The sequence below is a fragment of the Vanellus vanellus genome, assembly GCF_965231255.1.
Source record: "Vanellus vanellus genome assembly, chromosome: 13".
Lineage (NCBI taxonomy): Eukaryota > Metazoa > Chordata > Aves > Charadriiformes > Charadriidae > Vanellus > Vanellus vanellus.
The window spans coordinates 6,074,961-6,135,908 of NC_138918.1; the positions used below are offsets into that span (position 1 = coordinate 6,074,961).

The 60,948-nt window shown below is 42.9% G+C and overlaps 1 protein-coding gene across 1 annotated transcript; it reads left to right on the forward strand.

Moving 5' to 3' along the window:
• Window positions 1-6,895: 6,895 nt before the first annotated feature.
• CNOT6 (CCR4-NOT transcription complex subunit 6) lies at window positions 6,896-40,481 on the forward strand. Its single transcript, XM_082490138.1, has 12 exons — window positions 6,896-6,989; window positions 21,785-21,898; window positions 24,446-24,632; window positions 28,292-28,377; window positions 29,369-29,473; window positions 29,560-29,628; window positions 31,097-31,254; window positions 31,743-31,897; window positions 32,864-33,018; window positions 33,985-34,215; window positions 35,532-35,734; window positions 36,397-40,481. Exons 2-12 carry the CDS (start codon window positions 21,787-21,789, stop codon window positions 36,607-36,609), a joined length of 1,674 nt encoding a protein of 557 aa, XP_082346264.1. The 5' UTR covers window positions 6,896-6,989; window positions 21,785-21,786; the 3' UTR covers window positions 36,610-40,481.
• The last annotated feature ends 20,467 nt before the right edge of the window (window positions 40,482-60,948 follow it).

A 60,948-nucleotide genomic window follows, 5' to 3' on the forward strand; every position in this document is an offset into this window, starting at 1 on the left:
CTTATTTAGGTGAATCCTGCCCCAGGGTGTCCCAGAGCAATGGACCTGGCTCTGCAGCAGGGAAGCGATGTAACGTGTAGCTCCATAAGAGGCTGCCAAGTTTCAGTATTTAATTATTTTGGCTGTGTTGGTGTTTCACCCCATACCATATTGTTCCCCCTCTCTCCAAACCTGGTGTCCTAAGCAAAGTATTTTGTCCATTCAGGTAATACGGAAATATCCACACTTAACTGCTAGCTACATTTATTCAGTCATTTTGCATTTTTTTATAACTACCAGTGGGAAAAAAAAAAAAATAATATTGGCACCTATAATAGCCTCATGGTTAAAGCATACTTTATAAATTCAGTGGAGTTTTTCTTTTTCCCCACTAGAGACTGTCCTTAGCCAAAACCCTTCAGATAAATAATAATCTCCTATACAAAACATTCAGCAATGAGGACATTTAAGATCTTGGAAATGTGTAACAGGTAACAAAAGGAAGACTATGTACAACTGTAACTGGAAATTGTATGAAGTCATTTACTGTTATATAAATGCAGTCTGTGCCTAAGGTTTGATGCAAGAAATAAGAAAATTACAGAGATTGATTCTAAAAGCTTCATGCAACCATTTTATTGTTATTCAAAGTAATTAAGCTGAGTTACTAATTTACAAAAAGTAAACAATAAATCACTCATTCTGTCTCACAAACATCAAAAGTAAGGTCATGGGAACGATAAACAAGTTTGCAACGTCTTCTAATAATGTAGCAAATGGACTTTATATTCAAGAAGCCTCCATAACTTCCCCCGATTGCATAGATAGCTGTCTCAAAGCATACGGTTTGTGTAAAGACTGCACATACCATATGCACATATCACTTCACTTGCCACTGAAACAGTTGTGTCATGGGTGGAATGTGGCAACTCTACCCACACACAGTAATGTGATACAACAGATGAAGATAGTGGAAAGCCGTGAAACTGCATGGAGAAATTTAAGTAGATTGAGTCCATCTCTACTTCAATGGGAATTAGATCAGGCCCCAAAGGAGAATTTATGCACGACAGCTGGATTAACATATATATTTCCTCAAAGATAGTACTTCTATAAGCTGAAGAGTTTCATCGTGTCACACTGGAGCACTAGTTCATTTTTTATTAAGAGAGAAACCATCATTTTGTAATTCATGGTAATTTCCTCCAGGACATAGGTCTCCTTAGTTATCTCTTTTGAGTCCCGATCCTACTTAATTTGCAAAGTATGAGACAGCAGCAGGAACAGCTTAGTGGATATTTGAGTTATAGTCCCCATATATTCTGGTTCATGAGTAGGAAACCATACAGACGTAAGAGACCCGATTAAGTTAAAAGTTCAGTGGTCTTCCATTTCAGTGAACTATCAGGTGTCAAATGATTATAGTATTATTGCATTTTCTTACACAAGAAAAATTGCACGCCCTCTTCTTTTAGAGCCATGCCCAAGCGGCAGTAGCGTGCCTATGCTCCGCGGTGTGAGATCCTGGCACTCCTGAAGGCTGGAGCCTCCTCGCCGCCGTACCAAACTACATCAGACAGGCAGTGCCGCGGCAGGGGGAAGCTTTACAAGGCAGGAGCACAGATGGGATCAGCTTGCAAGTAAATATGTTTCTCTTGCTAGAGAAAAGCGTAGAAAGCAACAATGAATAAAGACGAAAAATAAGATGCTGACAAAAGAAGGGGAAAATCGCCCCAAAAGGGTTACAAAGAGAAGAGGATATGGTAGAAAGGACCAAAAAGCTGGACAGGTAGTTTGGGCAGTTGGCTTTCCACTAATGAGAATCCTTCCATCTTACATCAATAATGCCATTATTTGGCATTTAACCTCTCAGTTGTGACTCCATAACCGGGCATTCAAGTATTTCATGGCAATTTTCACTATTCACTCACACACATAAAAGCTCTTCACGTGAAAGGCAGAGCCTTGAGCTCCTTTTGCGGTGCTTTGAATGCAACCAGGAGCTCTGCCCGTGTAATGAATGCATGCAGGTCATACCTTTTACTTATTCTTTCATACCATCAACTTAGTTTTAATATGAAAAGAAGGTCATCTTCCTGGAGAAAGGTAGCCAAGAGTTGGAGAGATGATTCTACAGACAAAAATTTGCAAGAATCAGCCTGTACCTAAAAAATGACAATGAGGAAAACAGCATCATGGTTCATAATCCCACCTTCTTGACAGTGTTCAGATTTTAATAATTGATTAAGTAAGAATTATGGTATTCTTAGACCTGTACTTCACTACTACAGTACAGCACAAATGGACACACTAGAAAATATTAATGATTAAATGCTCCATAGACCTGCAAGCCTGAGGTAGAGAACAAGATTCAGCCCACATTTTAAACGGTTAAAATCCCGATAACAGATCAAATATCTAAATAATTATAACAGTCATCTAAACATGGCATACAAGCACCTCAGGTGGTGGCAGCATTAAGTAGTAGTATGCATAACTGGCAAAAAGGAGTTAGAAATTCTCTCCCTATGGCAGTCTTCGTACTAAATGCAGATATTTCTAGCAAGAAAGCTTTTGGTAATATTCAACTTCTTTTCAAGTACTCAGACCACTTTTGTGTAACAATGCATATTAAAGTAACGCTACAGCTTCAAAGCCCTCACCTACAAATTGTGCCATCCCAGGATTAAAATTCCTTAATTCAGCTCTGGTGTGGATATGCATAAGGGAAGTTTTCAATTATTTTTTTACATACAAGTCTTCTGGAAAGTGTTGAACTCCATTCCATGCAGAGGAAAGCAGGAATAGTAATTGCCTCAATGCTTTCTGTATGGGGCTTTCACTGTAGCTTTAATGCTCAATAAACATCAAAGATTTATCTTTACTGTCCAACTGTGACAGAAGATGCTCTTACATTCACTCAGTAGATGAAGAACAGGCCATAAAACTTAAGGCTGAAATCATTAAGCACGCAATGATTTCAGATGTACAATATGAGTGCTTCAAGTCCTCATTTTTCAGAGTACCTGTCATTTTAGGAATATGCCATGTTCAGAGCAGTGATCTCACTGATCTCAAGAGCCACGGAAGCTATCCTGCGGTTCGGATCCCCATCTCTCTACCTGGACAGATTGAAAACGCAGACCATAACTGAGCTCTGCCCTCCTGTTTGGGATCCCTCTCCTCCTCCCAGTTACTCCTTTCTTTCCTCCTCATTATTGCCGTAACTCTCCTCTCCTCTCCTGCTCCATTTCTTGCCTCCAGTTACATTGGGTTTTCCACATTTCCTGGGCGCAGAAAGTGGGGGAGCGGAGAGCACTGAGCCTTGCCTCGTTCACCTCTTCTGCAACCCCGGACACCAGAGCTTTCACAAGCCACGGCAGCTCCGTACCTGTTCTCTCTCAGGATGGGGCGATGTCTCTTCAGCTCACCCACCGCCTATGAGCCATGCAGGATGAGGGATACACCTTTTACTACAAAGAATTTAGAAGTCAAACAAGCCTGTACCGTACACTGTATATAGATACTTCAAAAGAGCATAGCTTCACCAAATTTGGTGATTTAAACGAAGCAAAAAGTACCATAGCTCAGCCACAAAGACAACTCTCTACCACAAGTTTCACATCCCTCTCTCAGCGCACAGAGGCAGCAGGTCCTCACACCAACTGGAAGCATTGGTAAGACGGAGCAAGTCACCCTCGCGGAGTCCTCCCAGGCGCTCCCCAGCTCCTGCCTGGGGTGCATGCGTGACGAGGGGAGATGGCAGGGGTGCTAAGAGTTTTTAAACTACTCACAGCAAATATTTCTGGCTCCAGGTATAAGGTCAGAAAGGTTGTATGGCATTCACCGTCATTTCGTGGTACATGCGGTTGTGTCACCAGCGAGGTTTGGCCCAACTGAAGCCTTATTCCACAGCACAAATAGGTATTTTTGGTTTAGGGCTAATGAATGAAAAGTTAAGCTCAGAGTATGGTAAATTTAACATTGTGTTCTAAAAAGTGACTAATTTCTGCTCTGATCTGATTGTCTTTCACAGTGGTACCGTCCCGAACATAGCACAACGGTACTCCACGTGACACAGCAGCTCCTGAAACGTATGGAAACTGCCATGGGCAGGTAAAAGATTAATGGGAAGGGGTCTCTTTTGATTGATGAATCTGTGACCTTGAGCAACAAGAGTGCTTGCACGAAGTATATCTGCCATGCGAGACAGACGAAATGAAAGAGGCTCATATTACACTCTCAGATCTCATTAAGCGCCCAGACCAGAAACACCGATACTGGCACTGGCCATCTGCTCCACTGTTTGCCTGGTTACAGGTCTGATAACACTTACAGGGAGCAAAAGTTAATCGTACGTACAGATGAGCAACAGCACTTCTGCACAGGAAATCCAGTGGAGCATAACAGTTTCTAAAAAAACCCCCAAACAACCCACATACCTGTTTTTACTTTGTTCTGTTGTTTCAAACCACACAGGCAAGCTGGCAGTTCAAAGAAAAACTGTTGACATAAAAGGCCATAACTGCAGATTCTTCAAATGTTGGGTTTTTTTAATAAATAACCTCTAAAGTTATCAGAAAGTTAATTAACTTGAAATCTGCCAAATTGCTGGGATCTCCTATTAGTTTATACAACGGGCAATAATACAGAATTATTTTAAATTGTTTTTAAATTATTTCCTCTAATGCTCTTTTTTGCTTATCTCAGTTATTTGAGAATTACTAAGATTTTCTGCCATTTGTTCTCCACTCGCAGCAGCGAAGGCCCTCGCCAGCAGACCTTTCCAAGTCTCCTGTAATATTACCCCAGCATCCATCCCCGAGGAATGAAGTTTCCCTGCAAGAGTTTTTCGAGAGACTTATGATCAGCTGAATTTTCTTTGCTGAGCAGCAATTCCTGGAAAATCCTGCAACGTATTCAAAGACCTTCCTACTGCTTTTGGAGAATTAGCTCTGGGCAAAATGATATAGTCCATTGAGGCCGTATCTGACCTAGAAAGTATGAACTGAAGAATGTGTGGGACAGCTGGTTATCGGAAAGAAAAGACACGCAGCACAGGAGAATGACATGTGGAGCTACTCGAGTTAGTTGTGAGCGACTGTCGGCTCTCCAGAGCCAGCCAAGCCCGGGAAGCAGATACGGTGCTTCTGCCAGAGCCGTGCTGCATCCTGTAACAGAGGTAGCTCCGATATCTCTAGCACAGGACTGCGCCATGCGGCGAGGAGATAGTTTATCATCCGAGAGCATTTCAGATATGCAGTATGATAAGGCTGAACAGAAATCTGAAGTATAGTAGGATTATTTCCAACAAAGTGCCAAAGGGCTCAGCCTTTCAATGGAGGATGTTCTGTGATCAGCTTTGGTACACAGCGTGCCAGGGTCATCTTTTTCAAAGCACTGTTCTTGATGGTCATTGTTGGTGGTGTTCCCCAGAAGCACGACCAGGTACCATCCTCCTTTGAATCATGTTAACTTACTGTCAGGGCGGTGAGGCCCTGGCCCAGGTTGCCCAGAGAAGCTGTGGATGCCCCATCCCTGGAGAGATTCAAGGCCAGGCTGGATGGGCAACCTGGCCTGGTGGGAGGTGTCCCTTCCCAGGGCAGGGGAGGCAGAACTAGATGGTCTTTAAGGTCCCTTCCAGCCCAAACCAATCTTCTATGAAAAGAGAATGTCTTGTTGGACAACAAGGTGAGTGTGATTTATTTCCAGCTACAGATCCAGTTATACCTAAACAGATGAGGCTTTGATTCTTTTTTATCTTTCCCAGTTCAGAAATTATGTGTTCAGTTATGTGTCTGCGATGTCATTTTCTTCACTATTCCTTTCAATGAGGCGCTGCATACCAAGCACACGTTTGCTGCCACATCACCAATCATTGAACATTTTAACTCTCTAAAAATCAGAGGAAATGCTTCATTATTTACAATTTGGAAGTCATTATTTAAAATTTTGGCCAGTACTACACCACAGATGGCACATCCCCAACACTTTACCTAGCATCGCTCATCTTAAAGTCGTGTCGCACAGCGGCAGTAACAACAACGCTTAACAAGAATGTCCTTTATTTTCCCAAATATCTTGGTACACATCCATAGATCGGTTCAAGGGTGAGAATGATGCGAAGCATTAACCTGAGTTTCACAAAGGTGCTGATGGCCATTCCGGTGGCCCTTCCACAGCGAACACCGTTCGTGCAAACGTGACGGGCAAAGGATCCAGGGCACGATTTCGCTATTAAAGATAGAAAAGATACCCTCTTTCCTAAAAAGCGTTTGGGACACCGTCCACGTTTTGCCCGAGCACATCCACTGCACGTTTGAATCCCCCATTGGGACTTTTCCCGGAGAATTTAAAGTTTTGGGGTTTTTGTTTGTTTGTTTGTTTTGTTGTTGTTGTGTTGGTTTGGTTTTTTTTTTTTTTGGGGGGGGGGGGGGGAGCGACTATTTTAATTAGCCATCCGGGCTCCTGATGATAATTGATAATACCGTTTCCCCACTGGTTTCACGGTCGCTACTTTCACCCACCTCTCTACACCCCACCCCCACCCCCCCAAACCCCGATTCCCACGGCGACACCCCCAAAACACCCCTCCAAAGGCCTTCTACCACCCCACTGCCCCTCCATCCTCCCCCCCCACAGCGGCAACCCCCGAGCTCGCCCAGGCCTCCCCCCCCCCCGCTCCTGCCCAGGCCGCCCGCACTCCGCGCACGCTCCGCGGCCGCGGAGCGTGCGCGGAGTGCGGGCGGCCTGGGCAGGAGCGGGGGGGGGGGCGGAGGGAGAGGAGGAGGAGGAGGAGGAGGAGGGAGAGGAGGAGGAGGAGGGCCGGCCCGGCCCGCCCGCAGCCGCCGCCGCCGCCAGCGCCGCCATGATGCTTGTTTGCTTTCAATGAGTGTGAGGAGGAGGAGGCGGGGGGGAGCCGCTCTCCCGTCCGGTCCGCGGCAGGAAACAAAGAGCCAGGCAGGCGGCGGAACGAAGGCGGCGGGGGGACGGGGATGCTGCAGCCACAGGTAGAAGGGGGGGAGGGGGGATTTTGGAGAAGGGAGGGGGGTGGGGTGTCTTCGGTCGGGGAAGGGGGAGCAGTACTTCGCCGGGGTGGGGGGTACTGCGGCGGGGGGGGAGGGGGGCTTCCCTCAGAGTTTGGCGGGGGGCGCTCCGCCAAACCTGACGGTTTGGGGGGTGTCATGGAGGGGGGGATAGGCCCCTCTGGGCGTGAGGGGGCTCCGCGGAGGGGGGGAAGCGCTGGGCCCCGGGCGGTTGTTGCTGCGGGGACGGGCCGAGGCGGGGGAAGGCCCCGCGGCCCGGGGAAGGGGGTTGGTGGTTGGGGGGGGGGAACGTCTGGCATCGAGGCGGGGAAAGGGGGGTTCCGCCACCGGGAAGTTGCCCGACCGGAGGCCGGTAAACACCCACCCGGCGTGCGGGGAGGGAGCCGGGCCGGGCGGCGCCTCGCAGGGAGCCCGGGCGTCTTTGCATCGGGAAGGCAATTAAGAGAAATTAGTATAATGGCATCTGGAAGCCTGAAGTTTTTTGTTGTTGTTGGATTTTTTTTTTTGTTGGGTGTTTCTTTTTTTTTTTTTTTTCCTCGCTGTGCAATTGAGTTTAAAATAATTAAACAAAGGCAGAGAGGGAAATGACATCAAGCTGGTAATTGCCCGTCCAGCCTCAGCGCACGGTTTCCCCTTTCTCGCCGCCTCCCCGGAGGCCTCAACTCAGCCCGCACCGAGGGCCGGCAGCGCTGCCTGTCAGCGGAGCGCCTCGCCTGCTCCGCCGGGAGCTGCCGCTCGCCCCTCCCCGCCCCGCCGGCAGCGGGAGCCGCGGCCTCGCTGGCGCCGGGGCCCGGGGCGGCCCTGGCTCGTTCCGGCGGAGGCAAGCGCGGGCAGTGATTGTCAGCCGCGGCGGCCAATGGGGGAGCGCGGGGGGCGGGCCGCGCGCCGGCACGTGAGGCCGGGGGGGACAGACGCATGCAGGGATAAACAGAGGGGAATTGGGGCGGGCGGCCCCGGGGGGGGGGGGAGGGCAGAGAAACCGCCGTCCGAACAGCGATTACTCTTTAATTGAGCTGATTAGGAGGGGATTTTTTTTATTGCGTTTGGTGGACTCGGGGAGATGGGGGGGCCTGAACACCCTAACGGGGTGCAGGGCTCCTGCCTCGACTGCGGAGGGGGTGGCTCCTGGACTGAGTGGTCTGCCATCGTCCCCACAGGGCAGCTTGCCTCGTTTAGGGTTTCGTAGAGAATTTTAAGCCTGGGATCAGACAAGGCTTTAGGAAAGAACCGTATCTATACACCTGTCTCTCCGTCTTGATATACACATAGGTTGCGAACACGTGTTTTGTCAGCAGTTTTTCCACAAACATTAAAAATTCATATGAAACCTACTTTGCTTGGTGTAATATAAGAAATATATTCAGAACAAATACACTAAAACGGGGTTTGCTGTGTTTGTTGTTTTTTTTTTTAATACAGATATTTGTATTTCCACGAATGTATAGAAAATTGTATTACTGAAAATACAACTTCACAGATGGGTATTTGCTATGTAACTAGAGTTGCAGATCTGCTGTTTTTTCATTTGATTTCTGGGGCTTATTTTCTTAATCTAGATTTTGCCACAATGGGTAACTAATTCAGAATTCAAGGGATTAAGAAATACCTGTGGTATTTGTCTGGCTTAAATAAAAAGATGTGCAAGTGTTGACTGGTAACTGTATTGTATCTTGCATTTTTTTTTTCATTCTAGAGCAGGTCTCGTAATTGGGAATTTATCAACATTTCCACTGGGGTAATTTTACAGGATTATCCGCCCTCTGTTCTTCCTGCTGGTTCATCTGGACTCTGTGGAGTTTGCTGCTAGCAATGAAGCCTTCTGTGGGGGTTTATTCATGCTATTACTGAAATGGAGCCCTTCGCATTTGGATTAACTCTTTGTTCCCTTTTCACCTGAATCGCTTGGATCAGTCCATTTATAAAAAAGGATACTACCATGCAGCTCTTTTCTGTTTGCATTTTGAAGTTGAACCCTGAATGCAGTCTTGATGTGTTCAGGCTGTTTACTTTGCTTGAATTTTAGAGGAAGAACTGAAATATAAAGATAGATGAGACTGTAATACTGCATGGGCAGGTAAATACTTTTTACGTTTTATATATGAAGACTTGAAAGCATGTTACAGAGGGTCACAAACTGTGTGAGCATGGTACCTTTTAAGGTAAAAATTATTAAGATCAAGCTGTACTAGATACCAGGAAGAAATTCTTCTAAGCAAGTGCAATGTTCATGATGGAGAACACTGTCTTTAAAATGGGGTAGAATGCTCCCAAGATAAGCAAACTGAACATTTTTTCAAACAAACAAAAGCATCTATTTTTGAAAGCATGGCAGTGTAAATTAAAATGGTTCTGTTAATCGATCACCAGAAAGCTAAGTATTTTTGTTTATAGTGCAATGTGCCTTATTATTTGGGTCACCACTGTGCCTCGGAGGCTGGGTGGTGACCAGGAATTCCTCCTTCCAGTTGTGCAGCACCTGCTGCAACAGGCAGTCCCAGCTGTGGAGGCCCTGGTTCTGTTCACTAACAGAATATTGAGATGTAAAATTCTTCTCTTGTTTTGTCATGCAGTTTTGGCTATGCACGCATGTATATGTGCAGCGTGTAACATTACATCCCTGGCCCAAGTGGGGCTGCATTAAGTGGGGATTATACACACTGTCTTTATGAATGAAGATGCCTTCAGAATTGACAGAACATACAAGAATTGTCCCTTATTTCCAGAGGACTTTTTGCTAGGAGAAATGTGTAGTGCTAAAAGGTTACAGTTGTGTATGATGAGCTTGAAAAACTACGACTGACCTTAAAACCCCACAAGAATTGTTTTTTTTAAGGTCAAGAATCTCAACAGATCCTACCTCTAGATTTTCAGTCCTAGTTGCAGGAGATGGAGGCTGACCCTTGCCCTGTTGCATAGAATATATCTGGGTGGGTTTTTTCTATCTGTATATTGAGATTTTTTGCACTACTTTTGGTGGTACTTACTGGTACATTACTGAATCCAGTCTAAATTTAGACTTCTTCATGGTGTAATTTTGAAAGCTGTATACGTGAGTTGCTCAAACTGAGTCACTGCAGGGTTTCATCTGTTTTGTATTCCCTCTTCAGTGTTGGTGCTTCACACTTGGAAGTGTGATTATTGTACAATATCCTGCAAGATTATTAGCATTGTATAAAGTGGCATAATTTACGTTCCTACATTGAAATTGGTTTATAGAAGTCCACTCAACAGGGAAGCTTGGCATGAGCTTGGGGACCTGCGCTCACAATTTCTACATTGAGCAATTTCTGCAGTTGAAGTCTTGGAAGAGTTTACAAATGCTTAGGCAGGTCCCATAGAAAAAGCTGTTTAAATGCTTAACATGTGCTTTTGAGCTACTAATTACACTTCCAAGATGGTGCTTATTTAAAAAAAAAAAAAAATTGGCAACAACTCAATTTTCTCTTTTGTAAGACTGCAACATGAATCCTTTTGTTAATGCCTCAGAGGGCTTTTTTTAAGTGAAGGAATCAAGGAGAGGCTAGGAGCAGAAAATATATACGTGGTTGTTTACTTTAGAAGTAAAATACTTGCTGTTAGTATTCCGATTTATGCTATAGTGGAGCTCTGCAGGAAGAGACCTAGGGTTTTTTTTAGTCTGGGAAAGCCGTGAGGTGTGTTATTGAGGCTGCCATGAAGATGTTGTGATAAGAGCCCAGATATTTTGATGGCACTCTTGAGTGCCTTAGTTCCTGTTCCTGGTACGCAACCTTTATTTTTAAAGTTAAGCAGCTTCCTACATTAAGCCTCTCCTAAAGATATTGTACCATTTTATAATACCAGTATCTCCAAGGCCTCCTTCAGCTCTTTCCTTAACAGGGCAGCAGTTTCAGTCTGAAGACTGAAGGTTTCTAGAACATGCTGAAGCAATCTGCGTGGTAATTCGTGTCATTAGGGTACAGCATCTTGCCATAGTTAGGAGATGAAGTAGTATACCGCAATTTGGCATATTGCTTATTACAAATAATCTGTGCAGCTTTACTGCTTGAGCTATTTTGGAGTATATTGATGAGTGAGGCACGGGTGCTGCAAGTTGATCTGACTTAAATGGCACTCCGCAAAAGTATCTCTCTGCCTAGTTTGCGGAGTCAGGATCAGAAAAAAAAACTTTAAGCACTGGCTGCACTTCACAGACAGAACCTTTAATGAGCTTTTTGGAACAAATAACACATTGAAGTGACACCTACAGAGACAGGAAGGTTTGAAGCTAAACTAAAACACAACTAGGTTTGAGCATGCGGAGTCTGGTGCGTATCACCTGTCAGAACAAGGAGACAGCATCGTAATGGCTAAATAATAAAAAGTATTAGGATGTTTTCTGCCCAACGTCAACCATTAACACTTTTTAATATTCTCTTAAAGAAGTTCTAAAAGTTGTCCACCCAACAGAAGAGCTTTGCCTTAAAACACAAAGGTCCTGTGGACTCAAAAGGAGTTTCAGTGCTGCCTTAATCACAACTGGCCTGTAAATAGAAGAGTACTTTCAGGGACAAGAGTTTTTAGGAACAATTGATCTGTTTGAAGAGTAAAACTAGGAAGGAATCCTTACTTTGCTGAGGAATGTCATGAAAGATCCACCTCTGGAGGTTTGAGAACCAATTTTAGAATAGTTGTTTGTCACGGCATAGGTGCTTTCTGTGTAGGGAGCAATGGGCTTGATCACCCCACAGTTTCTTCTGGTATAGTGTGTCAGGACTTTTTTTTCCAGTGACAGAACTTGGAAAGTTGCTACGCTGGTTGCTCATTAACTCCACATAATCTACATCAGTACAACTATCGTTGGAGTAATGCTGAAAACCAACCAGTGATGTGGCTGGAGTGGTAATACCTTTTTTTTTTAACCCACCAACAATAAGCCCCACTTTTTTAGCTGGGTATCATTGTTGGGTTTTGTCATCATCTCACAAACAGCTGCACCAACACGACAGAGGGGGATGGCGAAGTGGAACGTGGGGACAGGAAAGAAAGCTCGAGTTGGCTTTGCTGAGCAAGAGCGTGGCTGTGGAACAACATTCTCGGGCTTGTTTGTTTTTACTTCAAATTAAACCATCTATGAATAGTTTGGTTGCTTTTATCAGGATGTGGCTAGATGGGTAGAGCATGAGCTGCATGAATGAGTTCAGTAATATCCTGGACTTGAGTTAGTTTAGCAACTCCAATATTAACAAGCATTTAAATATCTAGAAATTATTTTTTTTTTTTTAGGAAGGCAAAGATTTTTGGATCTACATAGTGACATCTCATGTCAAGCTCTCGTTCAACTCTATAGCAGGAATGCTGAAAAGGAGCTGATGTCCAAACTTCATTTAAAATAGCTAGGTTGTCTCTTACTGTTAAGTTCTATTGCAAGGCTAAGAAAGAGAATAATGTTTTGATCAGCGACTTCATGTTTTCACCCACGAAACAACAGAAACACAGTAATTATTCTGCAGATGTACAAAGGAAAACATGGCAAGAAATGTTGTGGTATATGTGCCAGTATTTAGAATAGCTTACCAAGTTGGACAAAGATAAGAAAATATGTTACTGCGTTGTGAAGAATAACAACTAAACTGTCAAACGGGATTGTCTGGACACAACCAGTGGAGTAAAAGTTGGTATTGTATTAATGTTTTCGAGTGCAAGACCATTCTCATTAGCTTTCTGAAGATGTTTGTAGGTGAAGCTTTTAAGCCTTGGTCTTGCTGCCTATTTGCACTTTTAAAACTTGAAGCAAAATTTTTAAAACAGTACTCTTCATTTTAAAGTTGATCTTTTAGGTTCCATCTTGTTCGTACAGTGTATAAGTATGTAATGCAAGTAAATTCTTAAAGTAATTAGTGAAACTGACTGATCTTTTAATGTACTGGCATTTCAGAATACACTAAAATAGAAAATGCAAATATCTGCATGCTGTTTAGTACTCCTTAGCTAGCCAAAGTGTTTCTAGGGATACCAGTTAAAGGTCAGCCTTTGCTTTGCAATTTGGTTTTGCATTCATGTTTGTTTTGCATACAGCAGCCTTTTACTATAGGCATAATTACATACACTTGCTGATAATTAAGAACTATTCTAATCATCTGGACTATATCTATGCTACACTGAGAACATTTGGACATAATATTTCTAATCATTAAGACGTTGTGCAGGGTAAGGGGTGGGAACTGGAGTTCCTTATCGCAAGTCAGATAAAGTAGATCTATCTTGTAGGTCTGTCGAGAAGATGTAGCAGTCAAGGACCTCTGTGCTGTGTTGTGCCTTTTGTATTCCAACCATTGTAGAGTTCTCTTCTGAACCCACGCTGGTCTTTATAGCAACTGAACTTGGAAGCAAATTCTTTGCACTTGTGAAGCTATGGTAAATCAGTTTTCCACGTCTTCCAAGGTTTAGGGGGTTATATGTACACAATTAAAATATGTAGGTTGCTCATTCGATAGGAAATTGTGATTGCAAGTGGAGAATGAGAGGTTTGGAAAATGACAGCCTCTCTACTCCCTGCCACATACCTTCTAACCAGCCAGTTTGTATTTCTGTGAACAAGTAGTTAAGAAGGACAAAGAAACCTTCATTGAATTTGAAATACCCGCAGGTCAAAACTCAAAAGTATGGTCATCTTAAAAATATGAATTGACTGATTTTTGGACTTAAAATGTAAAGCCTGATCTAGTCAGTGCTATATAGCTCTACGGTGTAATCAAGTCCTGCTGGTTTGAAAACAGCAAATGCATCCTTTGATATTTATGGCCCAGTTGATCTGAACAAGGATCCTTTGCTTTTCTTAAGTTTCAGGTGGGTTATGTCTAATTTTAGTCAGCTTCAGCTAGATTAAAGGTTTTACAGAGCTTTATATATATATATTTTTTTTTTAAAGAATATTAAAGCATCTGTCTACTTCTGACTTTTCTGTAGTAGAACTTACATATGCTGATTTTGCATATATAACTCCTGGTTTAGTCATTTTCCAGATGTACTCACATGAACTAATGTGTATTGACTTAATCAGTATCATGTATTTATTATTACATAGTTGTAATGCATGTTCCCATCCCACTGCATTAGCTAAGTATGAAAAAGAGGAAGGGTAACTTGTGGTTTTATATTTGCAGTCATGTAAAGTTCTAGTTTTAGAAATCTTAAAAAATATGATGAAGAAGCATTACTTCCCCGATGAAGCCATTAAATCTTAATATACCAACAGCCATTAAAATTTGATCCTACCAAGTGAAAAAGCACTTGGAATGAATCAATTGACTTTGTGTTGACTCAACAGCATTTTTATTTTTTTAATTTAGATTATTCCAACATTAAGCTATAAATTAGGTTAAAGGGGTCTTGACACTTTGCCACGTGTAATTGTTGAGTCTCTTGGGGGTGGGGAGTGTTTCAGGAGTCATTTGTGTGCTGCTTCACTTCTGCCTGTGCACACAGCTATTGCGTGCCATCCCTCCCCACACTAGGTAAAAGGAAATCTTTAATTCACAGCATGTATTCTGAAAAATTCAGGTGTTACCCTTTAGCTCATTTCCCAATCAGATTTTTCCTAGTCTTATTTTTTCAAGCTGTATACATTAAAATGAAATGCCAAGAGTGTTTGCACTAGTCAACAAATAATAGGTGTTTACACAACAGACTTGATATTTACTTAAAGTAGCATACTAGTAGGGAAAAAAAAATGTGTTTCCTTGCAACACTGATGTTTTCTTTGTGTATATTTCAGTAGAGCAATCTTGTTCACTCCTACAAAGTTAAATGTAAGGTTGTATTTCAATAGATAGGCAAGTCCTCAAATTTCTGTTTACTCAGCATCAAAATATCTGTTACTTTAGTTCGAATATGCTTTAATATGGATTCCTCTAATTTGAGGAAGCTTTAATTCTTTCTATTTTTTCTTTCAGGTGGTCTCTTACACATGTATTTCTGAACTTTGGTTTATGTACTTGCACATTTCTGTGTTGCAGCAAAATATAACCAGAAGCTATATTTCATAGCAGGATGCATGTGTTCTTCCATATTATGGTGTATACCTGCTAGTAGTTGGGAAATCCAAAACTGTAGGTGTATGTTAGGATTTGTTTTTAAAAAAACAAAGTTTCAGTTTAGTATGTTCTGAATATGATATTGATAGAAATAAGACTGACATGAAATTCAGAAGGATTTGTAGGAACAATATCAGGGACACAGAAAAAACATATCGTTCTCTAGTTTAAGTTTTATGTTGGGGGGATCCCAAATAATTTTAAATAAGACTTTAGCTGAAGTGCATTAAACTTACTTCACATGATACTTGAGGGTCAGCTGGGATGCACTGGGTACTTGCTTCCTTTCCTCCTCATGGTATCTTGCCTATGAATACTTTTTCCATCATTTTTTGGTATTAAGACCACTATCTAGTTTGTTGCCTGTGCATGCTATAGACTGAGGGTAAATACAGTCATTGACTCGTTGACCATGTAAGTTTTGTAGGGACTGACCTTTATCGTAAGCCCGTTGAAGCTTCTGTTGCTTTTCTGTGAGGAGGGAGATGTTGCACCTTGTCATCTCAGCTGGGGCGGTGTCCCTTTGCGCAGGGCTGTTGCTTCGTGCTTTAAGCTAAATGTAATTAAGTTCTCATAGAAATTAGTAACTTGCCCACTAAAGTGCCACTGGTGACAGGAAAGTGAAAGCAGTAATCCTGATTCATTTTGGAAAAGCACTTGTGTAAAGACTGGGGAGTGGGTCTTAGGGTGGGAATGAGCAAATCTTAAGTTTAGTAGTAAAAACTGAAATTAACTTAAAGTTTTGGTTGTTTTTTTTTTTTTCCAAAACACAATGGTTCTCTTTTAGATGTACTCCTGCTCCTTTTGAAGAGGGTCACTGTTTGGAGTTTAAAGGAGTAATTTCTGTTCTTTCTAATGAAGCTCAACAGTGGAGGTTAACCCTTTAAACACAGCTTAACATTTCTGATTAGCCTATACATTGCCGGAACTGTTACAACTTTAGGTTATCTAAAAAGCAGTGTACTTTGCCTTCAGTTACGCTTTCAGACTTTGTTCAGTGTTACTATTTAACTGATGAGGGTGAGGGGAGTTGGAAGGAAGATTTTGCTTCCTGCTGTGTGGGACCAGATTTCAGGTAGACAATTCTGGGATTGGAATCAGGACAACAACATAAACAGCTGTACTGCAAATCTATATGTGCATTACTGCTATACAGCAATAATAATACAGGAAGCTCAGCTCCCATAAATGTATTTTTTTCCTCTTCCCCTTTAGCTTTTTGGGCAGTTTAATTCTCTTTGTCATCTCCTTTTGTTGCCAGACAAAAGTCAGTGCTGTTGCAAGAGCAGAGTGGAAATACACGGTCCTGGGGAGGAAGGAACTGGAGCAGGACCAGCTCAGTTCTGCTTCGTGCCTTGTAAAACCACAGTGCAAGTGGCGGGGGGAGGGAAGGAGGATCCTAAATTAACTTTGAATTCAAGGCAGATCATTCAATTTAAGAAACACTTATATTTATGGGGAAAGTCATTGGAACCCATTTTTAAATGAAACTTTGGATTGCATGGAAGAGAGTTTCAAAGTTAACAGCACAAGGTTACAAATGAATGGTCTGGGATGAGCTTCCAGTATGAGGGTTTGGAGAAAAAAAACTCTTCCATATGTGCTATCATTTTCTTACAAAGTCTTTGAGCATCTTAATGCATTGTTTGTAATTAATAGGAAATACTGTAGATTGCATTCTCTCCTGCTACTTTTCAGCAGTGCAGAAGTCATTTATTTGGTAAGTAATACTGTACTGCATTGATAAATGGAAAGTTACTTAAATTATCTTGTTACTTTTAACTTTGTTAGATCTAGATTTGTATTGTTTATGAACTGTGTTTAATTAAAGTAGCAAGAAGTTTGAGTAATTCTTCATTTGATCTCAGGTGTGGTGCTACTTTGTTTACTTCCCCCTCCTGGCTATCTGCTTATCTACAGCAGCTTCATTAGTGATAAGTAATACGAAGTGGGAGGGAGTAAAGAAGTCATCAACATGTGTCAAGAAGTTTCAGAAGGGGAGTTGTAATGCTTCAGCAAAGCGATCTTGAGGTATTTATAAGTATTTGTAAGTGGGATTTGTAGATGCTGTTTAGTAAGTATTGAAATAGTTATTTCAGAATGGTTGATTAGATCAGATAAAGCTGTACCTGAACATCAACCCGTGCCGCTCTCACCTGTTCCATGTTTTCTATGAAGTTTAAAAATTCAAGTTTTCTTTGCCTAATTTATATTTTTATATGGAAGAAGCTGGTGTTTCTAGGAGAGTTTTTATAGCAAACTTGATGTCTATAGTTATGTTAAAGTTAATGCTATAAAGGATTGATGGTAAACTGGGCCTACAGGAGTTGTCTGATGTGTTTAGTTTTGAAATAGAGTTAATTTATCTGTGGTATTAGAGAATGCATTTCAGGAAATTAAGAACTGCTGTATTTTCTATTGGTTTGTTTTTTTCTTAAAGCCCACCTTACTGCTTACGCTCAAGGAAATGGATCACCTACCTGTGTTGGTTAAATCGTTCTGCACACCATCTTCCAATGTCACAAAAATGGCAGAAGGGAAGGACAGAAGAAAAGTCAGTGTCTTTCCTGCCCTGTCACTCAGTTTCTCCAGACTATCATCTCTCATTTCAGAGGCATTATTTATTGGTAGTTTACATAGCCATCTGGAGCATTAATTGCCTCACAGCTTAACTTCCACCTTACACACACCTACAGCCTAAGAGACTTACCATTTCCAAAGTCTTGTTGTGCAACAGCCCAAACTCTTTCCATTCTTGTGTAGCTAAACCAGCTTAGCCGTCAGGCCACTGCCTCTCTTCTAGACCACCATCTCCTCCTGACCCCCTCCCTTGGGTGGTGCTGGGCTATAAGTGCTCCTGGGGAGCAGAGCCACAGCTGTTTTGCAGGGCTGCTGGTAATACGCCCTCCCTTCTCCAGGACAGCTCTGTGACCCACCACCTAGCCTGGGTTCCTCACCCGGGTGCGCTCATTGCTTTAATCTGGAGAGACAGGTGGCAATCAGTCCAGGTGCACCTCAACTGGGGACCACTTGGCTTTGTCTCCAGTGGTCCGCTCCTGAGTGAAGCCAGAGCCAGTGCTCCATCATCTACCTGCTGTAATTAGCCAGCTTTGTCAGCTCTTCTTCTAGCAGGTTGCCCTCCCTTCACTTTACAACCTTCAGGTTTTTTCCTTCTCTTCCTGATCCTCGTCATCCTCACCCTGCACTTCTCCCCGAAGGGGCCAGTGTGCCGCCGCTCTCCCCGGCCCTGTCCTTTCCCGGTGCCTCTCTGCAAACTTGGGCTTAAACCTGTGGCTACACTGAAGACTCAAGGTCTAATTCCGTGTCAGACCCTTTGCGCCGCTGACCTCATTGCCCTGGTTTTAGCGCCGTTTCTTTGGGGTAAGGAGTGTTAATTCTGTGTCAGGACTAAGTGTCCTGGGGTGGGAGCTCTTCTGTTTTTTAGAACTATTTAAATAACAATTTTAGCAACTTGGTACAAGATAGTAAGCAGTTTGATTTGCATTCAAACATACTTAAATGTCTTCTTCATAAAATTTACATGGTCTGGGGTGTGTTCTGGGCATCCATGTCATATCTTTGTTTATAAAGATTTTCTCCTTTATGAACCACCTTGCGGCGTGTGGTCACAGCCTAATGGCCAGTGGGGCTTTCCACCATCTGTGTTGGCGTAACTGAAAATTACAGGTGGTGTCAGCTCTTTTCAAAATGATAGTCATGGTAGTTTAAAGCTGCAGTTATCAATGGCTTTGAGGTTGTTGAACACCATTTTATGGCTCTTACTTAAAATTGCTTTAGTCTGAGAAAACCGTATCGCTTAGCCTGACGTTTACCTCAGCTTTTATGGTTCACTGTAGCAGCTCAGCAGGCTCTAAATTTGGATTTGGAGAGGTGGAGAAAGGAGGAGAGACAATGAGTTGTAAAAAGAGACGGATTTTATTGAACTGCTCCATGCTGTGAAATTCTGAAATGCAATTCCAGGTATTGTGCTTGTGTTTCACGATGTCCTGTGAAATACGACCCAAATTTAGCCTTGCTGTCAGGTCCTGAGAAACGTTGAGCTCTCCATGATGGATAAAGATGCCCTATCGCCTGGTGTGACGGTACCCGTGGTGTTCTGGTTCCGATGTCGGTGATGCTGTCAGGCAGCAGCAGCTCCCACAGCCAGGAGACTCAAAAGCATTTGCTGCTTTTTTTTTTTTTTTTTTTTTTTCTTCTCCTGTTAATCCTAAACAGCAGAGAATCGTCCACAACAGCGAGAAAGGGGAAACCATCAAGAGCAGGAGCTTTAATGAGAGGGAGAGTAGCGCCATGGATGAACCGGGAGTGCGGGGTCATCAGGATCCAGTGTTAAAACCTCAAATTCTTAAATCTCTAATTGTTGTAACACACATTAACAAAACCCACTGAAAAAGTATGTCATCCTCTTCTGGTAGTGAGGAGCGATATGCTGCTGGTACCAGCAAGGCTGTTAATTAGTGCGTGTGATTGAATGTGCTCTGGGGAATGTTCGTGGCTCTGTACTGAATGAGATTTCTGTCTCTCATATACCTGCTTCATTTCTAGAAAAATTGGAACATATTTATTAATTCAGGGAGCTGCATCAAATGACCGAGGAAGATAAATGTTTCCTGACAAACTGGAGCATTCCCGTGTGGCATAGGTCTTTGTGAATTATGTATAATTATATATAGCAATTTCAGAAGAGATACTCTGTACGTTACTTCGCCGTATATTATCGCACTAGTTGTGTTGTTATTGCAGGGAGAAGTTATGCTTTTTACCTTTCCGGTGGTTATAATCCAGCCTTATCTCCTTTAATTAGCTTAGGTTGAAGAAGAAAGTGTTACACTTGGTGATTCCAGTGCCCTGGGTACTCCAGTGCCTTCATTCTTCCAGGAGCTCCACCCAGCTGCTATTTATAATCTCACCCGTTTACCCACAATTCACTTTTTAAAGGGGAATTTCTTTTCACTGCAGAAATCTGTTTTTGACCAGTAGTGGGAGTGGGAAAGGGAAGGAGGAGTGTGAATTAGTAAAAGAGCTGTTGTCTTAAAGTAAGCTGTGGTGCTTAAAAGCTTTATCTTAACTTTCCGTTAATTATGCATCTCAGTTATGGGGGGTTATGTTGTTGGTTTGTGTTTTTTTTAACATGCAGAGTAAACATTTTCCAGTATAATCAATAAACAGATAATAAGTCTGGATGATAGTCTAATTTACTACCAGTAATTCCTTGTTTATTCCCTATGTAATTACAAAACTTTTTTCGTGTATTCATTTTGTCTGGGATATGAAAAAATTAGAAAGCCTTAAAAGATCTGGTAGGTAGGTGTGCTCGTGAGTTTGACCAGTATAGCTTTTTCTTAATTGAGTGTTTTGGGGTAATGTTATAATATTTTTGTAATTTATTTTACTTAATAATTGCACAATATTGCTTGTAATGTGTTTGTAAATGTGATTGAGCCAGCATTGTTTAATTTGCCTCTTTCATACAAATAATTTTATAGCTTGTTGCTTGTGCCTTTCTGTATGTATTTTGCATGTGGCAGCTTAAGATAGATAAATCTTTGCTGTAAAAGGCTCTTAGATATATGTAGGGCAATGCAAAAGCATTATTCTTAATTGCGATTTATATTGGAAGTCCTATGTAACTTGAAAACACGGAGCTAATTTGTAAATTAATATAGTATTGATTTATTTATTTAAAATCTATGTAAGCTGGTTTTCCTCTTAAACTGACTAAAACCCAGATGTATTTCTCCTGGCGCAGAGGAGAGCTAGTTCATGGTCCAGGGAGGGTTATGGCATAGGGCTTTAGTATGAAGCCAGGAATACCTTCCTTCCCCCCCCCCCCCTTGCAGTGAAACAGTACCAGCATGTTGATGTACAGGCAAGCTGGAATTAGGGGAGTTTTTGAGAGGAAGGAGTTTTTTTGGAGAGGAATTTTTGCCACTTCTCTCTCATGGTCTATGATTGGGTATGGTAAAAAGAGACAAGAAATTAAAAAAAAAACATTTCTTGTAAAGTTACCGGGAATGACCTGAAAGACAGTGAAATTGACTTAAATTTCAGTGTTTAACACCTGGCTCAAGAAAGTGATAGAAACGCCTACCTCAGGTACAGTATTTTAAGATTGCAAAGAGTAGGATGAGGGTTGGATTACAACCTATAGTTTTGCAGGCTTAAAGAGCTGAAGATCTTTTTGAAACCTTAATTCCCTTCTTGGATGCTGAATTGTGTGAAGAGTTAAGAATTGCAGTAACACCTGGAACTGATAGATAGTCAAGGTTATTAGCAAATGTTTTCTTTATAGTTTGTACGAGGGAGAATCCAGTGGTGGTGATTGTCGCTTTTGGAAGTTTCATTGATGAAGAACCAAGAGCCTGCAGTAGGATGGATTGATTTGAAGGACACAGTGACATATCCATGAAAGGCGGCAGGATACAATGTTTGTGTTGGTTTACAGATTTTGTTAAATTTGTCTGCCATTGTAGGAGCATCGGGAATCTTATGTTCTTCTATTTTATAGCAGTCTTTCCCACTCAGTGGAGTTTGTAAATGGGCACAGGTTATCTTTATCTGAAGTTTTGAAAAGTATTTGGAGCGAATGTCCAATATGAAATTTAACTGAAACAGAAATTACCTTTTAAAGAATTCTCAGTATATAATACCTTAATTAATTATTTGTCTTTTTTGTCTCAACAGGAATGCCCAAGGAAAAGTACGATCCACCTGATCCACGGAGGATGTACACAATTATGTCCTCAGAGGAAGCAGCCAACGGAAAGAAATCACACTGGGCAGAGCTGGAAATAAGTGGTAAGAAACTGAGGAATGGTCCCGAGTGATGAACTCATTGCAAATTAAGAGTAGCCTACACGGTACGGGTTGGATCAGAAGTCTGGAGTGGAATTACCAACCTCGAAGAGAGGCAGCATAGCAGTTGCCAGCCTTGGGGTGTGTCAAGGGAAGAGGTTGGGTTGGGATGATGTAGGGAGCTGTAGGAGAGGTAAGTTGGGGCAGGTGGGGAATCATAATGTGTAGGAAAGATGGGAAGGTGATGATGGGGATGTGAGCTCTTTGTGTTTTAAGAAGATGAGGTGGGTGAGAGCGTGGATTCAAGATCTGTTTTGTCAAAGAGAAGAGGGTGGAGTTGGGGATGATATGTAGACATATGCTGTTACTTTAAATAATGTAAAAACAGTGTTGTATTGGTCCATGACAGTATAGTTTCTATTGAAGCAGAAGTTTTCAGCTTAAAAGCAGTTGTAAATCTTTGCTCTGTTCTTGAGATTTAAAACAAAAAATAATAAAAAAGTTCCTCTAAGAACTGTGCTAGCTTTGAGATACTGTTTGACTTTTGAATCTTTTCATGAAAGTAACATAATGCTCAGAATTCATAAACATTAATTCCAACTAGTGTGGGACACCAGTCTCTCTTGTAGAGAGATTTGTGGAGTAAATTCTGATTTTGCTACATAAAGTGTGTTTACAAGGAAATTCAAGCAAATATGTTAAGAATTTAAACATAATTTTGTGATGATGTAAATTTAGGCTGAAATTTTGCTTAAATATGGAAGCTCTTTAAGGGAGTGCAAAAATTGCTATGTGGTATTTCTAAATGGTTATCCATTAGAAAAATTTATGGAAGGAAGAATAGAAATAGAGTTCTTTGAATTGTGAAGAGTCTTTCCATCCGTATCATTGAATCTGTGTCTTGCTTCAAGTGCCACGTGCCTTAACATGTGAATAGCATTCTTTACTTGAAGGTTACAGATGCAGAAACCTAGTTAAATGCTGCTTCAGGAATCAGCATTATGTATCGGCATTAGGCTTGGATATCCACTTGGACATCTGCTGCCTCTGCCTAAGGAAGTGCATTAAGTGATGGCTCTTTGCTTTCATGCCTGGTAATGTCTGATAGACATATAGACTGATTCCAGCCAAGAGAGGTGCAGGTAGTGAAGAGAACGGATGGATCAGTGATGTTGATTGACAGTCCTTTCAGCTACAAGGGTTTCTTTGATCACAGTCACCTGTTTGCGTTGTGGGCGGCAAGAGGTGTCAATTCAATTTTAAAAATGCAAAGAACTATTGATTTGTATTTAAAACCTTTCAAAAGATTTCTTAATGAGCATTACAGAGGCATGAGTCCTTTAAGAACTGTGTACATTTGCCTTGCAAAATAAAATGTGACAATGTTTTTGTTTTATTAATGTTCACACTGTCTTTTCCTTGCAAAATATCTGGTCATCTAATACAGAAAACCACAAATGTTTTAACTGCTCTCATTTAAATCACTGAGCTTTTTCACTGCAGGCTTTCTTATGCCACTCACTTTGTTATAGCTCACTGGAAATGATACCTGTATTAAACCTTTTGTTGCCAGGGACTCAGTCCCAGATACACGTGTATCACTGTTGGTTTCCCCAGGCACTAAATATGACTTCTTTTATTTTGAAGAAAGTCATTTAAGGAAAGGAATTATAGTGTGTATATGTTGGTATAATATTAACCACTGTTCTTAATATTGGTGAGTCGTGGTGGGTTTTCAAAGGCTGTCGCAAGTAACAAACTGGTGATGATAGACATCTTCTAATACTTTTGGTGCAGTGAGATGACTTCTGTAAACAAAAAAGGAGCCATTCCTGGGGGGGGGGAAATCTTGGAGAGAAGAAATGTTTTGAGACCTTCTGATGATATCTCACATTCCTTGCATGCAGCAATGTAAAAATCTTGATTCTGTCACGCAAATCCATGTTTCCACCCTTCAGTTTATACAAAAATTATGCCGTTTTTTTAAATATCTGGCAATAGTTTATGCAGCTTTTAGTCGAATGCCAGATGGAAATCCATGTTCTCAACTAAGCATTTTAGTCACCCTAAATATAGTGCTTGTATCTGTTCTTGGCTGGATTAAAGATTTTTGGTTTGAAAGATGTTGCACAGAAACATGGGGCAAGCCAAGGAAGCATCTTTCATCTCAAACATAAACTATAATTGAAAAAAATCTGTTTCTTACATCTCTGTTAATTATTGAATTCATGGTTAGTTAGTAAATGTGCCTCGTTTTGTATGGAGCCTGAGAAAGACAGATGTTTAAACCTGAGGTATGGATTGGAAAAAAACCAATCTAAGCATCCCTGGCAAAACCTTCCATTCTCTGGTGAGCTGCTGAATTTTTTTGATCTATAGAATCTGTGATTAATGGAATTTTCATTGACTAAAGTAATAATAATAAAAAACACAACAAAACAAACAAAACTCTCTCAAGCCCCCACCCCATACACACTTACAAAATGTGTAATTATTGCTAAACCCGTGTATTTTAAATATTCTATTTTCTTTTGTACATTCCTTCCATAGGGAAAGTGAGAAGCTTAAGTTCGTCATTGTGGACACTGACCCATTTGACAGCTTTGCATCTCAGTGACAATTCCTTATCCCGTATTCCTTCAGACATTGCCAAGCTTCACAATCTGGTATATCTGGACCTGTCCTCTAATAAAATTCGCAGTTTACCAGCAGAGCTCGGAAACATGGTGTCACTCAGGTATGTAAATTTTAACAGGAGTTAAAAATAGTTCTTTTATTATCTTTGTAGCAGGAGTTCAAATTTCAGCCTAATTTTTATGTTCTGGTAAACAAAAACCATAAATAAATTCCCCTTTCGTCACTTATTTTTATCTGTCTCCCTAAATACTTGGTATATTCTATGCAGCTATGGCAATGCTGGCTTTTCTGTGATCTCCTATTCTGATACATGACAGTATGGAATGAGCTTCAGAACTGCTCCGTTTGATAGCAATCACCCATTTTATATTTTTCCAAGTCAGGTTACCTCTTACCAGACTCTTTCCCAAATCTTTATGTGGTGTTTTTATCTAAGAAATATTGATAACACAAAAAAAGGCTTTTAACACATAGTAAGGTAGGAAAAAGGTCAGATTAAACATTCATAATAATGATAACTATGTTTTTTTTCTCTTCATCTTAAGAACTACTGTTTAGACTAATTACTAATTCTGTTTATTTTAGAACAACTGCAACTTGTCTAATATAATCTCCTTCCCAATTTTGCTATCATGTAACTGCATTCCTGTGTAAACTGAAGAGGAGAAAAAAAACTGAGGAGGCTCTAAACACCATTTTTTTTCCCCTCAATTTTACAATGCTAAGATGTTCATGGAATGATACTTCTTTTTTGAAGTGAAACATGAATAGGGATACCTATTTAAATTATAATTAAGGCTGCAGCATTTCACTTTATAAAAACACTGTTATGTAAAATATAAATGATTTATAGAAGAACAAATATTTACAGGCAAAATTCTTTTGCTCTTGACCCAGAGGAAGACCTTTGTCTTAGGTTTATTAGCCAGTTACTAGTAATTGCCTTCATTGCTTTTAATTTTGAAGACACTTATGGACACCTTTCTCAAATCCAGAAAACACTTGAGTCTAAAAGTAACGAGAATGTTATTGGAAGTAAAGAAGAAGACAATAGAGAAATGGACTGCCAGCACAGCTTTAATGAAACTGGAAGCAAAGCAAGTTTGCACATAGAAATATCAGTCATTGCATTTTCTTCTGCTTTAGAAAAGTCCACTCTGTTGGGGAGGATTAAACTTGCTGATTAAATTGGTACTAAAAGCTCAAATTCCAAAGCAGTTAAAGTCTCAACCTTGGAGGCTGAGCAAAGGGACCTTGCTTTTTAGAGCATAATTGGCAGCTCTGTTTTGTAGTGTGTTGTATGGTTGTTTTCAGCTGTGAAGTAGTAACACAAAGCTTTCTTTAGAACAGACTATTTCAATTAAAAGCAGTTATTAGTAACAGGCTTCTTCCCTCCTTTATCCACTCCTCAGGTATTGTGAGTTACCAATCCTAAATTTACTGGAACATTCTCAAATTCATCTTTGCACTTCATTATCATCCATTTATTTTCATCAGTCTTTTTCCTTTTATAATATCGCTATAAACTTAATACTCATGACATGGAGTTAGCTTAGCACTGTGTAGTCATCAGTAGTGTCAAAAGATATTAAGCCTTCTTCCCAACACTTTTCCCAATTTATTCAGGCTGATTCTATGAAGCTTCAGCTCTTCCAAGTTTTAGGTCTTCTGAGTAGAGACGGCTAAATTTTGTGAATGTGAACTGTGTAGCTAGGGTCTCGGATCACACTGGTTTTCTGTTTGTGACCTAAACATAACACTTGAGTCCAGATCTCTAGCTGTGAAAAGCCAGCGCGTTAGTCCACTGCACGCTCTCTGTCCTCAGTAACTGCAGTTGGTCCGTGATTTCTTTTTCACTGGGGTGAAAATGAAGAAAAACCCATAAGTGCATCCTACGTGATAGTGCTCTGTAGGTCTCAGCTGTGCTGGAGTTTGATGTTTCAGGCTGGCTCTTACTGCAGACGCTTCCTGTAGCTTTTGGGAAGTCGTTCAAACTAATGGTAATTCAGCACTGGGCATTGCTAATATCCTGAGCCACAGAAATAATTTGTGCTGTCACACTTGAGAACTGATAACAGGTCTTCCAGCTCTCACATCTGGAGCTCTGGGTTTGGTCTCTATGGCAAAGCTCGCCTAAGGCTCCTTGCGTCTACCTTCTTACTGCAGGTACTTGAAGAAAGACATGTCACGGCATTAAGATTTCTGATCTTTGTGGAAAGAGGAGAAAAAATAAACACTGTAATATGTTATCTTGGAGAGCTCAGATGTAAAACAGATTCTCTTGATATGCTTGAAAGAACTGGTGGGATTTGCTGTGATCCCCTTTGCTGTGTAGAGGGGGCGGGTTCTGCGGAGGCAAGGATCGTTAGAGAAAATAATTCTTTCATCCAAGAGAGAAAGTCTAATGATACCTACTACTGTGCCATTCTTCCAGCTTGGTGTTTTTCCTCTACAAGAATTTAGTATATGTTTTTGTAATTCATATATAACTTTTGTTTAGACTTCAGCCATGCTTTGAAAAACTCTTAGAGAAAAAAGTAGATTCCTAAAGAATAAATTAGAAGCTTTATAACGTCATATAGAATATTATCCCCCAAAATAATAGCCACTTAAATCTCAAATGTCTACGGAAGTGCTGAGAACTAGTGGAAATACTGATTATTTTTTTTTTTTTTTTTAAACCCTCATCCTCTTTTCTACCTGCCATGTGCCTCACTCATACTTAGAAACACCAGAATGATACAGTGGGCTTCTGAGTTTCTCTCTGAAGTATGCCCTTTTGTCTATGGGATTTTACATTGAAAAAAAAAAAAAAAAAAAACGAACCCCCAAAAAATCCCCAGTTGGCTAGGTGTGCTAGAGTCTGGCAAGCAGTTGAGCAATGACTTGGCATTTCTAGATAACCCAGTGAAATAAAAAGAAAGTCCCCTCCTGTATCTTCTTCCGCTATTGCGCACCCTGGAGCGTCTCTGAAACAAGCCACTTTACTTTTACTGAGATTTCTGAATAGGCCGTGAAATGGAGAGATTTTCTCACGAAGTCCTTGTTAGGGAGAGACCAAGCAGAATTTACTTTTGAAATGCAAGGCTGTGATGAGGAAGGTCTTCACTGCTTAAATGGGAATATGTTTAAGAAAGTGAAAAGCTCCTAACAACTCCACTTTCTCTGCCCAGTTCATTGGGATATCAGAATTCAGGACATGAATTCTGTTCCTGGCTATATATTGGTTTTGAAAGTTAAAAAGCACATATTTTGTCTTAATACTGACATTATGAAAACAAACAACAGAAAATTGCTATTGCAGAATGCTACTACATGGTAATGGTATAGCTCTATTCATACTGTCCTGGTCCTGGATTTTTTGCTTATTTGTTTTCTTGGATATAATTTCTCTTTATTTGGCCTTTAATCATACCCAAACTGTTTCATGGTCTGTTTTGTCAAAGCTGTTAGTGCTTCATCACTTGTGGTTATTAAAGTATTTAATTATTGCTAATGTTTACAAAATTTCTAACTTTTTAAGATGGACTCACCAGGTAGCTACTTTCCTTTGTACTTCAGCGTAATATTTATTTTGTCTATGTGTGTATGTTTGAGTACAGCAGGATTTCCCTAACTGTTGCTGTTTAGTCTTTGACTTTTTCAATATTGTGGTTTGCTGGTATATTGTGTCTTTTTTTGTTAAACTACTTGTACTATACTGCTGAAGACACACGTTGGTCCGTTTTCAGCCCTATATGATTCTTGCTCTGTCTACAGGGAACTACATTTAAATAACAACCTGTTACGAGTTTTACCTTTTGAGCTGGGAAAACTGTTCCAGTTACAGACTTTGGGTCTGAAAGGTACTATACTTTTTCTTGACATCCGTGCGTGTTTAACGATATTGCTTCTGAGGTGTAATGGCTGTAGACTGCTAGTTCATAAAATGTTACTGAGTAGTAATCCCAGATGTAGCTACTTACTCCACGTTTATAAATATTATTATTTAGGGATTACTTAAAAAAAGAGAAAGAACTAGTTTGGCGAAACGTTCCACACATAAAGAGGTTTGCTTCTCTTCCTGCAGAGCGAGCGGAAGCTTTCTGGTGCTCACATAGGGGTTGGTTACAGTGCTGCTTTAACTAAAAAAATTGAGCAGTTAACTGTAGGTATTCAACTCCAACCAAAGAGGGGATGTGCTTGGTACTGCTGTAGGGTACTGTGCCGTTTATGCAAGCAGCAATTTAAATCTTTTTCCATTTTTTTTTCTCTGAAGTGTATAGATTCTAGATATAAAATTGCTGACCTCGGGGTAACTTGTATCATAATATCATGAGCACTGAGTGATACAATACCTCTAAACACTGTTAAGTCTCAAAAGTCTGTTTCTTCTCCCCCTTAAAACCAGATAATTGCAGTGTGTGTTGTCCATGAAAACTTTATAATCCGCTTATGCGTTTGGCAGATGATAGACTCTCTACTCGGCTCTGACTGGCAAATACACTGGTGGTGGAAGTTTCACTCGTGTCGAGCAAAGTGAGCAGAGGTGGCTCCTGTGTTTGGCCTCATCAGCTCTGCCTGTGTGTTGTACCAGTTCTTCACTACTGTCAGATCCAACAACCGCCCATGGGGTGCTCAATCAGGAGACAGAGGCAGGAGGGAATGTGGTTAACTTCACTAGAGCTGTTCACACATCTAGTGTTTTGTGGGATTGAAGACTGCAAATCCGAAACCTCTAAGTGGTTCATAGTAGATGCAGTATCTTATCTCAGAGATGCCAGCCTTAAACGCTAACGTGTAAGTTCACAATGGTTCTGTATATTTTATTCAGTATTTCTGTAAATCTGTTTGCAGGAAATCCACTTACACAGGATATTCTGAACCTTTATCAGGAACCAGATGGGACGCGAAGGCTACTGAACTATTTGCTTGATAATTTGGCAGGTACTGCAAAAAGAAGTAAGTGATCATTCTTAAAACATTTATTTCTGCTGTGTAAAATAAACGTGATTATCACTTGTTGTATCTCTAAAATGTTCCCATAGTTTCAACAGAACAACCACCTCCAAGATCTTGGATTATGTTGCAAGAACCAGACCGTACAAGACCAACAGGTACTGTAACACTTTTGGTTTTTTTTTTTTTCTTCTCTTTTTCTTCTGTTATAAAAGCTGTGGATCTTTGCTATCTGTTTAAAAATTTTTGATGCTTAAATTAACCAATCATCTGTGCAGTGCTGACCAGACAGCTGAAGCAGTTCTATCTCAATTGGAACACCTGTTCCAGATTTACCCATCTTTTACTATAAAGTAATTTCTTCTTAATTAACGTCCTCCTCACAGGAATTGAAACTGTTGTCCACAATTAGTTAAATAGTTGTTCAATTAAGCCTGTTACAGTTCATTTGTTGGAGAATAAAAAAATGGAAGAACATGAGCATAACTTCCCCAAAGTGCAGAATTTTTTTCTTTTAAATAACCAATGTATCATCTTTGACTCGGCACTTTTCTTGCTGTTGGGGTTCAAGTCATGTTTAGTTGTTAACTCATTTTTTTTCTGCATGAATTGTCTAAAATACAGCCTTTTCTATTTACCTGCACACCAAAAATCTTAGTGCATTTCTCAATTATTGCAGTGTCCTCTCTTTCAGGTCTGATGTACGTTCTTTCCCCCCATTGATTTTATTAAGGCGGTTGCTTCAAAGATCATGATGTTAATGCAGCTTGTATTTTGCTGTCACCTATTTATTTTCAAAACGCTGGGCTTTGACCCCCAGTCAGCCAAGACTGTTGCGTCAGTTTGCTACATCTTCAAACACCTGTCTTGTTTCTTTTTCCTGAGTTGTACTACACGTTTGAGAGGAGCTCCCAATAAGCTTCCAAGTATCTCATTATTGTGCTGCAAATTCCTTAGTGCTTCTTCAAAACAAACGAAAAAGCCCAGCAAAACCCCCAAATGCATGCTGCTGGATTACCTGTCAAGTTGCCCCAAAATGTCTCATTATCACTCCTTTTCTAAATGAATACAGAGAGTAGAAGCTCCTTGTCTTTACACCTGAATTGTAGGCTTGTAGAAGTGGAAACATTTGGGCTTTTATTTTGCCTGTACTCTTACATTGTGTGAGGGCATCCTTCCCCTGCTGTGGATCTGTTACAGTTCTTGTTGGTAAAAATTAAGGCAGATTTCAAATAACCTATTTGAAGGGTTTGCAAACCCTTGTATAGCTAGCAAATGTAAGTGCTCAAATACAACTCCCTTGTTTTAGGCTTTTCACAGTAGAGCACCACTTAGCATAAAGTACATTTGTCTGCTGTTTACTGCATTAAACATATAAAGAGGGAGTTTGGGTTCTGTTTTCTAATTAAATGCTAGAAGACAGCTGCCATAAGTCCAAACTTGTTAGTCCTTCTAAGAAGATAAATTGCAATTTTTTTTTAGCATAGATATACTGCTGTGTTTTGGTTGAAGCAAATGAAGCATGAATTGATAAATTTGCGGAAGACAAAAGTGAAGAACATCATTTTATATATATATATATATAGTTAAATATTTCAGTGTGTAAGTAAAGTTGTTGTTTTGCAGCCTTGTTCTCTGTCATGTGTTACAACGTACTCTGTGATAAATATGCTACCCGGCAGCTGTATGGCTATTGTCCGTCTTGGGCATTGAACTGGGAATACAGAAAAAAAGCCATTATGCAGGAAATCCTGAGCTGCAATGCTGACATCATAAGTCTTCAGGTAAAATACATTTCTTTTCCTTTCCCATGTGCTGGTTTCTCTATATTAAATGTATTTACAGTAAATGGTCTGTTTTCAAAACCTTCTGAAAACAAAAGAAAAAAGAAGTGGTGTTTAGAGCATTATTTGTTGCTTGACATCAAAAGAATGCTTTTCAGCCCACACAGTTGGAATGTGAACCAGCAGCTGCTGATCAAAGAAATGTATGTGGGGGTGTCTTTGTGCCTGCGTGTGTATGTGGGGCCATAATTGACACATTTTCAAATAAAAGGCTTGAGATAATCGTAACTCTGGAGATTACAGAAATTCATTTATATTTTCTTAAAATAGGGATATTGCTCTCAAATTTGCATTCTCTGAGGTACTTAATTCTTAAATTTTTTTCCCTTAAATCTAATTTGAAAGTAATTTACACTTCTGAAGAATCTAAATAATATCAGTCTTCTGTATTTTGCTAATAGTACATTCATGCTGTGCTGTCTTTATAGGAGGTTGAAACAGAACAGTACTACAGTTTTTTCCTGGTAGAATTGAAAGAACGTGGCTACAATGGATTCTTCAGTCCAAAATCTAGAGCTAGGACAATGTCAGAACAGGAAAGAAAACATGTTGATGGTTGTGCAATATTTTTCAAAACAGAAAAGTAAGTGATGTGTTTTGCCAAGCCTTCTGTTGTGTCTTGCTCTATTTCACGTATCTTCTCAGGTCAGTCTATAGCTCAAACAGTTTGACATTAGACGTCCTTTTTGTAGCCATTCAGTGCTTCTTATAGAGCATCTCTATCATTAGAAAGAATGATCTATACAAGAGAAGTCATTCTGTGTGTAACTAACAATAGAAAATTTTACCCTGAACTTTTGTTTAAGTTGAAATTTCATTCTGTTAGAGCAGCGCAGGTTAGGAGTTCACTAAATGATGCTACAATTGTTGAGTGCATGTCCCAGCATTAGGTGTTAATAATGAAAAAGGAAGAAAATGTCTTACTTTCTTGCCTTTTTTTTTTTTTTTTTTTTTACTAAAGGAATTGATAATCCCAAAAATTGCTGAAATAAGACCTCAGATGACATTGACTTTTTGGTACATTAGTCTTCTGATAAAGCAAAAGGCAAGGCACTTAATATCACTGCTCGCTTCTGAAAAACAGCCTTTATTGAAGAGTTGCAGCACTTACTGATTTTTGTCATATTGTACTTGTACAACTGTTTGGATACGAGTGTAATAATTTCCCTTCCTCCTCCCATTCCTTTGTGTCCACAAGTAAATGTAGGTATCAGGTTTGATACCTTTTGGCTTAGAAAAATTATTTAGTCCCTATCTATTAAGCCTGCATCTTTGAATTAGAAACAAGCACTCGTTTCCTATAGTTTCTCAACCTGTCTCTCTCTGGAAATAAAATATTTTAATCGAAACTAAGGTAGTATAAAATATGTAAAAATTGCTAGGAAAAGTGTGTCCTTTGATTTCAGTTCAGGATTTTATGAAATTGTGTGATTGGCTGAGATTTTCACATCATGAATGTGTTTGAGCTTTAATTAGAAGGAGTATCACCTGTAACATTTCTTTTTGTATCTGGCTGCTGAAAAAAATACGTATGATGTTTCTATTTCAGATTTACTTTGGTTCAAAAACATACTGTTGAGTTTAATCAACTAGCTATGGCAAACTCAGAAGGTTCAGAAGCTATGCTGAACAGAGTCATGACAAAAGATAACATTGGAGTTGCTGTATTGTTAGAACTGCGAAAGGAGTTGATAGAAATGTCATGTAAGTCCTATTTAGTTTAATTTTTTAATGGAATATATTTTGTGAATGAAGAACATTACTTTTGTTATCGTAAATCAGAGAAGCTAGGTTCTGCAGATGAATATAACTTTTCGTATTGTATGCTCAGACAAATTTATTTCCAAAGAGGATTTGGGGAAAAGTCGTATTGCTTAAATGATGAGGATTTTTTTTTCCTCACTTAAACCATTTTGCTTAAAAAGTACAAAGACTTGAGTCCAAGTGATTTTTTTTGGCTTGAAGTTATGTACAGGTATCAAAGAATCAGTTGGTGTTAGTTGTGTGTTTCTGGATCGTGTATCTGCATCATGTTAGCTCGTTATTTTCTTCACTGTCGTGCTTATACAACCTGTTTGTTCTGCCCTGTCATTCTTAATTTAGCAAATGTAAATTGGCTTTGTAAGTATTGCAGTGGGTACCTACTCAACCTGTGTTGCATTTATCCAAATGATGTTTCATTAATTCAGATTCTAACAAGACTTTTAAGAAGCACTTGGAGCAAGAGAGGGAGATTATAGCGTGTATAACTTAAAATCCAGAGCTCGTTGCCTGATAAGATATGAGCAGTGCCTGTTTACCATTGCAACCTGCAGAAAACTGTTGTAATTTTTTTAGAATGACGCTGTTTGCCTGTAATTGGGATTATCTGTTATTTATGTTAATTCACAGTATTCTTAGATTCATAAGCATTACCTATAACAAGATGGTCTGTCTGTTAATGGTTTTGAATGTGGAACACGATTATTCCTAATGCTTTATATCAACTAAAACGGCTTAGTAGATGTGAGGAGTTGTATGACCCTCTTAAATTAAGTGGTATTAACCTTCTTCAAGTTACACTGGTATTTTATTTTACTTTTTTGTCCCCTGAACCATCTTGTTTATAATTCAATAATAGTGTCTTCTGTTGTTGACCATGTAAGGTAAATAACTGATTTTAAATTTTAGCTGGAAAGCCACATCTTGGGATGGAAAAGCAGCTAGTTCTTGTAGCTAATGCACATATGCATTGGGACCCAGATTATTCTGATGTGAAGCTGGTTCAGACTATGATGTTCCTGTCCGAGGTAAAGAACATTATTGATAAAGCTTCTCGTAGTCTCAAACCTGGTGTTTCGGGAGAACTTGGAACCATTCCACTTGTACTGTGTGCAGATCTCAATTCTCTGCCAGACTCTGGTAAGACTTCTGTGTTTTTTTGTTTTTTTTTTTTCTTGACTGTTTCAACTGTGTAACGATACAAATTTTTAAGTCTGACTCTTTTAAAGGTGTTTTCAAGTTAAAGAATATGTTGTTTGATATCATAAGCTCTAAAGGTACGAAGAAAATAGAAGGAAGAGAGAAAAGATAGAACTGTTTTTTTGTGAGTGACTGTATTGCCTATGCAGGAGTATAGTTGCGTCTGGTCTTTCAGAAGCATTTTCATTGTTACCGTACAATACAGGAATGGAAAGGAAGAATGTATCTTCCAAAAATAACGGGAGACATGAGTATGCTGCTGATAATCGGGTTTTCTTAATTTTAAGTGTGAGAAGATAGGTTCTTCTCTTTAAAGTTGCCACCATATAATCATTTTCTGCAGCTCAAATGTTTTAGGCCTTCTAAAATTCCATACAGCTCCTACCAGGAATGGATTCTTCAGAGCTCTTTACTAACACACAACTTGTTTTTGTACTTGGTGGCAACTTTATAAAGTGCAAGAAAAGAACAGATTCAGTGATTGCCGCCTTGGCTTCCTCAGGTACCCAGCTGAAGTGCTGAACTCAAGAGCTTCCTTCTTACTGCTAGTTGTTCAATATAATAATCTGTTCCTGATGTCCCTTCCTTCTGGCCTCTGCTTGGCATCTCTTAACATCTGTTAGGGTTGACAGGAGCAGCTACTGCTCAGCAGTACTGGAAATCTGATTCTCTTTGATGCCGGGAAGGCAAGTATCACTAGTGGCTATTGCAATAGCCAGTTCATGTGTCTGATTGTGTCTTCAGAACAACTAATTGCTTCTTTTACCTTCCGGAACCTTAGCACAGCTATTCTGAAATGAAGAGGCATGATCATAGTTTTCCAAGACACAAATCTTGTCAGTTTAGCTTTGCAGCCTCTTTAAAGTTAACTTTATCTGAAGTAGTGTTACAAAAGTTGAAAGCCAAGACCTGAGCGTAGAGACAAGGAGAGGAGGAAGCTGCCTATCTAGCATCTATAGAATTTTACTTCCATGCTTTTCATCTCCCCCCCTCCCCCCCCGTCTGTTCCTTATTAACCTTTTTTTTTTTTTTTTTCCCTAATCATAGGATGTCTCTGTTCTAGGTGACTTTGCTCTTGATGTAAATAAACGTTGTCTTGCAATTTTAAAAAAGAACTGCTGCTGACTGTATTGTATTTGTGTTTAAGGTTTTGCTTATGTAAAGCATAAAGTTGCATAGATGACTCGAAGTACCTACACGCTCTTATTTGCTTAATGCTTGTTAATACCTTCTTTTGTATGTCCCACTCCTAACAGGTGTTGTTGAGTACTTGAGCACTGGTGGAGTGGAAACAAACCACAAGGATTTTAAGGAACTGAGATACAATGAGAGTCTTACTAACTTCAGCTGTAATGGAAAAAATGGAACAACAAATGGAAGAATTACCCATGGTTTCAAGTTGAAGAGTGCCTATGAGAATGGTCTAATGCCTTACACAAATTACACATTTGACTTCAAGGTAAAGACTTGGCTGATATTTTGGAAAAGTTTTCCACTTTGAAGTTTAAGTAATGTGATTTGCTGTATGAAATTGTTTAACAAAGAAGTTAATCTGGGTAGCTAACAGTAAATTCACCAAGTTTATATTTAGAACATAGCAAACTAGAGTGCACAACACTTCAATCTCCTAGAAACCAAACTTTCCTTTTTCTTGTTAGTAACTTGTAATAGATTTGTGAGAGTTGGGATGCTGTTAACCTTCCCTGTAAATGGGAAGATTCTGTATTTTAATGCTCCAAGCTAAATGAAATCGTACAACAGGGGCACTTAAGCTGTCAACTGCAAGGAAATAATCCATGTTGCTACTGGAAAACTCTCAGTGCTCCGTTGCCTGGGGAAGCAAAGATGGTTCTTTTCCTTGTCAAAATCAGAGGAATGTGATTTGAAGCTTTGTAGGAGGTTGGAAATTACAACCCCCGAAAGCAAAGCAGAATTTTCTTTTGTTCTCCTGATCTGTATATACCCATGGGATATAGGAAGCAGAAGTCTTCTGAGTTGATGACGTGCTGTTGGAGAAGGAATGGTGGCATTTCACTTACTCATAATACTGAGCTCACCTTTTGTTTGGAACAATAACTTGAGTCTAGAACATAATCGATTTTCTTTCTCTTCTTATTTTAGGGTATTATTGACTACATCTTCTACTCCAAACCTCAGCTAAACATACTTGGCATTCTTGGACCTTTGGATCATCATTGGTTAATAGAGAACAATATAAGTGGTTGTCCACATCCACTCATCCCTTCTGACCACTTCTCACTTTTTGCACAACTGGAGCTTTTGCTGCCTTTCCTGCCTCCTGTAAATGGAATCCATCTCCCTGGCAGGAGGTAGTCAAGTACATTTTAGAGGGCAACCTCAATCTAACTTGTACAATTGTAAAATCTGAATATAGAGGAGTGAGGTATGGCCAACAGGGATTTTTTTTTTTCTTAATAATCTTAATCTTAAATCTAATTATTTGCTAAAGACATAGTAAAAGCCAGGTGCTATCAACAGACACAATTCTGAGCCCAACATACTTTGTATACTGTCGACAGCGATTGGTGCGTTTGCACCTTTCTTTAATACGTTACAATTAACCTTCCTGTTTCTTTTATCCAACGTGACATTTTCATGCCTTGAAATAGGGAATTGTTATACAGTATATTCTCTTTGCACAGTTATCTGTAGCACTACTTTTTTGAGGCCAGTAGGAACATCCACAGAACATTCTTCCGTACTTCACTCCCTCCTTTTTCAGACTTGTTTGTAAAATATAGAATTTGAATTTAGCCTTTATTGATTGTATATGAACAACAGAAAACCTGATTTATGAGATTTTGTACTTTAAAAAAAGAAAAATCAGATTTGGAAAATGATTGTATTGTAAACTAAGGCTAAATTTTTATCTGTTTTCATGTGTTATAAAGGCCAGCTTGTAAAAGAGGTTGTCACAGGTTTTCTCTGCTAATGATTTGCACTGTTAGGGTTTCGTTAGCCCTTTTGTACTACTTTTTATGTTCAATTGAGAACGTTGCTTTTAAAATCCAGACCTATAAAATCTTGATATCTTACAGAGATAACTAAATACATTCTGTCTATTTCTGATTTTTAAAAGAGAGAAAAGCATAGAGTTCTCGCAGAACAGATAAGCTAAGCAGTGAATATAAGTAGACCTGTATGGATAGAAAGTTATTGCTGATGTGTATACACTCAGATATTTTTCTCATCTCTAACTTTTGAAGTAAAATTTAGGGATATTTGTGTACAGCTTCTTCATTTCAGTTTTAAATACTTGTCCTATCTCCACTGTGCCTGCTTAAATTTGTTCTCAACTAGCACTGCCTGTGCATGCAGAGAGATCCTGTGCATCCTCTTTTATTTTTTTAAATAATGTTAACACTTGTGAAAATTTTATGAAGATACTTTTGTATAAGCTGTGGCATCTTTTTTCCTTTGTGAAGCATTGAATATCACACTTTTTGAACATGTTCAGGTTATGGGTACACAGTTTCTAGCTTCTAATACCCATGCACTGCTTCTTTCAGTGTCATTGCACAGTGCCGTCTTTCCCACTAAGAATTACTATCGTGAATTCTCTTTCGTTTAAGTGTGTTCCTCAGTTTCAGAAAGTGTAATTCCTTGAAGAAAAAAAAACACCCGACCCTACATTTTCTATTGATGAAGCAGTGTAAAATAAATGCATTTTCAATACAGGTCCCAAAGACAATTCTTCAGATCATTTTTTTTTAAAGTGACCAAGTCTTATTTTAAAGTGTCAAGCAAGACTGAAGTTATATAGTGTACCCTCAGTGCCATTTGTGTCATGGAGCCAAGTATGTAACAGCTTACAAATTTAACTTGTCTATTTGTATCCTAGGAGGGAGAGTTTATCATCTCCTTAAACTAATACCATTTGAATAATCAATGTAAAAAAAAAAAAAAAAACTGGAGCTAGAGAGCTTGGTCTTAAACAGCTTTTGTTTCAGCTGCGGGCAGGGAAGCAAAAGGACACTGAGCATTAAGAGAAAACTTTCTAAATATTGTGAATTTTTATATATAAGAGAATGGATTGGTAATAATGATTCAAAATTTTATTGAAAAGTAGTCAGCACGTAACTGTGCTCAAACCGTTCTGTTTTAAGCTTGAAAGTAAAAATTGCAAACAGGTCGGTTATATAAAATGTACATTTTAAAATTTCAATAGGAGGAATTTTGATCTTGAATCCTTGTCTGGGACCTGATCTCTTGGGGTTATTTTGTTTTGGTTTTAGTTGTGAAAACACCAAACATGTCCAGTTTATAATCAGTACATTGAAATGCTGGTAGTATTGCTGTAGTAGATTTAATGCGTAGTGTTATTTTTTTTCTGTTTGTTTTTTTGGGTTTTTTTGTAAAGTGTGAATAAAAGGTGTTTTACTCATGTTTCCTTAATGATGTCTTGGTAGTGTACATCATGACAATTTCCAGTGGTGATGAGCCAATTTAGCTTGTCAAACTGAGCAAACTATTTTTCTTTTCTGATTATCTGGATTGTGTAATGAGTCCAGAAAGCTTTACAGAAGGGGAAGGGAAGCACTTACTCATTTTGTATTTCTTAGAGGGGGATAATTTCCTTTAATAGATGCTGGAGCTTGAGTGCACTTGTTAGATTCTAAAGGTTTGAGCTTTATCCAATACGTGTTCTCCTGTATTGCTTAGTCTTAAATATTTGAATTCATGACAGCATGTTAAAATCTGGCCCCTTGTGCTTTTGGAGACACAGCTGTTCCTGCTTAGTCACCTTGCAGTCTAAGGGACCGTTTAAATAACCGTTTCCTCCAGCTTTTATAGTAGTCCATCAGGTCCCGATTGAAAACCCACTGAATACACTGAAGACACTCCTTTGACTTCACTGGGTTTTCACTGGACTGCAGCTATGACTCGGGGGCTGAAGGGAGGAGAAACATTTTGAATATAGGGAAAGACCAGATGGCACCAAAACAGAGCTGAGAGAAACTTTGTCAAACAATCTTTCAAAGAAGGTATACTCCTGTGTCAAACAGATCTAACTCAAAAGTCTCAATTTCCAGCTATAACATAGAATAAGGCAATAAACTGTGTCTTCACAAAATCAAAATGTTTGCTTCATAGTTTTTAACACAAAATGGTTATTTGCAATATTTTTGTTCGAGGTGGTTTTGGGTGTTTGCCATAACGTACCTTCAGTGTTCTTGTTGTAAAAGCACATATAGCAAAAGTCACAGAACACCCCTGGGGTTGAAAGGATTTATTTAGGTTAAACCAGGCTTTTATTCCACTTAAAGTACAGTCAGCCATATCTTGTCTAGTTTTATTTACAGTTACTGAGAATTCTGGGTGTCAAAGTGTAAATTGAAATATACCTTTACCTAAAAGAATTGATTAGAGGTACAAGACTAATACCACAAGTTACTGCTTTTAACGTAACACAAGTAGGGGGGGGAGAGCATATAAATCGGTGTGCGTTGTAATTATTTTTTCCTTTTAGCAGCTTAAAAAACCAAAAGGTAAATTTGGCTCACATTTGACAAAACTCACTTTAAGAACATTGTGTGTATGTATCTTTGATGTAACCTTAGCAAATCTGTCAAGTTTTTTCCTTTAGACCAGACTTAGAAAATAGCTTACGGTTTGCTTTTCCAACCACACAAAACCTGTATGAAAGACAAAATAATTACAACACCATTGGGGGGGAACTGATTACACTGTAAAACTTTAAAAAAAAAATCAGTTAACCGCTTAAGTAGCAAGCCTTTTTCATCCAGCCGGACACAGTATTTTTTTAGTATGTTAACTGCTATTCTTTTCTTTTGGTTGCATAAATTTGTAATACTTAAGTGTCTTGGTATGTTTAAGTAGTGTCTAAAATAGAATATCTTAGTCTTTATTCACAGTACTTCTGTATAATGTGTAATGCACTGGACTAACTCTTGTTTACCATTCATGTAACAAAAACCAGCACATTATCTGCACTAAGCTCAAAGAATGTTGCATTTGTCTATAGGCAGCTCTTCAATAAGATAAATGGGAAACTGAATATGGTCTGATGGTAAACAAGGGCTTTTACTGTTCTCTTCAGTGGAACTTTCTTCTTGGTCAAATTTTAACTAGTTAGTATTATATTTATATACAGGGTCTTCTTTTTCTTTACCAATGTATTTTCCTACTCATAGCTGACCAATAAATCCAATATCTGTTTCAAACCTTCTTGAAGTCTAATTCATATTTTAACTTAATTCCTAAAGCTTTTCCTGAAGAATTGCCCATACGGCCAAAGTGAGTGAAGCGTGTTAGGGGTAAAACGGGCGCATGTAAGAAACTTGATAATCCCAGAAGGACTTTCCTGTACTTTCTGTAACTTTCTAGATCTGCAGACTCGAAAGCTGCTTGAATCGCTTGGGTTTGGATTGCAAAGTGAAGACCTGGTTAGTAACGCCTCCAGAGTTTGTGGAAAACCCGTGTCCACACCCACTCAGATCTCAACCTCATGTCTTCTTATCTGGCCATCTTCTGACCTTCCCAAGTCAGTCAGCGAGGTCAGTTGTGCCATGTAGGGTCTGCAGGTTTGGTCTGTGTCCAGTAGACTCCGTTCCTTCCTTCCTCTTTCCACCCCAGAAAGCCCAAAGTAGCCTTGGAGTCTGGCAGTGGGAATGGATTCAAAGATTCCATCAATTTACCATAGAAGGGGAACAAAGTGAAAACTTGCATTTTTTTTTTATTTTTTTTTTTTATTGCTGTTGTAATGAGGTTCAGCTAACTCTTGTCCTTAGTCTATTTTAATATCATGCTCTTTCTGGGAGGGTTCTTCTGTATCGCAGCGTATGTGTAACAATGCAGACTCGTACGTTTTATATGATGTTCCCATCACTAGCAACGGAAAACATAAAACGTGAGCACCATTGCTGTGTAAAGCACTGAAGCACACGGGACATCTCACTGGCACCCCTGTGTCTCTTCAGAATTCACGTCCTGTGTGTTGGCACTGCTTTGAAAGAAGTGATCTAGTTCATCATTTCCGTGAATACCACACGCCCCAGAGTCTTCAGCCGGTTTGTAGGTTTAAAATTTGCTGTCTTGAAGCAGCCGTAAGTCCCCAACGGAGCGATGAGTCCATTCCAGACTTCAGCAATGATTTCTCTTTGGTTCTGCCTCAGGGATGAGATGTTAATTCCCACCATCACATTTGCAGTCTTGCCACTAGATGGTGTGTGTAACACAGGCTTCGTGTGCACAGCGTTGGGTGAGCATATTTGAGAGTGCCATCCAGAAAGTGGAGTGTGTAGAATTATTCTCGAGAGTATTTGTGGGAATTCAGGCCCAGGAACAAGCCTTTTCTGGTGGCAGCAGTTGGTTTGGTAATGTCCACGCCAATTAAATATTGGCTTTAGAAATCCAACTATTGGGATGGGAATGAAAATTACTTACTTGGTCCTCAATGGTAAAACCATTCCAGGGCTTTCGCTTGATGCATTTAGTCTGCTTAATGTTACATGTTAAGATGAGTGCAGTTGTCGCGTGGTTCCAAATTGCAGTTTTTGAGCTCTTCAAACCTGCTAACCTGGTGTGTAAGTATTGGGACATCTGTCTGTAAGGAAACCGTGCCAAATTCATGGAGAGCCTGGAGCTGTGTCTAAGGAGAGTATGTAGAAAACAGCATCTCTCACTCAAAGATGTGAGTTGAGCTTGTGGCCTGTGGTCGCAAGCCAGGCAGGATAAAATTCATCTTTTCTTAACTTGCGAGAAAATAACTACAGCTATTTTAATATAATTGAATATAAAATCCCTCTGGCCAGACTCCTGGTTACTGTTCTTTCATACCCCTGCGTCCAGCGGCTCTTCAGTGATGGTACAAAGTTGGGTTTGTGCCCGATGGGGTGGGAATGTCCCAAATCAGTGCAGGTGACTGCGTGGCATTTCCTTTGTACTGACAAGAGTAGAGCAGAGGAGCCTTAAAACGTCTGGAATTGAGTCCGAAGAAAGAGAGGGAAGGAGAAGAAACTGAAAGAAGAGGTAAGTGGAAAGAGGAAGGCTTTGCAGGGTACATCGGGTGACCTGGGAGAAGCTGCACTTCATTAAAGGTGAGTGTTCTGGCTACTTTCTTGCTTTTCATCTTCCCCTCCTAACCCAGAGGCAGTAATTGTTCGCTCTCTAAGTGTTCACTTACTCCGTTTGCATGGAAAGCAGTAAAGCTAATTAAGCTATAGGGACCTTTGGTACATTTGAGTATTTTCTTATTCCAAAATGAGCCTAGTATTTGCACAGATTATCAATTTTTTAAAAGAGAGGAAGGTATGTTCTGGTTAAATCTTCCTGGTGTGTAAGTGGACAGTATTAATTTCTTTTTGAAATGCTGTATGTTTACTGTAAAAAAAAAAACAAAAACAAAAACAAAAAAAAAATCAAAAAAAAAAAAAAACCAAAAAAAAACAACAAACCAAAACAAAAAAAAAAATCAGAGAAAATAAAACTATGTATAGGCTCCTGATGAGTTTTAATGACCACAAAGATTTAAGCTTCATCTAATTGTTCGTAGCACGCTTCTTTTTTTTTTTCTAGTTAGTTAGTTTAGTTTAGTTTTCCTAAGTTTTTTTTTTCTAGCTTCTTCTAGTTCAAGGCACCGACTTCTCTCTTTGGGTGCCCATAGTGAATCAGTGGCAGTTTGTCCACTGTGTCTATCAGTATTGACAGTTCTTCAGAAGCTGGAGTTACTGATTTTTGTTTCCCTTTTTCCTTCTCAAAAACCAGCGTACCAGTTAAGATCCTGCTTTTTGGCCAAGAGGGCTAAGACCTGTTTTATCTGAAGACCTGAACTATGCCGTGTGCTGGTTTTGCTGACCCTGGCAGCAGGATGCCACCAAGACCAGGTTCGATGGGGGAAAGCCTAGAGATGCACTGGGATTTCTTTAACCACCTCCTCCCCTCCCACCGCTCCCAGATAAAGCCCTGGGAGAGGAGAGCATTAGGAATTGGGTCCGGGTTGCTCTCATGAGCAGCGTGGGGTGGAGGGACGCATTCTGCCTGGCACCGTGTCTGGCACTGTGGTGTTCCCCGGGACAGGGCTGCTGCTTCCAACACGTCAGTCCCTTGGTGAGGCTGCACCTTTTTCTCTCCTTTAGTTGTTCTCTGCAGTTTTCTGGGCTCTGTGGGGACATACAGCCTGGAGAGGAGAAGAGAAAGCTTCGGGGAGACCTCATTGCGGCCTTCCAGTCCCTAGAGGGGGCCTACAGGAGAGCTGGGGAGGCACTGTTTACAAGGGCATGTAGTGATAGGACGAGGGGGAAGGGCTTCAAGCTGGAAGACGGGAGATTTAGATTAAATATTAGGAAGAAATTTTTCACTCTGAGGGTGGTGAGGCACTGGCCCAGGTTTCCCAGAGAAGCTGTGGCTGCCCCATCCCTGGAGGTGTTCAAGGCCAGGCTGGATGGGCTTTTGAGCAACCTGGGCTGGGGGGAGGTGTCCCTGCCCAGGGCAGGGGGGTTGGAACTAGATGATCTTTAAAGTTCCTTCCAACCCAAACCATTCTGTGATTCTAGAAGCCAGGGTCCTGTGGGATGCGAGAGCGCTTCCCAGTTGGCGTGGGTGGTGGCGTTGGGATGCTGCAAACCCAGTTCCTGTTAGACTTGCAGACTGACGCAGGTTGTGGGGCACATGCTGCCATCCACGGAGGAGCTGCTGCTAAAATCTCAGAAATACGAACTACAGGTTACCATCCAAAGGAGACATTTAGTACCTGTCGTGGTTCACACCTCTGAAGACTGAGCTTCCATTATCTCGGTGCGGTTGTGAGATTTCCAGTGAATAGTAGCAACTATATTCAGTAAGAAGTGTAGGTGCATTGCCCAGTGGGAGAGGAGCAAGCCAGACATGCTTAGCCTTCAAAGTGCATTTTGATTTTCAGTTTCTCAGTCCGTGAGTGTTTTCATTCCCTTTGCAGTGTTTTAAGACCGCGTGTAAAACAGCTGAAGGTTTATACTCCCTTAGCTGCTCCCTGAGAGGCTGTAACTCTGTTAGCGTGGGCTATTCCTGCAAACGCTTGCACCTATTAAACTAGAAGTCCTTCTGGTGTAAGTTTAGGTAACAGACTACAGGAAGGGCTGGGATTACTCTGGGTAACATTTTCTCCCTTAGGTGGAATCCTTCATCGAGGGATCAGTGAGGGAGGAGGGGGGTGAACAAAAGGTAGAAATCTGGGTCTTGGCCCAAGACGGCCAACAGGAAATTTTCCATTAACTCCACTGGGCTTTCATTGGGAAAACAGATATTCCAGGAGTATGAAAAATGAAGTTATCCCATGTGCGTGTAGAACAGTCTGTCTTCCCTGAGATCTACCCGAATCCACTGAACCACCGCAGGCGGGAGGGCGAGTGTCTGACCTGCGGCACCAAACGCAGGAGTTCACGTTCCACTGAACCGGGTTTGTATCTTCTGTTGGGTCCAGTCCTGACTCTTCAGTATGGCTGTACAATTGAGGTAAGCTTTCACATTTGACAGTGTGAAAACTGCAGTTTCACCTAGTTCCATCATCTTCAGTAGACAGCCACCCTTGTTACATTTGTCTTTGTGTTACTCATGTCCTATAGGAACTGTTGAAATGAACACACACACACACACACCCCCGGTGCTGCCGCGTATGCTCCTCTTTTACCACTGCAACTCTTTGCTGGCTATGAAAAATCTGTTTCTATACAATTATATTTTCTTACAGGTTTGGCTGATCTTACAGATTCTCCTTCTTGCCCTAAGAATTATTCCCATTCTACAGAATGCAAAAATAACTCCACAAGCCCGTAACTTGCTGAAGGCCCAGGGAGTCCGGACCGAGGAGGAGATGACACCTGTGGTCCCCAACTCGGGCTCCTCCCTCGTGTCCTGCAGGTGAGCATCACCTCCCGGGAGCCGCAGCGTGCAGGGGAGCATCACGAGGGTGCAACTGCTCTGCGCTGAGGTCGATCGAAGGGTATGGGAAGGGCAGGTGGCCATGTCCTGCCTGGAGTACCTCTCTCAGCAGGTTGAGCAATGTGCCTTCGGTCTGTCAGGCGGGTTGGTTCCCTCCTCGGTCCCCAGTGGGAGAAATGTGTGCGGTGCAGCACTTTTTTTCATAGTGATTTTAAAAATACCCTAAGATTCTGAAAGCGGTGGCTCCTTAAATACGTCTGCGAAGGCCCTGATCCATAAAGATACATAAGTCTATGGTGTCTGTTGAAATACAACGGAGCTGAACTAGCTTGGGAGCTAGTGCGGCTCAGCACGGAAGTGCCTGTACCAGGAGCAGTGAGATCTTATAGTCCAACTGTTTTATTATGATCCAAGCAAGAAGCTTGGATCATCCAAGCTTCTCTAGAAACGGGGGGGGGGGGGGAAGATACATGTGACAAACTCCCGTGTTAATGTAGCCCTTGATACAGTTAATGACAAAGGAAAGAATTCTAATAAATGCTAATTGGAGAGTTCTGTTTGATGGCTGGGTCCTCACAGCCCCACCGTTTCTGAGTCTGACAAAGTTGTGACAGGTCACATTAAGCGTTGCTATTCCTGGAAGAGCAGGCAGTAAGGAGAACGCGACGCAACTTCGCAAAACAGTTTGAATTTCATTTTGAAATGAAACCTCTAGAACGGATCAAGTGGCATTGGATGCAACAGAATTTGGTGGGGAGTTCTGGGGAGGGTGCATTTCCTTGGCAATTCTGGCAGCAGTTGTTTTCATCCCTTATTTTCAAATACCAAAATTTCAAAGGCAGTGGGCATTCCAAATTCCTGCCAAGCCCGATGGGATGATATTTAAAAGTTGACGTGTTTTCCTTTCTATCCCGCATTGTTTGCAATGGACTGTAGGAAGAAGGTTTTGTCTTTGGGCACAGAATCCAAATATTTCCACTGCTGGGCTGGGATTACTGGGTAATTTTCTGGTGCCAGCGTTAGGCTTAGCAAGACATTTCTCTCAGAATTCTTTTGTTGAAGACAGTGAAATTTAATCAAGTGAACAGATGAGCTCGGAGTGGGTTTTACTACCCTTTGCTGTCACATGTGGTGCTCTGTGCCTTCTGGCATATTGTGCCAGGAGCATTTTTACGGTGTCAGAAAAATGTGCAAAGACTGTAGATTTTTGTCAGCATCTTTCTAATGAAAAAGAAAATTCTGGAAAAGATGACACTGGGTGTCCCAGCTGCCAGCTACTACCTCCATGGTAGCTACCTTCATGGAGCAGCTAGAGCGTATTTCCCAGGTGTTTCGCTGAGGTTTTTGCTTTGCTTACCTGCAGCAAGACCCAATTTCTTCTCCTCTCTCCAGTGGTAGAAACAATTGCCGCCTGATGCTGCCCTACGATGACAGCTTTTGGATTCAGCTACTACCCCTGCATGTTCTTCTGGCTGATGCTATCATATAGTTAAATAATTAGTTTGGTTAATTATGCTTAGAAAAGGGTTTCAGGGTGGCGACCCAACTTGCTCATCTGCAGCCGGTTTATCGTGCAGCTCGTTCTCTTCTTGACAAATGATGTGATCTGAAATATAGAGGCAGCAGAGAAATTTAAACTTCCATTTGCTCTCTTTAAAATGACAAGGGGAAGGTTTCACCACATGCCGTAGCATGGACCAGTCATCACTGTGGCTCTCGGGGAGTTCCTAGAGCAGGCGATGCTTTATTGTTCTAAGGAAAGAGAAGAGACTTTGCAATAGATCCTGCTTGTTTCTATAAAAAGATTGGGAAGGGGAGGTGGGGAGTAATGTGTTTTAAATCCAGCTGGTACCAGCTCGGCCCTTCAGGGAAGCACAGCGCTTAATTTCTCTTGTATTTCTTTGACCCAGTTAGCATTGCACAAATGTTCCTGATCACAGGACTGTCTAATCCTCTCTTGAATCCTGCTAAATTTTATCCTGTTGGCATCCTGCGGCAATTAATTCCAGGAGCTGATCCTGCACAGCGAGAAGGCCTGGTGCTTTCTCTCCGAATCGTCTACTTTTAACTTTCCATCCCCGTACCCTTGTGCCAACAAACTGGTTCTGAGCAGAGGCGGCACTGTGTGTGTACGCAGCAACCGGGGTCCGAGGGGCCGGTTGTGCCGCCGTCCCTCAGGGGCCGGGGCTGCCTCGCACCACCCGCACGGGGAGGACCGCGGCACGGCTACTGAGCAGCTCGGACATCACGGCACCTCGGCCATGCTGTGTGTCACCTCATCGCACCTCGCAGAGGTGGCACTGGGATGTTTCAGGGAGTGCTGGGGCTGAACCGGGCCTGGGCGCAGCGGCGGAGCCCCACCTGCAGCTTCTCCAGCTCGGCCGTACCCGCTCTGCCCGGGCAGGAGCCGAAACTTGTTTTGTCATCGCTGCCAAACCACAGTGTCAGCTGCTCAGACGTCCATCTGTCCTAAAATTGGGGTCCTGAGTAGGACCTGGGTGTTTCTGGATTCAAAACTGGGCATGATCAAGCCCTGATGACCGGGAATATTTTTGACTAAGAGTGCTGGCTCTGCTCTGAGGACCATGCTCAGGTTCCTTTGCTCTTCGTGCAAATAGGCCTTAATCTGAAGCACCCGGCTAATCTCACTAATGAGGTTTGAATAGCTCATGGGCTCAGCGGGTCGGAGACGGCCGCTCTCCGTGCGTTCATACAGCACCCAGCTGAACACGACCCGGTGGGCAGTTGGCATTACTAACCCATGAAAGCCATCTGCCAGCAAACATCACAGCTTTTTCTTTGCAGTTGGATGCTTCTATAGGGTGAGCTGAGGGGGAACGTGGAGAGCGTCTCAAGCAAAGTTGGTATTTCTCGTGTAATTGCTTTGGGGTCCGGACACTCGAGATGTCCTTTTCTGCCTTTTCTGAAGCTGAGCCATGAGCCAGGTTAGCTCCACCCGATGCTTCACTGAGTGACTTGGAAAGAGATAAAACTTGCAGCACAGCACCGCTGGGATAAACCAGAAGCCATTTTCTCTCCTACATACTCGTGATGGAGGGAAAAATAACATCCAGCTAAACTCAACTGAATTGTAGATGTCATATTCCGCCACCAGATGAGATGTGGCAGGCTCCCTGCTGGCTACTTCTGCTTTCACCTTGCGTGACCACCCCGCTTTGCTGAACAGAGACTTGCCCATTGCAGAGGGGAAAAGTCACTGCAAGTCGCGTCAAGTGCAGGCAGATAAAACGTTGTGGTTAACACATGGTTTTTGCTAAGCTCACAGCAGGCGGATGGGCTTTAGGTTAATTTAAAAGACAAGAAATGGTTGACAAAATGCTAATACACACAAATAAATAACCTAGTAATTTCATTTCCCTCATCAGCTAATATTAGATATCTGTGTTTTAAATGCAGCAGAAAATTATTCCCATTACAAGCCCACTCCAAAGCACTTAGGGGCTCCCTCTGATTTTAAATGGCATTTGGTCAAACATTATGTAGCAACTAGATGGTATTCCAAAAATGCCCAGTTTTTCTACAGCTCCTCACAACAGTCCTCGGAAGTGTTGCCTCCAGGAGCATTAATTCCAGGAAGGCTGCGATTGCCAGGAACAATATATCTGTATTTACACAACATCATCATAGTTTGCATCAGCTCTAGCTCGTGCCAGGCAAATTGTTATACTTGAGAATCTCAGAGCATGGGAAAAGGCCACGAGCTCGAGATGTGGTGCTTCAGGAGTCATCGCTGCTGTCAACTGTGGCCCACATAAGTGATGCCAGCCACAAAAACACGTGTGGGCTCTGGTGAGCAAGGCAGCGAGCTCTGCTTGAATGATCTGACCCTTCAAATACAAGCAGAAAAGCTTTCAGCCATCACTTCAGACGTCTCTTCTGCCTGTGGTTACAGCTGCAAATGTAAAACACTGCCGTTAATCTACATTGCTGATGGGACATGAGGTCTTCTTTCAAAGGTAGGGATTCCTGCTTAGTCGCTGAACGCAGTTTAACTTCACTGTGCACCATTTATCATTACTGTCCACCTAGGAAGGCTCAAAGTTAATTAAAATATGCCCTCAACAAGCAATTAGGCCCAATTGCAGGCGCTTCAGGGCACGGGGGAAGCCTTATGCACTCTCCGCAAAGCCTCCGCTTTAAGCAGAGGGACCTTGCATTCTGCCTCGGGCTTGGGTCTGATCCCTGTAAATTAGGCACTGAGTTTTCTCTTGCAGCTTTAAGAGTTGGATTGTTTTTTTTCTTAAAGCATTAATAGCCGCTTTTATCCTAACTTCAGAGCTCACATTTAAAGACTTTTTTAGAAACCGGCTTTGCTAACCTCACTCACACTCGCCTCCTGCACCTCTTTGTTCTTGTGCAGCCCTTAAACCTGCTCCAGCTTGTCTCTGGTCATTACGTTCCCTCACTGAGAGAGACCAGTTCGTCACCTACTGCTGTCTATAATCGTGTTGGAATGGCTCATATCGTAGCTGCTGATCGACATCTGTCTTCCCGGCGGTCCGTGTGGGCACAGAGAGGCCCCTCCTGCGATGGATGAGGGTCTCTGCGCTGTGGCTGCCGGAAGAGTTTCTGAGCCGCTTCTGCATTGCACAGGTTTAATCATCAGGTCCCACTGGTGAAGCTCAGGGAGCCCTGGCTTCCTTGCCTTTGGTTTGAGCTGATTGGTATCATTGCCATTTAAAAGACATGCATTTGAGGAAAGAGTGGGACGGTTTTGTTTCTACCTCACTGTCTCTGGTTTGTAAATTCTGGTCATGATTTTCTGCGTCCAAATGCATTTACTGTTTGCAGCAGTGGAAGGCTGCAGGATCGTGCAAGCAAAATTGCACGTTAGCCCGTAGATTGCTTGTGAATTGGTTGCGAAGGCTGAGACTGAAAGCTGCCAGTGGGATTTGGATACCAATTCCCCATTCAAATTAACCCAAATCCCTTCGGCAGTTCTGAGGATCTCAATGAATGAGGTTTTCTGCCAGTACTTCAAATGCAGAGGCTGCCATGAGATTGGCCGTGGAAGCAGCATGGCTTTTATCTTGCTCCATGACCTAAATTCCTAGAAAAGGTACTCTCTCTTGTCTGGGAGCAGGTTTATTCCAACTGGTGATTCCTCAAATGCTCTTTTGTACAGAGGAAAAGAGGGATAGCACTTCCCAATGGCACCTGGTGTACATCCATGGGGCAATACGGTCACTGAAGGGGGAAACAGGGAGAAAAGTGCTGTATAACTACATGTCATGTCACCCCGTCCAAATGTATCCCATTTACCTACCTGGGCTTGTGCAAAGCGTTTGACACTGTCCCACACGATATCCTGGTCTAAATTGAAGAGACATGGATTCGACAAATGGACCACTTGGTGGATAAAGAACTGGCTGGACAGTCGCACTCAAAGAGTTGCAGGCAACGGCTCAATGTCCCAGTGGAGAGCAGTGACGAGTGGCGTTCCTCAGGGGTCGGTACTGGGGCCTGTACTGTTCAACATCTTTGTCGGTGACATGGACAGTGGGGTCGAGTGCACCCTCAGCAAGTTTGCCGATGATACCAAGCTGTTTGGTGAGGTAGACACGCTGGAGAGGAGGGTGCCATCCAGAGGGACCTGGACAGGCTGGACAAGTGGGCCCAAGCCAACTTCATGCAGTTCAACAAGGCCAAGTGCAAGGTCCTGCACCTGGGTCAGGGCAATCGCAAACACAAATACAGGCTGGGTGGGGAATGGCTGGAGAGCAGCCCTGAGGAGAGGGACCTGGGGGTGCTGATTGACGAGAAGCTCAACATGAGCCAGCAGTGTGCGATCTCAGCCCAGATGGCCAACCGTATCATGGGCTGCGTCAGAAGAAGTGTGGCCAGCAGATCAAAGGAGGTGATTCTGCCCCTCTACTCCACTCTTGTGAGACCCGACCTGGAGTACTGTGTCCAGCTCTGGAGTCCCCAACATAAGAAGGACATGGACCTGCTGGAGCGTGTCCAGAGGAGAGCCATGAGGATGATCCGAGCGCTGGAGCACTTCCCCTATGAGGAGAGGCTGAAGGACTTGGGGCTGTTCAGCCTGGAGAAGAGAAGGCTCCGGGGAGATCTTATTGCGGCCTTCCAGTCCCTAAAGGGGGCCTACAGGAGAGCTGGGGAAGGACTTTTCACCAGGGCATATAGAGATAGGGCGAGGGGGAATGGCTTTAAACTGGAAGAGGGCAGTTTCAGATTGAACATTAGGAAGAAGTTTTTCCCTTTGAGGGTGGTGCGGCACTGGCACAGGTTGTCCCGAGAGGTTGTTGAGGCCCCATCGCTGGAGGTGTTCAAGGCCAGGTTGGACATGGCCTTGGGCAATCTGGTCTAGTGGGAGGTGTCCCTGCCTATGGCAGGGGGTTTGGAACTGGATGATCTTCAAGGTCCTTTCCCACCTAAACCATTCTATGATTCTATGATTTGTTGTCCTCTGGTAGGGCTGCAGGCTCCCTCGGCAGCTCTCGGTCACCTTCTGGGTTGCCCTCGGTGGCAGGGGAGCAGCGGGGCTATCACAGCAGCCGACACTGGCAGCAGTGGGGTGAAGGGGCTGCCCCACATGCCAGCTCCGAGCCAAGGTGGCCCTGCACATGTCCATGGGAGGTGGTCGATGTTGCACGGCTGCAAAACTGCCTTATCCTGGGACTTGTTGCAGCAGTTTCACAGGGGCTGGTGTGCTCCTTCCCAACAAAGGCGATGGTGAAGAAGGTGAGGGCTGTGCTTTTCAAAACAGGATTTACCAAAACCTGAAAGGTGGCTCCTGGCCCCCCAGCACCCGGACATCCCCCTCCTACCTCTGTTTGTCCCCCTCTTTGCTGCATCCCAGCAGCTTTGGCTCCGCGCAAAACCCACTTGCTTGAGGAGAACCTCAATTTTCACTACAGAAAAAGTATGCTCCAGAAAAGCCAATCTACTCTAAAGCATCATTCCTCCGAGCCTTGCTGCACCTAACCCCAAGCACCCAGCGCTCCATGGGCATGCAGCAGCCCGCTGCTGAGTAAACCTGGGACTGCCGCTGCATTTATAAATGCCCCACCAGCGCCGATCCCAGCCGTGCCGTTCGCCCCAGCCCCGCAGACCATGGCTTTGCTCCCTGTCCCACGTGAGGAGAGCTGGGGGGTTTTCCCAGCGTGTCCTGAGTTGCAGTTCTAACCCATTCCTGCACCTTTTCGCTCCAGGTATTGAAACATTTGGAGAGCAGGAGCAGCAGGAATGGCTGAGTTGTGAGCCCTGTGGCCAGGCTCTCTCCCGGACATGGCACATGGGTACTCTGGTCCCTGCCCGCAGGTTTTATATCTCTCAGGACCTCTGCTGCAAAAGTTGATGGGTTTCAGGGTCTTAGAGACTCGCAGGATTATGTGGCAGCTGAGGAGGAATCAGTGTTGGGCATCAGCCACCAAAGGTGTGAGGGCCCTTCTGTGCCTCTGCCATGAGTCATGGAATCACGTCATTTTCAGAGTTGGAAGGGACCTCTAGAGATCTTCTAGCCCAACTCCCCTGCCAAAGCAGGATTGCCCAGAGCACATTACTCAGGACTGCATCCAGGCGGGTCTTGAAAATCTCCAGAGAAGGGGACTCCACAACCTCCCTGGGCAGCCTGTGCCCGTGCTCCGTCACCCTCACCGGAAAGAAGTTTTTCCGTGTATTTGAACGGAACTTCCTGTGTTCTAACTTGTGCCCATTACCCCTCGTCCTGTTACTTGGAACCATTGAAAAGAGCCTGGCTCCATCCTCCTTCAACCCACCCTTTAGATACTTGTACGCCATAATAAGGTCTCCCCTCAGCCTTCTCTTCTCCAGGCTAAAGAGTCCCAGCGCTCTCAGCCTTTCCTCATATGGGAGATGCTCCAAGCCCTTAATCATCTTAGTTGCCCTATGTTCAGTTGAGGATGAAGTTGTTGTCCTAGTTGTCCTAGTTGAGGATGAATATTTTAGCTACAGCTAGAAGTTCCTTGTCCCAGAGGAACCGGCTCGTGCACAAATTGGCTGGACTTAAGAGAAGCAATTTTCTGTAAAAACTCCTTTACTTTGAGGGTGGCTGGGCACTGGCACAGGCTGCCCAGAGAGGTTTTGGCGTCTCCTTCTCTGGAGATATTCAAAACCCACTTGGATGCCTTCCTGTCCAACCTGCTGTAGGTGACTCTGCTCGGGCAGGGGGGTTGGACTGCATGATGTCCAGAGGTCCCTTCCAACCCCTACCATCTGTGATTCTGTGTGATTCTGTAATTGCTGGGTCCTGGGCACAGGAGGCCCAACCCTGCCAAGGCAGAAAAGCTCTGCCAGGCACTGAGTGTGTGGGGAAAGGGCCTGGGAGCTGGCTCTGTCGGTGACCTGGGGGGGTGAGAGGTTGTTTGGGTGGCGGGTCATAAGTTCATGTGCTGTGGACCGGCCCTGCACTGAAAATAATCACCTGTGGTTTTGCAGTAATGGGAACAGCAGCTCAATGTAACGGTTTTATTTGTTTTCTCTGTCAAAAGCAGTGATACATGCAGTTGGCGCAAGACTTGCTCGGTGTTATTGTCATCAATATTTACACAGAGAGAAATTAAAATGTCAGCAGGGTGATGAGGACAAGCATTGCTTAAATCCCAGCGTTAACCTGAGAAGGAAGGGAAAGACGCGGAGGAGGCAGAGCGGGCTGGCACCTCCCCGATCCAGCTCTCTCCGTCGGCTCTAATAAATGCTGGAGCCGCCTTCACTTTTGTTCTTGCTGTGTGGTTAGTTCAAAAACGAAGATGAGAAGCAGTTCAGCTCCATAGCGCTAATGAGCTTCAACAGGCGAAGAAATATTTGGGGTAAGAGATGAGAGAATGAGAAGCTCAAATATGATCACCTTTTGATCCTCGAGCGTATTTACACTCACGTTGGTACTGAGCAGAAGTTGCCTTCTGATTTAATCTGCTCCAGGGCAGCTTAGAAATCACTTGTGAGCATTTTTATAATTGCAGCTTTCCAAAGGCATTTCCCATCCTAGCTGCAGTTGAACAAACAGCCTGGTCCCTCTGCCCCCCTCTGTGCCAAAAGATTTATTCCTAGTAGTAGCAGTAATGATAATTATGCTCGTATTGCTTTGCAGTTCTCTCCCCTACTTCTCCTGGCTGGCTACGGAGCGTGCTGTGCCCAACGCAGGTGTGTGAGGTTGTCCTGACTGCAGGAGACAGTTTCTCTGGACAGACGTGTCTCCAGGCAGCAGCGAGGGATGACCATGGCCACGTGCTCACCACACCGCGCCGGGCTCTCACGGCAAAGTGGGAATGCTTCTCTCCCTACAGATATCCCATGTAGCATTAACATCAGCTGAATTGTTTTATATATGTGATGTGCCGGATGGTTGTAACGTGCACATGTGGGTTTTTTCATGTTTCAGTCTCACAGCAGCAGGCGAAGCACGGTCAGCATCGTTAGCACGGTCAGGTAGGTGAGAATACAGAAGCGCAGATATGAAGGGAAACCCAGAAATTATTGTTTCACGCTCGGGTCCTGGGAAGGCCAGCCCAGCATCCCCAGGCTGTCCCTCGGCCAAAGCTGTTCTCCTCGCCGTGCCGCTGAGCCTGCAGAGCTCCTGCGAGGCCCTGGTGCTCCTGCACCCCGCAGCAAACCCTGTGGGTGCCCACGGTGTGCAGCCGGGCTGCGGCGGGGGCGACAGGGCAGAGACCAGCGCGATACCTGGGTTTTTAGAGCCGGCACCGTGGGTTGTTACGGCTCCAGGACAGCCACAGCACTGGCTCTGAGCTCTCCTCCTGCCGAGGGTAAACCAAGGAGTGAAGGTAGCAGAGCTGTGCCAGGGTAAGCAAGAGGAAAATCCCCCGCCGGAGGAATTTTAATATTCTCCATGTTGCCCGCTAGCAAATCCTCATAAAAGACATCTTACGTTTTTTTAAAGATATTTCTTTACAGTACTGCACTAACAGGTGACCTGTCCAGTGGCATTCTGGTGTTGGCACAGTGATCTCTAACGGGTCCCCTGGTAAATGTAAATGTATATGTCAGAGAGAGCACATTTAGTACTGTCCAAGCATCGGCCAAAACGTTCCTTTCAGAATAACTGTACCCAAGTGTGAGCAACATCTGGCTGCTTGGCACTTGCGGGAAAACACCAATAGTTTGATGTTCCCGCAGATTTCTTCTCCAGAACAGATGGGGTTTATATTCTCCCGCTTTTCTCCGTGCTCAGGGCAGTTCTGGGCAATAGGTGCGGGGAGATGCTTTATGAACTGTTGCCTTTCCAAAACGAGAACCAGTTGCTGTTTCCTTAGTGGATGAGACTCTGAATTGTCCCTTTGCCCACTGATGAGGGATATGATGGGTCACAAAAGTCTGCCTGACTTGCATGCACATTCAAGCCATGTTTTCTGTGTAAGGACTCCAGGGAGAACTTCTAGAACACAGGGTGGTTATTTCTTGTGAATAAAATTATTCTGAGCAGCTACTGCTTCACACTTCAGCAATGGCTGGGAGCAAACAAGCTTTTACCTTTGCTTCTTTCCAGAGGCACCTGTGCTCTGAAATCCAGTTACGGATCACGGCTTTTTTAGCTACCTGAGAGCACTCAGAGTATCTCTGCTTAGTGGGGACGTCATCCATTACTTTTTTGTCACACTGAGAAGTTTCTCCCCCTTCTTTTTCATCGGTGCCTGCTGTATTGAACAAACAACTCTGCCTTCTTACAGGGCAGTGCAAGGCTGGGTTTCCCAGTAGCTTCCCTCTGATTGAGCGTGGTGATGGGTCTTCACCGGTAAAGAACACGGAGCCATTTTCTTCCTGACTCTGGTTACTCCCTAAAACTGCTCCATCATCTCTTCTGAGATACTTCAGCTCTGAGCAGGTTGCTTCTTTCTGTGCTGGTCTTGGGGAGGGAAGCCTCGGAAAACTGACCACTCGTGGCAAATTGGGTTTGCCTGTGGCTTTTTCTTTCATGGTTGGGGGATGAAGGTCACTGTTTGGGGAGGAAGAGTTGCACTGTGAGTAACCAGTGCCGGAGCTCTTACCATACGAAGAAGCCTTGGAGGAGCAGAGCTTTCCTGCCTGGGCGTAAATCTGTGCCAGGGGGTCCTCTCTGGACCAGAAGTTGGCTTCTGCAGGCGTGACTTTTCCCAGCGGCACCACATTTGAGATTAAATTGGTCAATTTACATTTTGACGTTTCCTGCTTTGCCTCGCCAAGGGATGGAGACCACGACCTGTTGTCAAGGGTCTTCGGGGTTTTTCTGTCCTGAACCTTAAGGATGCTTTCAGGAAGGCCTGGGAAGGTGGGTCTGGCGAGGTGGCAGATGGATTGAATGTAATCGTCACTGGAGTACAAGTCTGGGCTGGCTGCAGTGCTTCCAGTACGCTTCAGGTTGCCGGCTGAATCTTCCATGGCTTCCTCATGGGTTTCACGTATGGTTGGGAGAGGCCTTGAAAGACTCAGTCTTATCCTGGGTGCCATGGCTGCAAAGAACAGACCGGACGTGATCAGCATGTGAAAGCCAGGTAAAGAAATTCTGGGCTTGTTTCTGTAAAGTCCACGCTACCTGAGCCACCGCATGGTTTCTAGCAAACGGTGGTGTTTACAGAAACTGCATTTTAAAAGTTTGCTGGCAGTACTTTCATACCCATGGCTTCGTAAAGAGCCCATATATACAAAAGAAGCCAAGTGATTAAGTGCAGTAGAAAGTAAAAGGTTCATCAAAGAGATCAGCAACGGTGCTCCCTTCTGAAGCAATGCAAGGGGTCGGAGCTGGAGCAGCGTGGGGCAGGTGTACCAGCTCGCCTCGCTGTCCGATTGTAGCAACAAGGGACAAACTACTCTCCTTATTTAATACTCGGCTGCTCTGTTCGCTGTAACAGGGCTCTGACTTCATGTTGTGTCCGAACAGGCAAGAGCTGATCTCACCGGGAGAGGAGCTGACCTACCCCCATGGGGAGCATCACAGAAATGGGGACTTTACGGCTGACCTTGTCTAGAAACCGTAGCCAATGTACAAATGTGTTCATTTTCATGTCTGCCAGTGGTTCCTAAATGTAGTTACGGAGTGGTAGGTCCCTCCTGACTGCTTACGTAGAGTCAAAGGGATTTAATTCATGTCCTTCATATTCAAATAGTTATCCTCAACTCTTTTTGGGTGGATTTCCATCAAAATGGTCAGGTAAACATTTTTACAAATATTTCATGTTGCAGTGTTTGCAAACTGTACTGATTTCCCCCCCCCCCCCCCCCAAAATACTCTCCCTTGTGCTTTGCTTATCTCCCTTTCTGGCAGAAATGCCCACATAGCCTCAAGCCATTTATTTATTTTTTTTACTATCCCCCCCCAATGGAATTTGTATGTGAATAATCTGCCGATGCAATACAGCTTTGTTCTGTGATTGAACGCAAAAGTGCTTTGCTGGCTGTTTTAAGGCCTCGCTTGTCATTGCTGGGAATAAATCTGGCTTTGCTGCACCTCCCTGCGAAGCGGCGGATCACACACGGAGCGCAACTGAGCAGCTCGCGCCGAGCTCAGGGCGCAGCTCGCAGGGTGTCCATCCCTCCCCCAGCTCCTGCTGGCTTTTACTGGTTTCCATCTCAGGTGCTATTGGTAAAGTCAGCCAAGCTGGGATTTGCTGAACTGAGAGCAGGAAACGCTTGTTTTAAGCCTTATGGCCTTTATATTTCCCTTTATCCTGTCTGCTCCTTTTTTCTCATTTCTTTAAGCATTAAGAAGAAGAGTTGCTCCTCCACCTTCCCGACCACCCCTTGCCCGAGCTCGGCAGTGCCAGTGCCCGGGCCTGCTCTGACCCGCTGTCCAGGGGGCAGCCGTTAACTTACGATAGCGCTAATCGTTAACTAACTCCTGCCAACCTGCCCTTCCTCCGGGAGGAAATTAGATTACCTATTTACAGTAAAACTCTTCCGATGGGATGGATCGGTTCCAGCCCGGATGCAATATCCCCTTCGCCCCCGGGTACCGCGCCGTGCCGAGGTCACCTTTCCACCTGCCCGACGGCACCCACCATACTGCCGGCACCCAGAGAGCGCGACACCCCCCTGCCCTGTGGCCTCCCCCCCACCCCCGCCCCGACCATGCCGGGAGCATCACGGGCTGCGGCCACCCTGCGTCCTTCCCAGCAGTATTCGGGACCCAACCCACCTCTGCACCCCAGCTTTTGCCATGCCCTCCCCTTACCTGCGCCGCTGCCGGCTGCGGAGGGACGGGCGGCTTTCGGCTCCCCCGGGGCTCCCGCGTCTCTCCCCTGCTCTCTTCCTCCCTGTTTTCAGGACAGAATACGTGGTGTCTAAAACTAACCCGAGCATCAGGCTCGATGCCTCCAGTCAGCTGATTCGGCTGCCTGTTTTGTTGCTGCTGCTAAATATAGCCCGCTGGCTGCCTGCCCTGCCAGAGCCCGCAGCTGGAAAAACGCCCCGGAGCTTCGGGACCGCAAAGGGGCACCGGGGAGGGAGGGACGTCCATCCCCAACGGGACGGTCCGTGCCAAATCCCTGCTGCTCCGCTGCCTTATTATAGTCCCCCCGCCATGTGAAATGCGAGTTGCGGTGCAGCGGTGTGGCGCGGGAGGGGCTGCCAGTGAGCTGGTGGGGGGGTGTGTGTGAAAAGAGAAGCTGTAGTATCATCATATTTCTGTGCTGAATCCTCAGATTTGGAACCGTTTTTGCTCCTTCTCCACCTTATTTCACGAGCAAACTGATGCCCCTTTGGCAGGTTTGCCCAAGAGAGAGGGGGATGCTTATAGCATCCTTATCGCCGCTCGCCTCCCTCCCCGCTCCCGGTGCTGTGCCGAGCCGTGCACCCACCGCAGAGACGCAGTGGCAGCCGGCCCCGCCGCGGCACCAGCAGCCCTATGTGTCCCCCCCCGGGCTCGGGTCCCTTAAGCCCCGTCTCCGCGCTGCCCCCAGCATCGCCCCGTTTGTGTCTCTCTGAGCTGGTGGCCGCCGAGCGAGACCGCGCAAGTGCGTTACGGCAAATTGCTTGGCCAGGAGGAGCGGCCGACCTTGTGGGTCTCTGGGCAGCAGGGATTTGTCTTTGTTTTCTGGCTTATTAACACGCTGCGAACCGACCGCAGCCCTAGCATCGTTCCCGTATCCCTTTCGTAGCCTCTCTTGCAGCTTCGTCTCAGGTGGGGAGGGGAACTGTTATTTCACAGCAGAATCTTCTTTCTGCTTTTATTTCCCAGTACTGTCCTCAGAGGGAGCCTCCAGAGCTGCTATTCGTTACCAGGGAATAGCCGCGCTGCACGACATCCCTGTATGACCACGGACAAGAGCGTGACTGCATTTCTGAACCTTACTGCTCCCCATGCCACCCGTCCTGAGCTGCTTGTTGGAGGGATGGAGGGAAAAGCAAAAAGCCTAGATTAAAAATCACTGCTTTTGTTTTAACACAAATACTCTCAGTGTTGTTACCAGCGTTCAGGCTGGAATTGGCTTTGGCTACTGATTTGGTCACCCAAGCCCACGCTCATCATCCGGGTTCTTTCTTTATCTCCAGTGGAAAGAAATAAGCAGCTCAAAAGACTTGTGCATGCCTTCAGGACATGGTTCAAAGCAGAGATTATTTGCTTTCTGGACATATCCATTACTTAGTATTTAAATACAAAAGGAGTGCAAGCTCAAGCTGTTTGCCTGGACTTCTGATGGCAAACAGCTGATCTTAGCTGAGATGACCCTCAACCTTTGCACATTAAATTTGCTAACAGCAATGATCAGCTGGGATCATGCAGGAGTAACAATTTACGGCTTAGATTTCTCCTTCTTGCAGACTCCATAATTGCCATCAAATGGAAAAAGAAACCCTCAGACCACAGCTACTGTAAGCAGCTGCAGTATGAAGCTCGGGAAAGCCCTTCCACGAGGAAAATCACTGATCTGGCAAAAAAATTCCATATGTGAAGATATGCATGGATATGTTCTCTTTATAAAACAATTTGAGATCATTCCCTTCTCCTGGGAAGTCCCTCCTCCCAGCTGGAGACATGTCCTCAAAGGCTGCGTGGTCTGATGGAGCAAGCAGAACTGGGGCCATGCAAGGCGCCAGGCTGGCCGTGGCCACCCCACCCATGATGGCAGTGGCTCTGAGAGCAGCGGAGTTAGGAAAACATCATCTCCAGGGGAATTTCAGGCTCAGGTTTGGGTTATCAGATGCCTAACAAGGTTGGGGCCTCTCCTAAAGCTTTCCCATATCATCACCCCGCTGCGCGGTTTTGGTGGTGTCGCAGCAGCCTCCCCTGGGAGGACGGGGCTGCGGAGACCTCGCACCCCATGAGGAGAAGCTGCCTGAGAACCTCTGAAGAGATCAAGGACCTCACAAAATGTGAGGTAAGGTGCTTCTTTATGAAACTACACTAAAAATATGGGTTTACAATAAAAATCCCTTCTATCTGTTGAAATTAGGTTCTTCCAGAAGTCTGGTGTTACTGGTAGAAAAATCACACTTATTTGAATCACTGTTATTTGAATTGCTCAGATAACCCCAGTATAAATTATTTGTGATTAAAATATAAATTTAAAGATACCAGATACAGCTTAAAAAGCAGCTATCATTAACCAAATATATATTACAGCAATACCTCTTTTTTTTTATCTCAACCACAGCCGTTCGGTTTCCTCCTTCAAGTGGTTGCTCGAAAAATGTTAATTAGAAAAAAAAATATGCACCTTTGAACACTTGTTTGTCTCTTCACAAAACTGCTGTCGGTTTCTTCCAAGCGCTTCTGAGGGTGGCTCTGGTTAAACCATCCCGGTCTCCTGGGCTTATATTCCCCCGAGAGAGTGCGGTGAATCA

Coding starts and splice junctions, on each gene's coding strand:
- CNOT6 (XM_082490138.1), top strand. CDS start 21,787: ATGCCCAAGGAAAAGTACGATCCACCTGATCCACGGAGGATGTACACA. Junction 24,633..28,291: donor GGAAACATGGTGTCACTCAG/GTATGTAAATTT, acceptor CTCTGTCTACAG/GGAACTACATTTAAATAACA. Junction 31,255..31,742: donor CTGACATCATAAGTCTTCAG/GTAAAATACATT, acceptor CTGTCTTTATAG/GAGGTTGAAACAGAACAGTA.